This window comes from Panthera uncia, assembly GCF_023721935.1.
Source record: "Panthera uncia isolate 11264 chromosome C1 unlocalized genomic scaffold, Puncia_PCG_1.0 HiC_scaffold_3, whole genome shotgun sequence".
Classification (NCBI taxonomy): Eukaryota; Metazoa; Chordata; class Mammalia; order Carnivora; family Felidae; genus Panthera; species Panthera uncia.
This window is the reverse complement of record NW_026057584.1, coordinates 89,439,741-89,511,829: the sequence shown is the minus strand read 5'-3', so window position 1 is coordinate 89,511,829 and position 72,089 is coordinate 89,439,741.

Below are 72,089 nucleotides of genomic sequence, written 5' to 3'. Positions count from 1 at the left end.
GGTTGAGCGGCCGACTTCGGCTCAGGTCATGATCTCACGGTCCGTGAGTTTGAGCCCCGCGTCGGGCTCTGTGCTGACAGCTCAGAGCCTGGAGCCTGCTTCCGATTCTGTGTCTCCCCCTCTCTCTGACCCTCCCCCGTTCATGCTCTGTCTCTCTCTGTCTCAAAAATAAATAAATGTTAAAAAAAAAATTTAAACTCTGAATAGAATATATTGTGTAAATGTGTATGCTTGCATTCTATACAGGTTCTTTTATCTATCTATCTATCTATCTATCTCTACGTATCTACCTACCTACCTATCTCTGGGTGGTAGGTAGACATTCTTAGAGAATGTGATACTTGAGCTGAATTTCAAAGGAAAAAAAAAGAAATATATTAGGCAAATAAAGAAGAAACAGAGTCATTCTAATCTAACTATAGGACTTTAATGGATCACGGATGTCTTCTGGTTTAAATATAACATTTATTAATGGTTGATTTAAAGAAATGCTGCCTTAAAACAAGTAATTCTTTTTTTTTTAAAAAAGACTGTGTTTTCCTTAAATATAAAAATTAATGTAATATTTAAATCAATATTCTGCTATGGAGAAGACAGAGAGGAGGCCAGAGTCTGGCACCCCTGGTGAGGGAATTACCTCAGCAGTGTGGGCTCAGGAGCATTTTTACAAGGTGAAGAAACCTTCAAAATCCTTGACAATCTAAGTTGGGGAGTGTTGAGATTGTAGTTTGGAGAGTTCTCAGTGGAGACAGTTCTTGACACGAAATGATACTGGAGTTCTTTCCATAAGTGGTTTTGGAAGGAAATAACAAGTATTTACACCACTCAGAGTCCAGCTGAGACATAAATAGACTGACAGGAACCAATATCACTTTCAGGTGTCCTGCATCATTGGCTTGGATTGGGGCTGTCACTTCAGTGAGGAAACAATGGCAGAGGATCCAGATGAAATGGCTAGTAAACATTTAAATACATGTACAGAAGAATTAGTCATAAAGGAGATATATTGTAAAACAGTTGTTTTTTAGTTTTTAAAAATATTTTTATTTTAGGTAAAGAGGGAGAGCGAGACAGAGCAAGAGTGGGGAGAAGGGGCAGAGGGAGAGAGAATCTTGAACACGCTCCACACTCAAGGTGGAGCCCAGTTCAGGACTCAATCCCACAACCCTGGGATTATGACCTGTGCTGAAATCAAGAGTCAGACACTCAACCGAATGAGCCACCCAGCCACCCATAAAACGGTTTTTAAATTCATTATCAAGTGTTTAAAAATGTGATAATGCTCAGTGTTACTGAGGATACAGAAAATGAATAACATCATATAGAGTGGGCCATAATTAATAAAGCCTTTTAGAAGCAATTTGCCAGTACACACTAAAATTAAAAACACTCAATTTTTGATACAGCAGCTTGAATCCCATGTTTCTATCCCAATGCAACATTTGTATGTTTGTATCAAAGATGCTACTGTAGAATTCTTTGTAAGAGTGAAAACTCAGAAAGACTGTAAACACCCATCAATAGGAAAATAATTGAGTACTTCAAACAATTATGGTTACTGCATCGTTAGTTAAACCTACCTATACTGACATGAATGCATTGCTAACATTTATGGTTAAGTAAAAAATAATAACAATAATAAAGTTCCAGAAAAATGAATATAGTAATTATAGGAAAAAATAAAATTCTCATGTAAATACCTAGAAAAAGACCGAATGTCTAGACACTGAATTCTTAACTTTAGACATTTCTGAGGAGGGGATAGAAAAGCAATAAGGAAGAAAGTAATGAGCAACGTTCACATTTTTCTGTAATTATTTGAATATTTTTCAGAAAGAATATGTTAGTGTTCTATTTGTGAAATTAAAAATATCAAGAGTAGCTGGGGAAGTGTTTACTTCATTTACAGTTAAGATAATGAATTATTGGGGTGAATAGTTATCCAACCAGTAAGTGGAATCACCGCAATATATATTCAGGAAGGTTCATTTCAAGACATATCTTTTTTGCTGTTTTTGATTTTAATCATTGAAAGCCTTAAAGACATAAGGATTTATTAATTTCTATTTCTTCTCACACTTTCTTTCTCATCCACGAGACACCTGTGCCTCATCAGATTCCAAAGGTATCAATGCACAGACTCAAGTTTGACCAAATGGTACATGCCAGCACTTTCAGAGTGTTGTCTCTGTGTGTTCAGTTCAGTATGATAGCAAGTTGTCATTCTGCCTTATGGCCCATATCATTTGCATATGGGGGAAACATAATTATTCCTGGTGAGCATCCATGGAAAAGAAAACATTGAATTGTGTTCAACTCATTTCTTTTAAGATGTTACATGTTACGAAGATGTCAATCATATGCATTTAAAAAAAATTACAGATGTTACACAGCCTGAACTATTTATTCTGCCAATAATTTGAGGTAATGAGGATTTTATTGTATATTAGTTGAAATAAATCAGGTTTACAAGACACTTGATAAAAACGTGAACATCGTAAAGGAAAATAATCCAGTCATGTAACTGTAAAATCTAAAGGCTGTTTTGTCTGCAGAATTATTTGGAAATAGATTTATTATTACCTTATAAATGTCAGAAGGTATTCATGATTGATGGAGAGGAAAAAAACGCTATCTTTGTTAGGGACATATACACAGACCTGATGTTCTGATTGAATCTAAATATTATTCCTGGCATGGAGCCTAGTCTGTTCCCTGGTGGTTTTATACCTTGGGCTTCACTGGTGTTCTATTGTTGAACTACATCATTTGCTAAATATATCATTAGAATTTTGAGTACTTGGCAACTTAGCAAATCCTAGACTAATTACGTAGACCTGATCCTAGATCAGATCATCATAGTAGAAACTATTCATCTTTTTAATCACTTAAACAAACTCTTCCCCACTAGGCAACTTTAGGTGTTATATTGGTATCACGAAGCTCATTCTAATGTTTAAGTTTTGGATTTTATTACTGGAAAGGTGATACTGTATGTGTGTGTGCACGTGCTTGCAGACTCATATGCCCACGTGCTTATATAGGTGATGTGTATGAAAAGAGAAAAGGAGATCACAAAAAAGAAGACTGTTTTCAGAATTGCTTCTTGTCTCCAACATGGAACATCTCTGGGAAGACAGAGTGACTCTAGGGAGTCAGTCTTGCTCTCTGCATTTTTCTCTTTAATTACTTTGAAGAGTTCAGCACCTTGCCTCAGTTTTCTCGATTTTCATGGATTCTGTAAGATTCAGGAAAGAGGGAACAGGCTAGTAGAATCATTTTGGACTTTTTGTCAGACTGAAAAGTAATGTCTGGGAAATCTGCTCCTCCCCACAAGCAACCTAATGACAGAAATCTGGTAGTTTTCAGAGATAAACCACCAGAAAATTTCAAGAAAAGATGACAATAGAAAGGCCATTAACTACCACTCTTGGGTGATCTCCAAAACAAGTTTGTCTATTATTTCTGCTGGCTTTATTAAGACTTATACCTAATAATCTCTGCGTAGGGATGTTGTGATATTATCAGTGATCGTATTATTAAGTATACTCCCACCTCCAACCAGAAACAGTGCTCCATGCACTGAAATTATGAGGGTATGCTTGTTCCTAGCAAAAGCTAAACAAAGGCAGAAACCCATCTAAATACCCAGTAACGAGTATTTCAAATTTTGTTTTGTTTTTTAATGTTTATTTATTTTTGCAAGAGAGAGCATGAGCAGAGGAGGGGCAGAGAGAGAGCGAGACAGAATCCAAAACAGGCTCCAGGCTCAGAGCTGTCAGCTCTGTTAGCACAGAGCCCAACATGCGGCTCAAACTCACGAACCTCCAGATCATGACCTGAGCCTAAGTTGGACGCTAAACCAACCGGGCCACCCAGGCGCCCCTCAATAATAAATATTTTAAACGGGTAATTAGAAATACATCCATATGAGGCATAGAGTGACATCACTGAAAATAGTGAAGTAAATTTATTGACATTCATGCTGTGTATGGAAGGCAAAGCAATTGCTGCAGAGCAATTTGTGAAACTAGTTACAGTCTAATTTTTGTAAAAGTAAGATATCTGTGAGTGATTTCTGTAAAAAAGTGAGTAGGAAAGTAATGTCATCTGTGTTTACTGGGAGACTGGAAGCTCTGCAGATGCCAGGGATACTTTCTTGTTAACTGCTTCTTTCCAAACATCTACCGCACTATCCCGCACATCAAATGTGTTCAATACGTATTGGAAATCATTAACTAAATAGTTAAACAACTGTAAAGCACATATTTCAATGCCTACCAAGTAATACTTGGTTAATAAATGGGAGACATTATAACTCTTAATGTATATCAAGAAATAGAACTAGAATAACAACTTGTAATTATGAAAATAGTCGTTCAGCTCTGTGGCTTGCACATATGGCACCTTATGGCAATTACATGAGGTCAAATAATTGAAAGGACCCATGAGATTCCATGTGAGGCTTTAATAAAAATGAAGAATACAGTACAGTAGGAGAAAAAATGAAAAGAAAGCACAGGCAAATATCAGAAATGTCCAGGACGCCCAGGCACAGCTCCAGAGACCTTTCCTGGTAACACAGGAAATACTTTATTTTCAGATCATGAACCTGAAAGAAACATGCAAGTTACTTTCATCTCAGGGTAACCAAAGTCCTAGTAAACATCACTCAATCCAACTGGGTAACCATATAAATCAGGTGCAAATCATCAACCCACACATTTTCAATAAACAATATAAGTGAAGCTCATACTCTACCAAGGGGGTTTGGTCTTTAAAAATTACTATATAAATCACTAGCTAATAACTTCCATCCAGGTCTTTTCCAAGGGTCAGTACCATGGTCCCAGATATTGGTGGAGATATGCACAGAGCTACCTGGGCTGCCTGTACATTGGCTTGCTCTTACTCAGCACTTGCACAGGAATTTGAAAAAGGTACCCTTTTGCTGTAATCTGAAGAAGAAAAAGCTTCCTCCTCAGGAAACACAGCTCCAGAGACATAAGGTGTAACAAATGAATGTGAGCTGCCCACTTGTCTGTGTTTGTCCTTAATGGTAGTTGCTTGTTGTGTAGGGCACAAACTATACTAGTTTATGGTGGACATGAGGCAAGAGAAATGAGGGGAAACCATAATCTGGACCCTCGACATTTCCACTGGTGCCACCGGTGCAGTAGGGAACAGATCCAGTTGTGGACAATAGTCAGAGGTTCAGGCTAGCCGACATATTTGGTGAATTGAGATTTCGGTGACATCGATTCCTGAATATTCTGAATAATTATCATCAAAGAGGTTTAAACTATCCCAGTAATAAGCCCAAGCCTGGTAAGAGACACTGTAGGAATATTAGTGGGCAGAGAACAAGGCAAGCAGGCAATGTCTAAATGGTAAACAATTACAAAATATTTAGTGTGTAAGTAAACAAATGATTATTGCAAGTCCCACCACCCACTCTGTGTTCAGAGGCAGGACACATGATTCTGGAAGGTTTGTGAGAACCAGACAAGGTCTTGATTTTGTGACAACTTAATGCCAGGGAGGTTCAAGGCAGTGGTTCAAACGCAGAAGAAGCAGGCTCTAAGTACCAGAACCATAGTTTAAAGTGAGCATTTGGTTCCAGCCACAAGGCACGTGCCGAGTTATCACACTGGATGTGACAAAATGTAAGCACAGGAATAGTAACCATAAACACTCCGATTCTTGCTTACACATCCTGCAGAACTTGCTTTTTTTTTTTTTTTTTTTAAATCCGACCTAATTAAAATGACTTTGGGACACATAAGAGCAGAGCAGGTAAGAGCCAAATTCTGGTGCCAGAGTCTGATTCAAATCCTGACTCTGTGATTTATCACCTCTGTGACCTTGGGCATGTTATTTGATTTTAAGCTTATTCTTTGCTTTAGTTTCCTCATCTGTAGACTGGGAATAATATTGGCACCTGCTTCAAAAGAGTGCTTCTAGAATCAAATGACGTAATACTAACGGCGTAGGTTCTCAGAGTAGCGTCTGGCACAATACAGAATGGCACAAAGTGTTAGCCACTGTTCTTATTCCCAGAGGCTCGAGTGGAACTCAGCTGCAGAAGTACAGAGCCTAGCCTGGTGCTTCTGACCAGGCCAGCTGCCTCTACTCTGCTGTAGGCGGTAATGGGATCAGAAGTGACCTTTTCCTCCCATTGATTTCCCATGCCCTGCTGAATGAGTTGTTTCAGTAACTCTAGTAGAATGCTATACTTCCTGACCTCCTGCTGATCTCTCTGGCTCCTAAAGAGTGAACTGCTTTTCTTTTTATGGATTTTGTGCAGTAGAATGATCTTTGGGGACTCATGTTTAGCTTACTTCCTCAACCATCTCTACTGGATTTTTAAGCTTCGTGCAGGCAGGAATCACACTTATTTTACTTGCCAGGGGGTACTTAATATCTAATAATGGAGCACCTGGAACATATAGAACCACGGCTGCTGGTTTGTTTAAAGAAGGAAAGATTCACTATCACCATGTAAAGCTGGCATTTGATTATTTTCCTTTGAAACTAACCTTGGTTTCCCTTCTCTGATACTACCTGTGGCTCAGTCCATTTGTTAACTGTCTTCATGTCTCTAATATCTTACTCATTCCAATCCAGGTCCTAGAATTCAGCCTAGCAGCGTTTCCCAATTTGGAACTTGTGTGTGAGACCTGGACATGAGGAGTATTGACTTGTCAGTATGAGAATCAAGGAAAATGATTACTCCAAATACCTTCAGAATACACTGCATACTCAATAATAAAATAAAATGTGTTACTTCATCCCAGTACACTGGTTTTATGCCCTAAGCTTATGTCAACATGCATACATAATAAATTTAAGAACAAAATAAACAGTTATTATGGAAAACAATCATGTCACACAGTAACGTGATGTGTTTTAGTTTATACCCTCAAAAAATATCTGATAAAAAATAATGACTTAAAGACCCATGTTGTTCTTATGACTTTGAACAAGGACTTGTGTTGTTCATAAGACTTTTGACTTTTTCCCACTAAGTATAGCTAACTACCCAAACCCATTTTAGCACTAGCTACAAGTTGAAGGATATTCTACCATTGTTTCATAATAACATGAAGCTGAGCGTGCACTCATGGATTATTTGGTAGATGTGGAAATTGCTTCTCGGAAGATGATCATTTGCCCTAAAGTTGTATTAGAAGACAGATGCAGAGTATGTTGTCTTCATTATAGTAGAATACCTCCCTATGGACCTGCCATCATAAAGAGAAATACTTAGTCATTCCCCTTTAGAATATATAGCGTATATCTACTTTCAGATCCATTAAAACTTATATAGGAATAGTTGGCCACACACCTTGGCAATGAGGTTCTGTCCTTTCCTGTGGGGTGTATCTTTATGCTTCGCGCGTCAGCTACTACTGACTCATGTTTGGCCCATTTCCTTTTTTCTTCAAAGTAAAGACACACAATTATTGGTCCTGACGTTGTATGTGTTAAGTTAGTTGCGATTTTGAATTAAAAAAAAATTGCTTTTCAAGCAGGATGGATCGTTTACTTATTTCATCAGGCACTTGTAGCAGTGAAGATTGAGAAGGCTTTAATGGCTTGGAATTTTCTTTTTATTATGCTATTGAACAAATTACAGAGCTAATGAGATTTACACTAAATGGGAAATCTCTGCATCACCTGCTGTTTTATGGGTCTTAGGGAAAAATTGTTGATAATTTTTCTCTTTCTACAATTAGACAAAGTTTTGCTTTTAAACAATATTTTCTCTGAGTGTAAGATGTAGACTCACATTATTTCTTTATGGGAAGTAAATATGGCATGGTAAGTGAAACACGTAGTTCAAATCAAGGGTCTCCTTGTACACTGAAATATTTAATCAAAGTAATGCTGTGGTAGGAACTAAGTTTGACATCAGGCAATACAAGTTCAAAGGGCAGTTCTGCTAGTTTCAGTTTTTAAATTGGGCAAACTGTTTAATATCTCAGCCTCAGTTTCCTCAGGTGAAAAATGTCAGTATTTCCGTGAATTATAGGTCAGAGTCAATACACGGAAATAGACAAGCACTTAAAACATTATAAACACTGCAAAAATTTCAGTGCTGTTGAAGTTGTCAATGAAGTTAAAAACCGTCTCCTTAAGTATATATATATTATTTTTATAGAAAGTTTGAAAATGTGGTTTGGGTGGAGAGGAACAATTCTATAGTACTGTGAGAAAATACACTAAGCTACCATTAATCCTTTGTTAGACTCTTACAAACCATGAAGATTTAAGCAGGAAAGACAATTAAGGTTAGAAGGAAAGTAGATTTGATGAGAATAGCAAATGACAGACCATGATGATAGTAGGTCAATACTTTCATATGGAGGAAGATCTTTCTAAATTTGATTGGACCATAGTTTGCAGCAAAGGTAAAGAAGATTAAAATAAGACATGATTGGGCTCCTGGGTTGCTCAGTCAATCATCCGACTTCGGCTCAGGTCATGATCTCACAGTTTGTGGGTATGATCCCTGAGTTGGGTTGTGTACTGACAGCTCCAAAGCCTGGAGCCTGCTTCGGAGTCTGTGTCTCCCTCTCTCTCTGCCCCTCCCCCATCTCTCTCTATCTCTCTCTCTCTCTCTCTCAAAAATCAACATTAAAAATTTTTTTAAAATAAAATAAGAGATGTATAAATAAAATAAATGATGGTGGTCATCACTCATGGGGGGGATTATTTTATTTGGAAGTGTATACATTTCTTTTTCTGCTCTCATACTCACCCAAGCCTTTTTATTCCATGTTGCTAAAGGACCACTGTTGCGCTGAAAGAAACTTACACCAGATAAATAGGCTCACAAATATATATCAGATCTCAAAAGAGATGGCTCTACCTCTACCACAGCTATTCTTTTTTTTTTTTTAGTTTCTAAACAATAAAGGAAACTACTTTCTTATTACCTTGAAATATATTTTTGTGGAGCTATATGAGGGCACCCGGGTTGCCACTGAAATCTAGACAAATGATTCAATAAAGATACACAAGAATATAATAGAGGTTCATGTGGTCTGAAAAAGATAAGACACACTACATTAACCTTCTCCATAAGAAATCAGGCAAACATACACATCTATCTAAATACCTTTGGAATTGTGAGCTCAATGCATTTATATCATTGGATGAAAAATATGTTGCTGTTGGAATATCCCCCTTGCTGAGACTTTTTTATCCAAAGCAAACTGCCAGTTTCCTTGGTCAAGCAGCCATAAAGCAGCAGAGGAAAATAAGCCTGTGAGTTCAAAGCCTTCTGTTTCGTACAGAAAATAAAATACAGCATATTCTAAAATAGTTGTGGTTTTAGCCCATGAAGTGCCTCTCATCTCCAGAGACTTGGGGTAGCAATTTATCAAAATGAGTATCAGTGGAACATGGGCATGCCTGAGAATTTTCCTCAGAATGGGGCCTGCTGAATCTGTCCTGTCCCTCCATGAACACTTTCCTCTCATGTTTTTTAATGTTTTAAATTCCCTTACAGAAGTAAAATCTCTTGATTTTAAGACTTAAAGATGTCTAACCTGCAAATAATCCTAGGAAAGATGTATTAAAAGTCTTTTTAAGGGGTGCCTTGGTGGTTCAGTCTGTTGAGCATCTGACTTTGGCTCAGGTCATGTTATCATGGTTCGTAAGTTAGAGCCCCTCGTCCGGCGCTGTGCTGACAGCTCAGAGCCTGCTTCAGATTCTGTGTCTCCCTCTCTCTCTCTGTTTCTCCCCTTCTCACACACTGTCTCTGTGTCTCAAAAATAAATAAACATAAAAAAATTAAAAAAATATTTTTAAGCATTCATTCAACAACTATATATTAAACCACTTCAAAATGTTCTATTGGCCAGGTACCTTACCACGTCCTGATGATAAAGATAAAAACAATAATAAGAACTCAATAGTACCTAAAGACTGCAGTAGTTATAAAGAAGCAAGTGAACAGATACGGAAAGATAGGGCTACTTTTCCAATGGAGGTAAGAAAAGGATGTTATGGCTGTGAAAGGGAAGTGAACATATCCAATTTGGGGATATTAAGGAAAGCATCTTGAAAGAAATGCCATCTAATGTGAAAGCTGGAAGAAGAGAACTAGTTGAAAATGAAAGGGAATGACTGAATAGGGTAGCTCATGCAGGGCAGAGCCTCAGGAAGGAAGTAGCATCAGCCTTTCCTATAAAGAAATAAAGTCGTGGAGGTCCCTGCCTTGGGGGAACTTCAAATAAGTTGGTGTGTCTGGGTCTTGGAGCATATCTGGGAAGAGGGTCGGGTGGCACAGAGGACATGGGAGAAGGGAGCAAGGTTTGTCACAGAGAGCTTTCTACACCACAATTTCTCAAAGTATAGTTAGCACACTGGCACTTGCAGCGTAATTTGGGAGCTGGGTAGAAATGAAATTGATTCAGAGAGTCTAGGGTAGAGCTTGAGATTCTGCAAGTGTTAACCAACTCCCTTAACACCCCCTTTTAGTAGCAAATTGTAAACTATATTAAGAGGCTGTTCTTCATCTTGTAGACAACCCATGAATGGATACGATTTGCAGTTTAGAAAAAGAACCCAGGTGGCATTGAAGACATTGTATTTCTGGGCATAATGCTTCCTTCATGACAGCTGAATGAATGAATCAATAGGTCAATCAAAGATGACAACTTTTGTCTTATAACCCCCAGTGTTCAGATTCTAAATCTGTTTTTTTTTTTTTTTAACTAAAATAGCTTCCAGGTAGACTCTTTCTATGAACATAAAGGTGTTGAAAATTGCAGATGGTAGAAAATATATGGTGTTGGATTTATAGACAGGGCACTGAATATTATGAAACATTTTCTATACTGATAACTCAGTGCAATATATAGCAAGGATTGCTTTTTATCGAGTGCCATTCTTAGTCGCTGTGAATATTTCCTATGCTTGTGACGAAACAAGACTGGAGTGTGGGCTGTGGTTGGAACGTCCTGGGGGCCATTGAATAATTGCCAACTGACTGCTAGGAAGACCTGAGAGAGAGAGGAGAGTCTTAGTGCTCACCTACATTTGGAAGTTCCACTTGGGGAATTGGCCCTGTTTGTTTTATTTGCTCTGAGCTAGGGTTGTCAAGAAAAGTAGAAAGTGGGTATTTTAAATTATTTTTTATGGAGAGGGGGAGAAAATGAGAATGAGGGCACACAGCTGCTTATTTCTCAAGAATATTGCTCAGCTCAGAGCGTCTGAGTCAAAGAATTTCTCCCAGGCTGTTGTTGATTATGACTTATGAAAGGGCACCTGTCCGACCTGACAAGTGTACACAGTGCTGTAGGCTTCAACTTTCCATTAGTAACAAGAGCCCCAAAAGGTTAATTTGTTTTGGCACTTCCTGATTACTTTCTGTGTTCATCTCATTCTGAGACTTCACATTCACCACCTGATTTAGGGTCTCTACTTAGCAACATATTGTCATTTTCCCCAACTTATTGCTAGCTGTGGTCCTGTGATCTCTAAATGCAGTTAAATAGCTAAAATCAATTTTCTGTTCAGAGGGGTTGATGGCACCTAGAGGAATTTGCAGATTTCTCTTCTTGGAGGTGTTTGGGAGTCACACTGAAGCGTCATCCCAAATGGGTGGAATTTGGAGGCCTTATCACATCCATGACCTGGATGCAAGTCCCCACACTTCAGGCTCATTTTAATTCCTCGTTTTGGGAGGCTTTGTCTTCTCAAGTACTCCATCAGCTGCAAACTTCCTGAGAAGTTTGCACTAATATTTCAGTCTATTTCTTTAAATTTTCAAAAATACATGTTTATAAAAAAAATCCCACTCTGGGTATTCTCATATAGGGCTTCAAAAATAACAGAAACCTCTGTGAAAAGTCCTCAGGTGACTGGCCTGGCAGAACAGACCACACCCATGATCTCTTACTTGACTTTTGAGCCTTTCATTCACTTACTACCTTGATTTCCACATGCCATGTAGAGATTTTCATCATATTTCCATTCTTTCCACTCATTGCTTTAGTCTTTCTACCAAGAGGTTATTAGCCTAGGTAGTATTTTGAAACACATACTTGGAATCTAAGAACTATCTTAGAAGTTTCCCCATCAGGGCCGCTGGGTGGCTCAGTTAAGCATCCAACTTGTGGACGTTTGTGAGTTCAAGCCCTAAGTCAGGCTCTGTGCTAACAGCTCAGAGCCTGGAGCCTGCTTTAGATTCTGTGTCTCCCTCTCGCTCTGTCCCTTCCCTGCTCACTCTCTGTCTTTTTCTCAAAATAATTAAATAATTAAGTAATTAAATAATTAAATAATCAAACAATGTTTTAAAAGTTTCCCCATCAAACTATTGTTAACATGTTTATCCACCTCCAACAACCTCCAGCAATTTCATATGAGACACATGTGTGAACACACTCGTGCACCCACATACCTGTAGTTTTCAGAATGCTACTGACTGTTCCATTTCATTATGAATGTATTTATTTTTTATATCCTTTCCTCTTCCAAAAAAAGGACTGGAATTCATACTGTGAATACCTTGTTACTGTAAATAAAAGCAGTACGGGGTATCTTTTCCTTGTGCAGCCTCAATTTTCTCATCTGTAAATTTAAATATTAGGACAACGTGCAAATCTAAGTTTCTTTGGAAGAAATGATCATTTTTTGAGTGTAAATACTAATGAAAGTACTGAATTTTGTGTCTCTCACACTGTTAACCAAGGACTATATTATCATCTAGAGTATTTGTTTCATAGTTGACTATTTAATTTTATTGTTATCCATAGTGATGACCAAGGATATGTTGGTAGCAACTTGACTATTGCTTGGGTCACTTCACTGGTTGCTCAATTTAATTTAAAGACGATGACTGGTTAGCTAAGTGGTATCTAACAATGCTCGCCATATATCAAGATTCTCCCAACTCTGGCAGGATAGACAGGACTCTTTGAATCAAAGATCATTCTGGCATAGGATCAGAATTCACGCACTTGGTTCATGATTTACCTAACTCCATCTCACCCTCCTGTGGCTCCTTTCTGTTCTCTAAAGCCGAAGACCTTGATATTTACCCTGGTTGTAGTTCTTCAATTCCACACAGGCTTCACCTTTCTTTCATATTGAACTTGGCCTTTCTTCTTGCTAAAATCTTTGTTCCTTTTTCCTTTGAGAGCATTCATTAATAACTTTTAGATAAACATCATTCCAAACTTGACCTGACCTCTCAAAGTTTCCTTTTCCTATATTCTCCTGAAGATCAGTGCTTGATTTCCCTTGTATGAAATCAATAAGTATTTAGAAAACAAAATAAAGATCTATTCTGGTCACATTAGAAACCAAGCATAAGCTCTTTAGGAATAAATACTAAAAGAAATGTGGACGATCTACTTATTTTCAAACTCATCAATTTTTATAAATTAAATATGTACAGCTTTTTGTATGTCAACCATACCTCAATAAAGTTGTTAAAAAAAGAAATGTTTCTCATTGAAGCAGACATTATTAAACAAACAAAAAAGAAACTTGAAAGGAGTATACATAGGAAGGTCAAATATGTTTTAAAAAATCCTCCTATGTTGATCTATGAATCCAATGTAATTCAAATAAAAATCTGATTAGAATATTTATACTTATAGGTAAGCTCAACAAAATTTGAAGCGTTTAAGGGATGGGGCTTCAAGTAATTCTTTGTGATCTTGTAAGATTTCTAGCACAAAAGGTCACCATATCTATAATCAATTATCAGACAATCTGCCATTTTTAATTCTCTGATTTAGTAAATTTCTGTTATTATTGAGAAAAAAAGAATATTTCTATTTTTAAAGTTCTAAGAAAGTGTCATGATATGAATTAGCCCTATTTACACATAAAATTAATGTATAGTAAACATGGAGAAAGCACAGGCTTTTAAATAGATAACATTGAGATATTTGACTAACTTTTCACATCATTGTAAATATAAACTTAAAAAATGGGAATATGGATGGAATAAAACTGGTTGAATATTTTAAAATTCCCATGTGAATACTAAATGTGAAATCATAAAGGAAACAACTGATAAAGACGTCTGCAAGACATACACACACACGCACACCACTTGCCACACAACTGAGGGAAAAAAATGAAAGAAAAGTGGGTTGTTTTTCAAATCTGGTGACATAAAATGTAATCCTTAATACACAAAGTTATAGTGACTTATTGTGATTCACAAGGAAAAGATGAATAATATGAAACAAAATTTGACAGAATACAAGTAGTCAAAGCACTAAGATTGGCAAAGTCTAAAAATGGAAATAAAAATAGCCAAAGATATGAGAAGATGCTCAACCTCACTGATATCCAATGAAATAAAATTAATATAAAGGAGTCTTCTTGGCAGTCATATTGGTAAATATTAAAATGATCATTTTTATCATATGTGTATATATTTATGCATAGAAAACCATCTCAAAACATGGCAGCTTAACACAACTACTTATTTTTCCTCATGTTTCTGTACTTCAGGCATTTGAGCAGGAATCAGTTAACTTGTGCCACATGGAACTGGCTGGACTGGAAAGCCTAAGAAGTCTTCACTTAGACGTCCAGTTCATCATGCTCCTTCTTGTGGTCTTTCTGTTCCTCCTCACAGTACCTCGTCATTTATTCACCAGTCTTGAGTTTACTTACAGCATTATGGTTGGCTTTTCTGAGCAAAGTGGAAGCTGCTGGACCTCTTAGTGTCTTGGCCCAGAACCAACATGTTGCCACCTCTCTTACATTTTACTGGTCAAAGCAAGTCAAAATCAGGGGAAATTCAAAGGGAGGGAATTAGTGTCCTTTCATGACAGAAGGGGTGACACATGTGGACAGAGATGAGAGGAACTGTTAGAGGATCTTTTTGAAGATTGTCATAAGTAATACACAGAGCTGTGGAGGATGGAAGGAACCAGGCAATCTTACAAACTCTCTGCAGAAATAAACAAAAGAATAAGATATTAAAAAGACACTTGAAATTATGTTCATATTTATTTAAATTAACCATATCTATGCTCCTTGACCTAGGGATGTATCTTCTAGGAATTTATCCTATAGAAAATCTGAGATTGATAAAAAAAATAATAAAAACTTATTCATTAAAATATTTGCTTAGGTAAAAATTAGAGGAATAAATCCAAATGCTTGCTTATCTTTGGAAGGTAGATTAAATGGTATTTACATAACTAGATAACTAAATACTGCAAACTTTTTAATATCTAGAAGCCCCCCCAAAATGAAAAAGTGTCCAGGGATGCCTGGGTGGCTCAGTCGGTTAAGCATCCAACTTCGGCTCAGGTCATGATCTCTCGGTTCATGGGTTTGAGCCCCACATTGGGTTCTGTGCTGACAGCTCAGAGCCTGGACCCTGTTTTAGATTCGGTGTCTCCTTCTCTCTCTGCCCCTCCGCCACTCATGCTCAGTCTCTCTCTGTCTCAAAAATAAATATACATTAAAAAATAAGAAAAAAATGGAAAGGTGTCCAAATTGAAATTCTACACCAATCAATTCTTATTTACTTATTGGCTTATTTAAAAAGAAACTTATTCTCAGAAAGTTAATCTGGCCTGTGATCAGAGTTTTCAGGACCTAGAATTATAACTATCATGAGTTTTCACTCTGAATCCAGATTTTTCATATCCAAATAATACTTTTAAAGTTTGTATCTGTTTTCCAAACCTGAAGCTTAATTTCTGTTTAAACGAAATTAGTAGGAAAATGGTGTCTACATCACCTAATTATGACAAGCCTTGATCCAAAGTACAATTATTTTCACTGTAGGATTTATAGTTACCTCCTGATTGATGTATATTTACCATGTACAATTTGTAACAAAGAAAAAAGACTGAAAATATTGATTTGTGTATTATAATTGTGCAATGTAATGCAAATTTCAAAATCAGTGTTTAATTAACATATGGCAAATATTGTGTAATCATTATTGCTTAGGGACTATCATAGTGTGCTGGTTATGGTTTCTAAAAAATAAATATATCTGTCAATGGTAAGAACAACTCTCCTCTGCTTTGCTCACGTCCTCGGCCAGTCTAATCCTCTTACTTTTTAGTCCTACAGACTATGTCACTTCTTACTCTACTCGAGATTTAAGGAATCACCAGAAGAGAACCACCATTTCTTCAAATGCAGGTTCATCTTTTTGCCCATTGGCCAACATCTAGTGATTGCATAAAATTTCAGACCTTGCACAAATGCTCACTCTAGCACTTGATTCCTTGCATTCTTGCCCTCCTGTTTATTATTATAATTTGCATAATTTATCTAAAAGGTATGATTTTCATATATATCCTTATTTATTTTGAACTGAGCCTATTGAGCAGGTACTTGTCTTAGGTTGGGGTTTTCAGCAGCGGAGCCTAAGGCAAAGGTTCTTGAGATAGTGACTTAATTGAGGAAATGTTCTCCAAGAAGGTTAAGTGAGAGAAGCAGGACAGAACTGTGACAAAAAACTAAGCAAAATATTATCTCTGCTGGTGACTAGTGTCGACATGATTCCACAGGAAGCTCTGCAGCATTGAAAGTACCACGGAGTTTTTCCTAACTTAAGGCAAGGAAGTTGGTGTTTTTCATTCCTCACTGATCAGTCACTGGCTGCCTTTGGGCAAGGTGAGGGACAGTAAGCGGTTAATACCACTCACAGCAGCTGGAGTTGGTGTGTGGTCCAGAACAGTGACCCAGAGCAGGGCACCAAAGCACCCTTTACAGTCCTATCATCTGTCCAGAATGACATATTTAGTAAATAATAAGGAACGACATTATATCTTCCTTAATCCTAAATTTTACTTCATTGTTTTCTAGACCTGGGGTTTATTCTGATCCCTGAGAAGTTGGCAAGCTTCAAAACTGCCTGGCTCTCCCAATGCTAGAATTGAAGTGGAGAGCCTTCCTTGTAGAAACAAAGTCTAACAGAAGGCTGAGACATGAGCAGGATCTTCTGTTCCTCCATTTATATCTCTTCACTGAAGAACGACTTTATGGACAACCAGAATAGCTCTTTGTACCAGGGAGTGACCTTGAACTTTAGGTCACTTTTGGACTGGGATGGCCTAAAGTTTGGAGAGTCTCTGGGATGATGAGAAGCAAGAGGAAAGTTCCAAAGATCTCAAGAAAGATCTGACTCGCCCTTGTTATTTTTCTTGGGAAGTGTAGGTTAAGCTAATAATCATCCAAGGAATTGAAGACACAAAGAAGTTCTGAAATATCCTGTTTCTTTCCTACAACTAGATTAGGAGTAAGACCTTTAAGATCTCAGCCGAAGCCCTGAGAGACTCCAGGGATTTCTAAATTTTGAAGGGTTATGTGTTGTTACTGGGCAGGGAGGCACAGAATGTGGCAGGTAGTGACCATAATCACTAGACACATTGCAATGTCACTGACACAACACGATAAATATTTGGGAATGCTGGGCTATTGCTATGTTAACATCACCATCTGATTCTGCTGTGATGTGGCACACTGCATGCCAGTGACCAGGTAACAACATTAATTTTAGCTCATTTCATTTGACACATCATTGAATAATAATGAAAGCTAATTTTAAACAGTCTAGCAATCTGCCTTTGCATGAAATGTGTCCATGCCAAGAATATTTTCACTGTTCATTGAAAAATTTACTATTCCCAAGCATGCAACTCATTTTGATAAAAAGTGATTATGATTTAATTTAACCTGTATATGTGACTAGAAGGATCCCAACATTTCTTAAGGAAATACTGTGATTTTCTTCCTGAGAGGGGTGTGCCTTGCACTAACCAGAGAAATATTGGGGCAACTATCAGACCTATATTTTGTCTTGAGGCAACTGAGAGTGACCATTTAACTTGGCAGGAATCAGTCTAAGATGAGTGACTCAGGTGAAGGAGCTGCAATTTATTTTTTAACCTCAATCACTCAGTGTCATTTTGGCAGTTCTCTGTTGGTAAATATCTTTCTTAAGCTCTGAGTCATTTTGCAACAGTGATTCTGAGTGAATCTGTCAGAACTGAGTTGTCAGGGCTAATCACCACGGCTAGATTTGGTAATACTCCCATCTGTGGTAGCTGGAATGTAAGAGCCCAATTGACTCTCAAACTCATCAAGCCTAATGCATCCTGCAGTTAGGATGCTGTGACATGACAGACTGACTTAAGAACCACTCTTCCCTTCCTCATTTTGTCCTCAGTACACTCCCACACTCACCCATTTGTCTATATGTTATTTACAAGAAATCTAGCTCCCTAGTCACTATCTCACCAGGGATGTTTAGGTGGAAAAAGAACAGAAAACAAAAGAAACATACTTCACCTCTGAATCCAGGACTCTAGACCTCTTTTTTCTTACAGACAGAATCTACTCTCAACTACATTTCTCATTGGCTACTTCTTCTGCTTAATTTCTTTGAAAATAAGGCTAATACCTGCCAGCATTTTCTCCCCAACTCTTAGCCCTTTTCTCATTGTAACTCTTGTTCCACTTTTACACTTTCATTGAAGTTACTCTTGTCCATATAAACAATACCTTTTTTAATAAGTGCCCAACCTACTGGATGCTGGTAAATACCATGACTATTTCATCTCTTGCATTGTTTGAAAAAGCTAAAACAAACCCAACCAACCAAACAAGCAAACAAACAAACAAAACCCAATCCTGTTCTAATCCTGTCTTGGGATATATCATTCTCAGTTGAATTTGTAATTACCTTTTCCTGGCTGTGGCTTCTTGGTGTTTAAGGCAGTTGTTCTTGACACTACATTTTAATTTTTTTTTCATGTTTATTTTTAAAGGAGAGAGAGACAGAGGGTGAGGGGGGTGGGGCAAAGAGAGAAGGAGACACAGAATCCGAAGCAGGCTCCAGGCTCCGAGCTGTAAGCATAAAGCCCAATGCGGGGCTCGAACCCACAAGCTGTGAGATCATGACCTGAGCCGAAGTCAGACACTCAACAGAGTGAGCCACCCAGGCGCCCCAACATTACAGTTTAAATGTTGATGTTTCCCGGAGTTTTCCTCATTCTATAAAACTCCCTAGGTACTTTACCAACAACTGTGGCTTAAAGTTGCACTGGTAAGAGCTCTTTGCTAAACCATTAGTATTTCCCTCAACATTGATTTTCCTGTTCATAGCATCTAGATGGTTCAGAGCATAACGTACCAGTGAATGCCACTCAACATATAATCCATTTATATCAAAATTCATACGCACCTGCAGTCCTGAGTCCACCCTCCTTCCTCATCTGATTTAAGAAGTGTTGATTTCTTTTAACATTTGCCTTCCTAATAATGCTGCCTAATAATTTAGCCTCAGTTTCCAATGTCTGGCATAAAGTCCTTAGCAATGAGCACAGAACAGGCATGTAGTAAGTTCTTAATAAATTTTTGTTGAATGGAAATGAAGAGGATATACAATAAGATCTAACAACATGCCAAACTAAATGAAGGATAGCAGTGATGCATCTTAATGTCCTCAGTGAACTGGTCAGAGAAACAAGAGGGCTGGTGCTTAGAAACTGTTTAACCTTGGAGAAGGCTCTTAATCTGGGTCTCACTTTCTCCACCATAATATGAGGGTATTGGACAACACGATCCCTATTGTCTCTCCTAACACAACACAATGCTGTCTTACCTTGTAGAGGGGAGGGGCCTCGTTTCAAGCTATCCTTGGGATGGTAGCAGCATGACATTAAGAATCCTGAAGAAGACGTATGCCCAAATATTTTCTTCTTTAATACCTTAGTTGAAGGGGTGCCACAGAGATAAGCTTGTCAGAAACGGATATTTCCCTCTTGACAAAATGTTTTCATTATTTCACTCTCTAACTGAGTGGTCCCCAAAGAGTTTGGGTGTTTGTTTTGCACAAACTGCACAGATGCAGAAGCACGCATAGGATGCTGTATCTGTCTGCCTTCCCGTGGAGCAGTTGAGTAAAAAGTAAATGATGTGTCTAAACAGCAAACCAATTCTTTCTAAATATAGGAACTTAATTACTTGTCTCTTCATAGTACATGAGGGAGGGAGAGTGTCTCCAGGTATTGAAATCCAAGCTAAGGTTTTGAATTAGGCAACTATTTCCTAATTTAGCCAACATTAAATATAGCCACAACTTAATTTTTCTAGTAAAATGCTTGAAAACAAAATGGTGAGATTGTGTTTGCATATATTGTTATGCGGCAATGGGGTATTTTTTAAGCACTGCCTCAGATGAACAGCAACATGAAATAGATGAATATATATGGCAATATGCTATGAGAACAAACCCCTTGCAGGTGCTGTCTTTCTTTTTTTAAAGAATTAAACAACTTAATGTGTTCAATCTTGGATATCTGCCCTGCTTATCTTAGTTCACTTATAGCTTTGACTTTCAGTCATATAAGCTCTTAACTCATCAGCACAGGCCTGAGCACTAAACAGAAACATGAGAAGAAATGAGTTTGAACTTTGCTGTGATCAATGGCATAACAAAGCTAAACTTGAAGCCCATAATCCCTCCTTTCCCTATCTCCATCTTCCCTAAATGTTTTCACTTGAAATCGACCATCAAAGCCAACCCATAATCAAATGAGCAAAAAACAACTACAATATCTCTTTTTTTTCTCATTGAGGAGTGACTTTAACATTATAATATGAAACTTGAAATTTCATTGCTTTTTCATTGTAAATATACATGTTTATTATGAAAATAAATACATATAAATAACAAAAATTCACTTGTTTTATAAGTCAGAGTCCCAGCAGAAAACAGATGGCATGCTTGAAGAATTTATTTAATGGAAGGCAGTTTGACAACGTGACTATTTACAGGAATGTGGGCAGCGTTAAGAGAACCCAAGAAGGGTAGGAAAGAACCCAGAGCCTAATATCAGGGGAAATCATCATCATATCTCTGCTTGGAGGAGCATGGGGAGGGAAGGGTGTTACTGAAACTTAACTAGAATTATATCCTTAGTCATAGAGTGGTCATCCAACATGAAAATGGATTCACACATAGAACTAAAAACCAAAGCCAGAATGAGAGGGGCAAGAGACTAAATCACCCAACCTTCGTTTTTTCACTGTTCATCTCTAGGACTACCTCTCATTAACTGAACTCAGAAGGCAAGAGAGCCTCAGAGATGAAGTCCATAGCAAATGACACCCAAGGACCAGTTAGGGCAAAGAAGAGAGGAAAATGGATGTAGAGAAGCAGAGAAGTATACACCACTGATCCAGTCAATCACCTGGATTACGATGCTAGTATAAGTCATTTCAAATTTATTTTTTGTAATGGTTATAGTATTTTTATCTTCCATTTCTGAAAATTCTACCAAATTATGATGTTTTGTGCACATGTCAGTCTTTCCAAAGGAAGCTGAAATCTGTTCGAAGAATCAGAAGAATCTACTTATCCTCTTGTAAGTAGAAATAATGTTACTCTTCATAAATGTTCTTACTGGGATATGACCCTCTACATGTTGAATAGGCTTTATTACTGAATTACATCTTATAGATCAAGGACAAAGACATGGTCCTGGAATCCAGATGCCCTCAATTCAATTTCTTTTGCTTTCTCAAGAATGATTTATCGAAAATGTGGTTCATTTGTAGTATCAAGTACTGTTGTGAATCTTCATGGCTATTGACTAGGGTGATGAAAAGACAAAGTCCATGGTTTATATATGCTTAAAAAAATTTTTTTTCATGTTTATTTTTATTTTCAAGAGACAGAGAAAGACAGAGCCTGAGCAGGGGAGGTTCAGAGAGAGAGGGAGACACAGAATCTGAAGCAGGCTCCAGGCTCTCACAGAGCCTGACGTGGGGCTTGAATTCACGAACCGTGAGATCATGACCTGAGCCAAAGTCAGACGCTTAACCGACTGAGCCACCCAGGTGCCCCTATATATCTTTTAAAGTAGGGATTACAGGTTTGCTTTTTATCTCTATCCATGATGCTTATGATGACAATTGCATCCTACTTGTCTCTGATGGTCATGTGCTCCTATATGGCCTCTATGATCTGGGGAGTATGCTATCACATTGCTCTCAAGGAGCCCAGTCCTTCAGCAGCATCTCTGGTCTACAGAGGACAGCTTCACTGAGTTTACTAACAGTGTTGGTACCTATCTTGGTAACACTTCCCTTAGCACTTTGATAAATAGTCTTCTAGGCCTTCCTTTGTAGTCAGGTATTCAGTTTTCTGGATTTAGATAGTGTATCTTTTCTAGCATGCTCATTTGTCTGAAGCATTTGATCCTTTCCTCCACTTGTTTCCATGATAGATCTGGTATCTCTGCTTCTTTTAGTATGAGCCACCTCTATCCAAGCTTCTAAAAACCAGTCAGTGTGTAAAAGCACTGTCTCCCAGGGGACTTTTATAGGTCATAATTCCAGAATTTAAAATCTTGTATTATATATGAATTCTCCCACAATGATACTCTCTCTCATTTTACTTTACATTCTGCTTCTCTTTGATTCAGCATTCTCAGCATCCAGTCCCACAAACACTCTCCATGTTGTTGGCCCAATATGTTGACTATATCCTGAAGCTTCTTCTACGTACTGGCTCATTTTCTTTCCTTTTGAGTTCAGAACTCCTGGGCATGACAGGGTTATGCTGTGAGTTGACCCATTTATTGGTTTGATAGACAGGAAGGTAGATGGGGGTAGATCCTGGGGGGAGTACACATTATCTAACAAGGAAATCTCTTTGCATCATATTTAATTGAGGAGACAATGCTAAAGCTTTTATAAGAGATAGATTAGTGTAGACCAAAAGTGTTCAGAAATATCTAAGAATTCATAACTTCCAACTTCATCAACCCAGAGTAACCATTTCAGGTCTTTGGGTCTCATTCCTTCACAACGGGGCCCTGAACCATCATAGCAGGTCTGCTAAGGTGGATAGTTTATCCTTTTCTGGAGTTCTGCTGATTTTATGATTGAGTCCTAGTATGGAACATTAACTATTTTCGTCCTCCAGCTAATGAGATGACACACTTGTGGTACACTGCTAAGAAGACCCTCTGGCTTTTCCAATTCACCTTATATCAATGATTAACCAATGCATTGATGATCCCATCCATCTGATTTCACAGTCCTTTTACATATTACTCCTGTACCTCTTAAATGCCTATAATATTGCACCTGCCATTGTGTTCCCATCTGCTGGGTTCAGAACAAGTTTCACCACTGATGAACATGTTAACAGGGACCCTAAGATCATCCCAAGAGCTCTCAGTCTTCTACCTACAGCTAGAGATAAGGTCTTCATTGCCAGCCAGTCAGGGATCATTCCTAGCACCATTCCTGGCACCAACTTTAGTAGGTCAGATTTTTCAGGAAGCGGTTTCTGGAATTCATGTGCAAGAAGTTTACTGGGGAGAATTTCCAGGAATAAGACTTGTGAAGGTTGAGGAAAGCAAGAGTATGCAGAAGGAGAAGTTGAACTATAATACAGCTATAACAGAGACCTGACTTGATTCAAAGAGAAGCTCTGGAACTGGGCTGTGTTTTTTAGAGTTGTCCTGAATTGAGGTCTTTGTATTCCCTTCATTAATCAGCCATTAGGAGGCAGCAAGCTTTCTCTGACAGAGAATAATTTCTGGAATGGGACTCAGCTTTGGGTAATCAGCAACTAATCCCCCTGGAGATGAGGAGTGTCTCCATCCATAGCTTCCACTGTAGGTACTTCTTACACTGGTGGTGAAAGAACAATGATGTCAATGACTATATTGTACCTGGATTTCTTCTTAACTTTGGATAAAATGAGTAATTGAATAATTTAACAAACTATAGTTTTATGGGCATTCTTTCTTACAGGCATATATGTAATAACAATAACAGGCAATACTAATGAAAGGACTTGAAAAAATTAGAACTTCTACATCATTTTCTGGATAACAGTCATACCATTATGGCATCTATACTATAAAATTCTTTTTTTTTTTAATTTTTTTAATGCTTATTTTTATTTTTGAGACAGAGAGAGACAGAGCATGAGTGGGGGAGGGGCAGAGAGAGAGGGAGACACAGAATCTGAAGCAGGCTCCAGGCTCCAAGCTGTCAGCACAGAGCCCGGTGCGGGGCTCGAACCCACAGACCATGAGATCATGACCTGAGCTGAAGCCGGATGCCCAACCGACTGAGCCACCTGGGCACCCCACTATAAAATTCTTTTTATTAGTCATAGTACTTTCAAGTCCTCACTCTTATAATTTAATTATTACATAACTTTTGTTCTGGCAATGGTTTTTTAAACATACCTCTCTCATAGAGTAAAATCAATATTCTCAAGATGGATATGTAGTCTAGGTTCAGCTTTGAAATATCTCCAAATCTATTAATAATTGAAAGTTCTTGTGTTAAAACAACCTAAAATATTCAGAATTAGGAAGTAAATATTTAAAAATGATTCAAATAAAGTATTAAGTAGAATAGTGAAGACCACCAAATCTGATATTTAGCAATAAATAATTAAGAAAATTGGACATATTGATGATATCTGTAAAAGTATCAAGTGAAAGAAGTATCAATTATACAAAGGAGACAGAACTGGTCTTAACAGGGTCACTACTTGTTCCTTTATGCAAATTTAAGAGACAGTCAGTAGCCTCTCTAGGTAGGTTTTCCTTCAAGAATGTACTACTTGGCAAACAGCTAGTATCTTTGTATGGATTAAAAAGTCTTCCATATTCTAGACTGATGTAGCCCCATGCTGGGGTGTGTACTTGGCAAGAAGAGTGTAGTCTAAATTCCACTTCTCATTTACTCCCTCAGTTTGTTTTCCTTATGCAGAGAACAACATATACAGCTGTGTGTGGTGGCCTTGGGTCTTATAATGGGTACAGTCATTGAAGTGTTGTGTTTGAAGAAATCCTAAAAGATTATAAACCAGCTTCTCATATGGCCTGTATTTTTTAAAACTGAATCAATATTAAATTTATTAAAATTCACATTAATATTTATTTGTGTTATCAAGGTATGTTTTTAGTTCCTGTTTAGCTACTGCCACTTTAATTCTAATTAAGTTGTCATTTCAGTTGGCTGAATAAATGATACTTACAAAAGGTAAATAAATCCTAATTTTGGAAGAAGAAAGTTCTGGTACAGGAAACAATGCCTGGAGCAGTTAGACCAACTGCTTTGAACATGTGGGAAGAAGGGACCTAGCAAAGGGCTGCCCTAGAATATTTTGGTGCAATGAGGGGGACCCCAAAATACTGTCTTAGAGAAAGAGCTGGACTGGCTGGCCCGAGGGTACAGGGCCCAGAAAGCAAAATCCATACTTTAACTTCATGTAATAAAAAATACTTATTTATTTGAAATGATTGGGAGGATATAGCTAAGTCAATCATGTTAGAATATGTGGAGGTACAACACAACTGGTTTACATAAAGATGCAACTCAGGGACATCTCAAAAGATGAAAGAGGAATATAGAGGCGTTTTGTCTCTAATTTGGCATGATGTCACTTTCCCCTAAACATTTCCAATCAAATCATAGTACTTATTTAATAACCTTGATCTCATTTATCACTGATTTGAGATACATTTTCTTACCATCTTTTCTGTCTAAAATTTTTCTACACAACAAACCCATATTTTCCACATTGGTAGTCAAGAGATAAGGTATAGATAATCTGGTTTGGAATTTACAGGGACTATTTTTAAACTTCATAATTAATGTGTAATTTTCAGGGAGGCTGCAATGAAATAACAGTAAATGAAGTAACTGAATAAGTAAATGACGCTACCCAAATGTATGCTCAGTCAAATTATAAGGGGGTTGAAACACATCAGCCAGGGAGCAAGAACTCTTGTCCCCTCAGAGGTCCTTCTAGCTGGACTAAGAAATTGAAATGATATAGATTAACAGGGGGAGATCAAATTTCATAGTGCAAGTATGGGGGATCCATACAGACATGGAAGATTCCAAGGACAATGAGGCAAAAAAGAGGTGTACATGTCATCCTGAGCTGAGGAGAAGGGGATAGGGGTCTAGGACTTCAGGGGGAAGGAATGCACTTCACAAGACAAGAAGAGTAGATGTTTGGTGATTAGATGTTCATCCTGCCATACAAATGAGTCACTCAGATAAAATTTATCTCTGAGAATAACCCTTATTTTGGGAAAGTCCTCCAGTTTAAATTCTTCTATGTACTTAAGGGAGGACAAGAGTTTCTCTTGAGCCCACATGCTCTCAAGTGTTTTCAAGTCAAATTAGTCCACATACCAAAAAGGCACATTCTGGGGTGGGGGGTGCTGTCTTAAACCCCTAAAATATCTAAGAGACACAGTTCACATTAGCAAATTAATGCTACTGAAACCATCCTCCTTTGCCATCAACTTTCAATGTTGCCAACGTTCCTAAGATTGAAATTAAACATTTAGATGATTGACCCAAGAGACCTTTGCAAAATGCCTTATCTAGTTTCTGCTAGGTTATTTATTAGACCAGATGCTAAAAGGTCTATGTACCTCCTTCAGGATGGAAATTAGAGGTACTCAGTCCAGGCAGGTGGGGGGTGGGAACAAAGTTCATGGGCAAAGTCCAGGGTTTGTATCAGACCAAGTGGAGTTGGGTGTAGCTTGAGGGAGAAAAGCGAGGCTCAAGTAATGATGTAGAAATAAAGACAGCAAGACTATGAATAGCTATGACTGTCTAGGCTTTTGTTAGCAGCAACAGGAAAGAAGTCTGAGAACTGAGCAGTCAAGCCAAAGGAGGCCAAAGGGTGTTAAATATGCACTTATGCATATTTATTGAGCACAGGAGAAAGAAGTCTACCTTCAAGGCCTCGACTGCTGTTTATCATTATCCATCAGATATAGGTCAAAGATTTCAAAATCTGCATGAGAAGAAGGGATCAGTGGTTTTAAAAGAAAAAAAAAGTTTTTAAAATACAGTACATCAAAGATTAGAATAATAAAGGAGTGATTAGAATAAATTACTATAACATAACTTGAATTATCTAAGTTAAGGATTAATGACCCTTTCTTGTCCTTCATATAACTTGCTCATACTCTTGATTTATTATTACTCAAAAAGTAAGAACACAAAGTATTCCTAAGAATAGAACTTTGGGTGTAATTCTTAAGCTATTTTCTTGGATTCAAGCAGTTATTTGGTCCCATGTTGCTCTTTGTGTGTTTTTATGATGTGTATATCTTAGCTCCTTAAGTGGTTTGTGTTTTTTAAACCCAATATGTAATCATTTATGAATTTTGAATCTTATATTATTCATAAAAAATACTTTTCTCTTACTTTTCTATATTTTATTGAAGTCTTCATCTTAATTTATGAGTTATTACCTCATATTGGAGGAAAAAAAGGCACTTGTTTTATTTTTCTATCTGTATAACTGATCAGCACTTTCAATCATTTGTTAAAAATTATACTATGGGCAGCCTACTTTTGATAGATTCTCTTCACAAACCTCAAGACTAGGAAAATTCATGAGCAGACTATAGGTAAGTATACAGCAAGTAAGGAAGAGGTTGTTATATTATAATCTGTGCTATGAAGGAAATAAATGAGGTGATTTAGGAAGGAAAGGAAAATAGGATCATGGAGAATACATAAAATAGAAAAAAAACAATAGGGAGAAGAAAGTGGAAGTTATGTGGCAGTTTGGATCATAGAACAGTTGTTCCTCTTGGAAGCATATGGATGGGAGAGGGAACATTTTCAGAGAATAGACAAAGAATGTTTTTATGGAATAGGCAGTTAACCCAAAGGGTCAGTCCTCCTTACAGTAAAACTATTTAAAGAGTTCAAACTTATTTTCTTCAAGTTCTAAATATCTGGAATTATTTGCAATGATTGCAAGATTATCAATGGCTTTCCAGAAGATTAAGACATATGCACAGATCTAAGGATAAGATTTTGCTGCTGTGTGACTGAACCTGCCCTAAAGTACATCACTAATATCCCGGTTAGCTCCTTATTCAATTTGCACATAAATTCTCAGCTATTACAAAAACACTGAGCTACATTCCTGTGCTCTTCAATCATATTCCTATTTAGTTGTTACCTTCTTAGGTTATAAAATAAAGCAAAAGAAAAACCCGTAACCCAGAGAATTTTTATATAGGTGAGCATTTATTAAAATGAAGACAAAATAGCAACATCTTATTTACTTTTCCAGTTTAATTTAACAGAGTGACATTTTAACAAATTTTAACTTGTTATTCCAAAGATTGGGTAACACAATACTTTCTTTAATCTGAAAATAACTCTTTGGCAGTTGGGAATTATTAATTCAGATAAGTAATTAATAAATATTGATTCCTAGAAATGTTCTAGTTGTTGTAGGATGGAAAAATGCTCAAAGAATGCATAAATACTTCTATTGCTGGTGCTGGAGGATAATTTATATCTCATTGGTTCTTGGAAAGCAAATAATATACAATGAAATTGAATAGAAGTTGCCCTGGTTTATCTATTACACTGCAGATAGCTGTAGGAAACTCCTTTCTTTGTTGTGACTCCATTCTGTTTGTTTCCCATCACATGTGATTACCTGATGGGCTTTGTAGGTTAACAAATTGATAGTTTTAATTGACATATACTAGAATTCAAAGGCAAGAATTCAACAAGTAGAGAACAACGATCATTTACCATTACATTAGAGGCCCAGAGTACATGAAACTCACACTTACGTACAGACAAGGCCTCTGAATTTTCTCTTTGTCAGAACAAAGGAAGAGAATCCCAGTTTATCCTGGATCTAGGTATCACTAGTGCATGTGATTTGGTGGTGGTGGCAGAAAAAGGACAGAACAATATAACTAGACTCTGATAACCATAGTTTGAAATTTTTAAAGTACCATGACTGTCTGGAAATGTTTTCTCTTTAAAACTGATAGCTTGAATGCTAATAATTACGCTTCCTGTTTCCTGTGTATGTGCACCCACTAGGTGCCCCAGCACTATTCTAAGAATTTTATTTGCAATTCCTATGCAACCTTATTAGTTTGGTACCTCTACACTCCCAATTATACAGATGAGGAAGCCCAAGGCACAGATAGTGTATGTAATTTATCCAAAATTAGCTAATCGGTTAGTGGTGATGTTGGGATTCAAGTCCACTAGTCTGATTTTAAACACTTTGCTCTCAGCACCAGACATATATGGCACAAGTGGTCTGGCTTAAAGGTTTCCCCATTTCCGAGGCAATCTACCCTGAATACATAATTTTTCCTTAACTCCATTTTTAATATGAAGGACATCATTAAGCTACACCCACTTTTTTTTTTTTTTTTAAGTAGGCTTCACTCCCAGCATGAAGCCCAACATAGGACTTGAACTCATGACCCTGAGATCAAGATCTGAGCTGAGATCAAGAGTCAGACACTTAACCAACTCAGTCATTCAGGTGCTCCAGGCTACAACTAATTTCAAATTTTATTTTAGGTCTTTGCATTTTTCTAGTGAAATCATTATTTAGCTATATATGTTGGCATGCTGAATATTTCCTTTGTCACTGACATTAATTCTTTAAGATAAAATCCTGTAGAGGTCTGACACATGAAAAATTTCCTAGGATGTTTGGATTATTCTTTTAAAATTTGACCACTGCTACTTGTTGTTTTTTGTTTGTTTGTTTGTTTGTTTGTTTTTTTGAGATGGCACTGAGGTTATTTCAAACTCTACAGTTTGGAATGAGTTCAGTACAGGGAAACGAGATGGGTGAAATTATCAGTAATGGGATATACTGAATCTTTCACCTCTAGGCAACTGGTTTAGATATAGCCTGAGGTGGGAGAAGCAGTGAGCTTTTTGTCTGACAGTTTCCAGTTAGCCTGGGTGAAATGAGTCGGTGATGTCATAGCAGTTCCTAGAGTCAGGTATCCACAGTGTAATTGGCACCAGATTTACAATCTCTGCAGTAAGTTCTTGGAGGGCAAATGGAATTATTCTCTCATTACTTTGTGGGAATCCACCAGACTAGGTTTTAGTTTCAGAATGAGAAATGTACCCCTTTTCCTACCCTTGCTATCTAAATTGTGTGTACAAATAAATCATTCCCCTTTATTTACACATAGTCATTAAGCTACTGGGAAATCCAGACATAAATAATCATCTAAATTGTTTCAATGTCTTTAAAAAATAACTGTGTATCTCTCTCTCTCTCTCTCTCTCTCACTTTTTCTCTCCCTTCTACCCCCTCAACACTCCCAGACACACACACATACACACAGGCACAGAATCAGAAAATAACATGAAAAATACACAACTTTAAATAATTCACATTTTAAAAACGTGTAGTTCTACAGTAGTGAGGGTCTTTACATATTACCCTATCTTATAAAGAAAGAGAGTTCAGTGTTTTGTTCTTTTACCATTTTTTTTCCCTCACCAAACACATAAACATGTTCAATTTCACATGGGCAACTTAAGTCTAACGATGGACAGCCAAAGGTTAAGAAAATGAAACTAGCTGCTTTGGCTTTATCTCTGTTTCCCTTGTGTTTTGACACTATAAAAGGCAGAAGAATTTCATCCAGGATTTTATAGTAATTTTCTGAGTGATTTGTTACACGTTCTTTGGTTCCCTAAAGACCCACTGGAGACCACTTCAATCTGTTTCACTTTCCTGAAGTTCCCCCATTACTTGGGCTTTATTTCAAACTCTTATTTTTTGGAAAGAGGGTGGAAGAACAATAGGGCACAAAATTATCTTCACAAAATGAAATAGTTTAAATTGGAGCTGTTACCAAGTCATGGCCCAACAGTCATTTCCATATATGTTCTACAGACATACCCCACTTAGTATACCTAATGTAGTATATAGGAAGAGAAACTGAAGATAGATATTTCCATTCCCTTCCACCATAGGAAATGTTTAAGGTTAAGATCAGTGACTGCCACCTGCTCTTACTATAGCCAACATCAGCAACAGAATGGTATTTCATCCCCCACAAAGTACAGTATTTTAAATTTTGAAAGAGAGAGTGGGGAGATAGGTTTACATTTCATAGACATAATCAAAAAGCATTGGAGATGGAAGAATCTTTAGATGTCTTCACATTTTGCAGAAGTGGAAACTGAGTACCAGGTAGACAAAGTAATTTGCTCAAGATTTCATTGTTGTTACATTTTAAAGTGTTTTAAAATAAGATCAGGCGTGCCTGGGTGGTTCAGTCACTTGAGGGTCTGACTTCGGCTCAGGTCATGACCTCGCGGTCTGTGAGTTCGAGCCCCGTGTCAGGCTCTGTGCTGACAGTTCAGAGCCTGAAGCCTGGAGCCTGTTTTGGATTCTGAGGGAGCTCTCTCTGCCCCTACCCCACTCATGCTCTCTCTCTCTCTGTCAAAAATAAATAAACATGAGGGGATGGAGAACTATTTATTATGCTACTGGAAGTCAAAAAAAAAGCTGGAGTAGCCATACTTATATCAGACAAACTAGACTTTAAATTAAAGGCTGTAAGAAGAGATGAAGAAGGGCATTATATAATAATCACAGGGTCTATCCATCAGGAAGAGCTAACAATTATAAATGTCTATGCGCTGAATACAGGAGCCCCCAAATATATAAAACAATTACTCACAAACATAAGCAACCATATTGATAAGAATGTGGTGATTGCAGGGGACTTTAATATTCCACTTACAACAATGGATAGATCATCTAGACACAGGATCAATAAAGAAACAAGGGTCCTGAATGATACATTGGATCAGATGGACTTGACAGATATATTTAGAACTCTGCATCCCAAAGCAACAGAATATACTTTCTTCTTGAGTGCACATGGAACATTCTCCAAGATAGATCTCCAAGATAGATCTCCAAGATACTGGGTCACAAAACAGCCCTTCATAAGTATACAAGAATTGAGATCATACCATGCATACTTTCAGACCCCAATGCTATGAAGCTTGAAATCAACCACAGGAAAAAGTCTGGAAAACCTCCAAAAGCATGGACGTTAAAGAACACCCTACTAACGAATGAGTGGGTCAACCAGGCAATTAGAGAAGAAATTAAAAAATATATGGAAACAAACGAAAATGAAAATACAACAATCCAAATGCTTTGGGACGCAGCGAAGGCAGTCCTGAGAGGAAAATACATTGCAATCCAGGCCTATCTCAAGAAACAAGAAATCCCAAATACAAAATCTAACAGCACACCTAAAGGAAATAGAAGCAGATCAGCAAAGACACCCCAAACCCAGAAGAAGAAGAGAAATAATAAAGATCAGAGCAGAAATAAACAATATAGAATCTTAAAAAACTGTAGAGCAGATCAACGAAACCAAGAGTTGTTTTTTTGAAAAAATAAACAAAATTGATAAACCTCTAGCCAGGCTTCTCAAAAAGAAAATGGAGATGACCCAAATAGATAAAATCATGAATGAAAATGGAATTATTACAACCAATCCCTCAGAGATACAAACAATTATCAGGGAATACTATGAAAAATTATATGCCAGCAAATTGGACAACCTGGAAGAAATGGACAAATTTCTAAACACCCACACTCTTCCAAAACTCAATCAGGAGGACATAGAAAGCTTGAACAGACCCATAACCAGTGAAGAAATTGAATCAGTCATCAAAAATCTCCCAACAAATAAGAGTCCAGGACCAAATGGCTTCCCAGGGGAGTTTTACCAGACGTTTAAAGCAGAGATAATATCTATCCTTCTCAAGCTATTCCATGAAATAGAAAGGGAAGGAAAACTTCCAGACTCATTCTATGAAGCCAGTGTTACTTTGATTCCTAAACCAGACAGAGACCCTGCAAAAAAAGAGAGCTACAGGCCAATATCCCTGATGAATATGGATGCAAAAATTCTCAATAAGATACTAGCAAATCGAATTCAACAGCATATAAAAAGAATTATTCACCATGATCAAGTGGGATTCATTCCTGGGATGCAGGGCTGGTTCAACATTCACAAATCAATCAATGTGATACATCACATTAATAAAAAAAAAGAGAAGAACCATATGATCCTGTCAATCGATGCAGAAAGGGCTTTGACAAAATCCAGCACCCTTTCTTAATAAAAACCCTTGAGAAAGTCGGGATAGAAGGAACATACTTACACATCATAAAAGCCATTTATGAAAAGCCCACAGCTAACATCATCCTCAACGGGGAAAAACTGAGAGCTTTTTCCCTGAGATCAGGAACACGACAGGGATGCCCACTCTCACCGCTGTTGTTTAACATAGTGTTGGAAATTCTAGCATCAGCAATCAGACAACAAAAGGAAATCAAAGGCATCAAAATTGGCAAAGATGAAGTCAAGCTTTCGCTTTTTGCAGATGACATGATATTATACATGGAAAATCCGATAGACTCCACCAGAAGTTTGCTAGAACTGATACATGAATTCAGCAAAGTTGCAGGATACAAAATCAATATACAGAAATCAGTTGCATTCTTATACACTAATAATGAAGCAACAGAAAGACAAATAAAGAAACTGATCCTATTCACAATTGCACCAAGAAGCATAAAATACCTAGGGATAAATCTAACCAAAGATGTAAAAGATCTGTATGCTGAAAACTATAGAAAGCTTATGAAGGAAATTGAAGAAGATATAAAGAAATGGAAAAACATTCCGTGCTCATGGATTGGAAGAATAAATATTGTCAAAATGTCAATACTACCCAAAGCTATCTACACATTCAATGCAATCCCAATCAAAATTGCACCAGCATTCTTCTCGAAACTAGAACAAGCAATCCTAAAATTCATATGGAACCACAAAAGGCCCAGAATAGCCAAAGTAATTTTGAAGAAGAAGACCAAAGCCGCAGGCATCACAATCCCAGACTTTAGCCTCTACTACAAAGCTGTAATCATCAAGACAGCATGCTATTGGCACAAAAACAGACACATAGACCAATGGAATAGAATAGAAACCCCAGAACTAGACCCACAAACCTATGGCCAACTCATCTTTGACAAAGCAGGAAAGAACATCCAATGGAAAAAAGACAGTCTCTTTAACAAATGGTGCTGGGAGAACTGGACAGCAACATGCAGAGGATTGAAACTAGACCACTTTCTCACACCATTCACAAAAATAAACTCAAAATGAATAAAGGACCTGAATGTGAGACAGGAAACCATCAAAACCCTAGAGGAGAAAGCAGGAAAAGACCTCTCTGACCTCAGCCGCAGCAATTTCTTACTTGACACATCCCCAAAGGCAAGGGAATTAAAAGCAAAAATGAACTACTGGGACCTTATGAAGATAAAAAGCTTCTGCACAGCAGAGGAAACAACCAACAAAACTAAAAGGTAACCAACGGAATGCGAAAAGATATTTGCAAATGACATATCAGACAAAGGGCTAGTACCCAAAATCTATAAAGAGCTCACCAAACTCCACACCCAAAAAACAAATAACCCAGTGAAGAAATGGGCAGAAAACATGAATAGACACTTCTCTAAAGAAGACATCAGCATGGCCAACAGGCACATTAAAAGATGCTCAACGTCGCTCCTTATCAGGGAAATACAAATCAAAACCACTCAGATATCACCTCACGCCAGTCAGAGTGGCCAAAATGAACAAATCAGGATACTATAGATGCTGGAGAAGATGTGGAGAAACGGGAACCCTCTTGCACTGTTGGTGGGAATGCAAACTGGTGCAGCCACTCTGGAAAACAGTGTGGAGGTTCCTCAAAAAATTAAAAATAGACCTACCCTATGACCCAGCAATAACACTGCTAGGAATTTACCCAAGGGATACAGGAGTACTGATACATAGGGGCACTTGTACCCCAATGTTTATAGCAGCACTCTCAACAATAGCCAAATTACGGAAAGAGCCTAAATGTCCATCAACTGATGAATGGATAAAGAAATTGTGGTTTATATACACAATGGAGTACTACGTGACAATGAGAAAGAATGAAATATGGCCCTTTGTAGCAACGTGGATGGAACTGGAGGAAGTTATGCTAACTGAAATAAGCCATACAGAGAAAGACAGATACCATATGGTTTCACTCTTATGTGGATCCTGAGAAACTTAACAGAAACCCATGGGGGAGGGGAAGGAAAAAGAAAAAGAGGTTAGAATGGGAGAGAGCCAAAGCATAAGAGACTCTTAAAAACTGAGAACAAACTGAGGGTTGATGGGGGGTGGGAGGGAGGTGAGGGTGGGTGATGGGTATTGAGGAGGGCACCTTTTGGGATGAGCACTGGGTGTTGTATGGAAACCAATTTGACAATAAATTTCATATATTAAAAATAAATAAATAAATAAATAAATAAATAAATAAACAAACAAACATTAACAAATTTTAAACATAATAATAAGATTAATAAGATTAAATAAATAAATAAATAAATAAATAAATAAAATAACATCAGTGTTTTATATTTTATCTCCTTGTAAGAAATCACCTTATGTAATATGTGTAATATCTGTGACAAATAGATTCTATGACCCAAGAAGTGTATGGTCGGTTTTAATACAGATTCAACATAGTCTGTGTGAATTAAATGCCCAATTTTCCTCCTTTATTTGCAACTTAAATGGATATATTAAATAAAACAAATAAACAAAACACCATGAAGATACCTGCTTCTTTCTTATAAAAACTCTTTTCTAATACAGGAGTGACTGAATGAAACATGTCATGTTCTGAAAGGTGCCATTCATATCATCTCATCTTCTGGGTCTTCCACAGAGAATTAATCAATGGTACTGATGGTTTTCTTGCCAAATTCCTCTCAAATTCAAAAGAACTAATTTCTGAACTTTCCTTCCCCCAGCTTTTTTTTTAATCTCAATTCTTCCCAAAGAAATAAACTAAAAAGTCACTTGAGAGCACAATTTAGTCTTTCAACAACTTTTCTTTGAAAATGTAACAGGAAAAGGAAGTGGCATGTATGTCATTTGTTCAGTTATAAACTGCTTGCATTTTGAAATATAGCATATTTGCTAGCATGTAAAGTATACATTTTATTTGCACATTTAAATGAAATAATAATTAGTAATCAGTTATTATTTACTACAATACATTCTCTCATGAGATTTAGGATATCAGCCTCTAGTGTGTATCCTTTTCTTTTGTTTAGTTTATGATATATATCAATTCTTCTTAAAGACAAAAGTTTTTAAAATTTTAACTCTGCATTTATTTTTTTTTAATTTTTTTTTTCAACATTTTTTATTTATTTTTGGGACAGAGAGAGACAGAGCATGAACGGGGGAGGGGCAGAGAGAGAGGGAGACACAGAATCGGAAACAGGCTCCAGGCTCCGAGCCATCAGCCCAGAGCCTGATGCGGGGCTCGAACTCACGGACCGCGAGATCGTGACCTGGCTGAAGTCGGACGCTTAACCAACTGCGCCACCCAGGCGCCCCTTAACTCTGCATTTAAACATGTGCTTTTAAGTCTTACTGTTATTTCACTGACTGGTTTCACGAGTTTTATCACAGAAGTAATGATGAAATATTATTTGTAAGCAGGAACAATTACTCTGATATCAGGAATCTGCAACCTACCTTAGCTCCATGCTATCATTGGACACAAAAGGCAGCTCAGGAAGAGATCACAGAAGTAGACAGAGAAGCCTCTGAAAGCATCACTGCACATGAATTATAATCTCTCCTTTGTAGCTAAAACCTGCTCTTTTATGCTGTCATGTGCTCCTTTCCCTCCAGAATTCAAAAGCACTCTGGAGTTGAAAGCAGATTAATGAGCCATTAACAGACTATGCAAGAGTGTTCTCTCTAATGACAATCAGCAGTTCCTTCCCTCCCCACTATATATATAGTTTCTGTGTTCTCTGAAATATTTATTTGATTAATTGATCAATACTGTCATGCTGGATAATATGCATTTGTGAGGAAATAGTTGAAGCCTTAGCTCTTAAGACAGTAACAAAGTATTCGCTATGGTGGAAATTGCATTCAAGCAATAGCATGAGAAACAAGTTGTTCTGTGTGATGTGTGTGTGTGTGTGTGTGTGTGTTTGTTTATCTATCTATTTATTTATTTATTTATTTATTTATTAAGATTTGTTGCCACCTCAATACTGTATCTTTCCCAGACATACTTATTAGCCTTTGAAGTAGTGATAATAAGTGGGATCTTCTTCAGAGCTGACTCTCAGGAAACAGAAATCTGAGTCAAGCCTGAATCCAGTGATACAAAGACTATATACACGGCTATTGATATCTTTGCACCAAAGGGCTTCTGAATCATCTCAAAACTCACAGAAATGACTTAAAATTGTTGGAAGGTCATGGGTGAAGGCAATTCTATGAAAAGTGCATATTTTATGTGGATGGACAAAGGGACTTCCAATGTGATGAGGTCTGCACCTTTTAAACCAGTCACATTCATCAAATTGGCTGATTTTGACCTGACAAGAGTTCCAGATCAGGTTTCAGGAGGGGTAAAATGTAAGAGTGTGAAAAAATAATCTGGAGTTTAGGACTGGAAGGGCAGACATTGTGTGCAATTCTTGGAAGGGTCCCCTTGGGAATGGTGGGTAGGGTTGAGAGAGGATTAGCAGAGGAGTCATCAGGCATTTTGGAAAATAAAAATGAATTTATTTATTAAAATAATCTCTGGAATTAAATGAAGGCAGATTTTAACAAATGATCCACGAATGTTTGTGAAACATTAATATTTTCCCATATCCTTCTCCTCATTTGAATGCATAGGTAAGTTTTGGATTTTCTTGCCTTAGCATATGTATATAGCAAAAGAAAAGGAAGGAAAAAGAGGAAATCTCTTCCTTGCTCTGAGCTCCAAAAGCCTACGGCCTTTGGAAATAGGTGAGGACTCAACATAAAAAATGCACCAAAAAATAAAGATTTGGAGAAAATCTCATCTGTAGGAGCAAGGCTTATGCTACTCCTTCAACTTGAGACACAGCAATAAGGAAAATGTCTCATCTGGAAGGAAGTCAGAGAAGAGACTCTGAAGAGGGTAGATATGATCTTTCCCAGAAGCCAACAGGAGGTAGTGCCTGAGAGAGAGACAAATATAGGAGCACCAACATAGAAGCTTGGAGCAGGCAGGAAGGATGGTGAAGGCAGGTGGAAACTGTACATAAAGGTAGAAAAGTAAGGGCCAGGTCAAACAGCTGGGAGAGAAGCAGGGCTCTGAGATCATACTCTTCTAAATGCTCAAGCTGACCTGAGCCCATCACATCTTCACCCACTGTCTCCTTACAATAGTAGGCCATAAATTTAGCTACTTTTAACTGGAAACTGAAGTAACCCGGTCTCTTGTACATGACAAGAATTATATACCAAATCCTACACATAAATATTTAAGAAACATGTGAGTTTTTCTAGAATCACATTTTTTATTGCTATAAAACATCATAGAATCCACAGAGAAAAATGATAGACTATCTCAAAAGCTAGTGGGCAAGAGGTAAGGATTTGAAAGGTGAATTAATTCATGAGTAACTGAAACTTCATATATGCACATTCGATATTTGACAATTATAATTTTAACACTTTTCTTGTATTTAATTCCATAAATTACCTCAATATTTGGGCACTTGTTCAAATAAGCTTTTAAGTATTTCTCATAAGTTACAATTACTTACTAATAGGAAAATGACCATAAAACATTCCTTTTTGTCAGAGCTGCCTCCACTTTCTTCCACAATCATTTCCTTCTGTTTCCATCTGTTCTGATCTCCACTGCCCTGGAAGGTTCTTCTCGAGCCACAGCTTCTTTCTGCAGGCAAGAAAGTTAGGTATTGAGTGAGAGATGAAGAGCCATGGAAAAGTCTGAAGCCCACTATTAATATTCTCTAGGCCCTTTTATTTTTTTTGAAAGTTTATTAATTCATTTTTAAGAGAAAGGGGCTAAGAGAGAGGGAGACAGAGAATCCCAAGCAGCCTCTGTGCTGTCAGCCCTCATGAACGATGAGATCATGACCTGAGCTGAAATCAAGAGTCAGACCATTCAGCCAACTGAGCCACCCAGGCGCCCCGATATTCTCTGGGTTTTTATGCCCTGGTTTAGCTCATTCAGGTGTTGGCATTGATCATATAAATTGCAAGTCAAACATGGTGAAAATAGGATATAATTTAAAAAAGAATGTATTTACTATGAAATGTAAGAACTAAATTGGCTTATCATGAGATTTTAGCTTCAAACAAAAATTTATGTATTCAATGGAAAGGTAGACATTTGTTCAAAATTAACTTATTGTGACCTGCTAACACCACTGGATCAATTTAACAATCACATTCCCAAGCTTAGTGTTGTTTCTGAGGGCTATTGGCTGGTACCTGGATTATTTATGGGCATCTTTCTCATAAAATAAATTTGCATTTATTTTTGTTTTTCTTTCCTTTTTTGAACTCCAGCCTTTGTTTCCTTGAGAATTATTTACTTCTTATTTTTCAATGACTTTAGATTTCTTCCCTGGGTGGGTATTTTTAACTTGATTTTTTTCTTCAGATAATTTTTGAAACAGTCTTCCTCCTTTCCAGAGTTTCTTGCTTCTGCCTTAGCATTATTTTGCTCTGTCTTGGTGAGGGCACTTGCAAATATGAGAGGCTTCTGGGGCTCCTGTTCTCATTATAGGGGTGAGAAGGTGGAGAGAAGGCTTGACTCAGAAAACAGCCTGTTCTAATGGCTGCAAAACTTGCTTGGGAAAAATTCAAGTTAACATCTCACAGTTTCTGCTTTGCCCTCCTCCCTACTGGGTTCCAATTAGTTCAAAGTACGTTTTTTGTAGCACTGTTTATAAGCCATCAGGGAAATGATATTCGCTCTCTGCCAGCAACAAGAATGTTTAAATACAGATGTAACCAGAGTGAGCCAGTTTCCACCCCAGAAAAAGGCTTTCTTGCATGAGCTCTACATAATAATATGCTGTTAGTGCTGCCATAATTTCTCTAATGATTGCTTCATGCATCCTTACATTACAATCTCAAAAAAAAAGTATATGTTGGGAAATCCACCAATGACTTCATTACTTGTGTACCATTTTTTTTTCCAAATCTATTTCCATTCTATGTTTCATTTTGAAGAGAGTTTTGGCACTTTATTATAGTAAAAATAGAGAAACCTTTCCAAATTGCATGACAAAACAGCAAGTCCAAAGACAATGACCGAAAAACCTGTCCTACTTTCCTCTCACTTCTGCAGCAAGATTCTCCAGGGGCAGATAAAAGCTTAGAAGGGATGTAGTACCTTGGGAGTGTTATATGAATCTCAACTTGGGAAAGGTCATCAGAGCAATAGGAAACACAATGATAAAACAGTTATAGGCAGAGCTTTAAAACAGGTGGTTAAGCCTGGGGAGTCTGGTTGGCTCAGTTGGTGAAGTTCTGACTTTTGATCTCGGCTCAGGTCATGATCTCAGAGTTTGTGAGGTTGAACCCCAAGTTGGGCTCTGCGCTGACAGGGCAGAGCCTGCTTGGGATTCTTTTTCTCCCTCTCTCTCTCTGCCCCTCCCTGTTTGCACTCTCTCTTTCTCTCTCTCTCTCTCTCTCTCTCTCTCTCAAAATAAGTAAATAAACTTAACAAAAAACCCAGGTGGTTAAACTTGATGGTTTAATTAAGATTCAAATACTTAATTCTTCCAAACATATCTTGTGAAAGTGTATCAAATTTGTTAACATGTAAATATATTATTCTGTGATGCTGAGTATTCCCAAAAGAATCATGTCCCAAGAGTAAAGGTGGATGCTCCTCAATTAGTTTATCTTGATTCAGGCAATGCAGAAAAAACCAAAGTTCTTCATAATCCTTCATTGGGTCGTAAGTTTCTCCTAAGGGAAGAGTGTATTAGAGTAGTTAGGTACAGAATCTCTGGAATCTAATAACCAACCTCCATCTAGTATCCCTGGAAGTTTGGGCAAGTGGTTTCCTTTTTCAACCTTAATTCCTGTGGCCACATAGATGTCATAAGGATAAATGAAATAAATGTTTAAATACACAATACATAGTTTGTATTCTTTAGAAGGAAATCATTTTAACTTGTTTATTTTGATTTTCATGTGGTTTATTATTATTATCATGTAGATGATACAAAATATCTGTGTGCTTTGATTTGCCCCAGTATTGGTGAAAATAAAGAGAGCAGGCAGTTAGCAAAATCATAACACGACTATCATATTAGATTTTGTATCATTGTGTATCCTCTCTGTTTTATTTTCTCTCACTCTTACCACTCCTACTGCTCCAGCACAAACACTTAAAATTATCTACAATAATTTACAGAAGTTTAATTTGGTTAAGGAAAAACATGACTCACTTCCTGTTAACACACACACACACACACACACACACACACACACACCTTTTTGGTCTGTTCTCTAGATTTAGTTTTGCCTTAAATCAAAAGCAATTTTAAGAAAAATAAGCAAGTCAGAGAAAGACAGATACCATATGATTTCACTTATATGTAGAATTTAAGAAACAAAACAGATGAACATAGAGGGGAAAAGGGGAGGGGCAAACCATAAAAAAGACTCTTAACTATAGAGAAGTAACCAACTGAGAGTTGCAGGAGGGAAGGTAGGCAGGGGGATGGGTGAAATAGCTGATGGGGCCTAAGGAATGTCCTTGTGATGAGTGCTGGGTGTTGTATATAAAGGATGAATTACTAAATTCTATACCTAAAACTAATATTACACTATATGTTATGACTGGAATTTAAATATAAAAAATTAAAAAGAAAAAAAAAAACAAATCAATTTTAATGACATGATTTGTTAAGGCCTCAAAAGTACTTTTGGGGGCTCTCTTTTGAAAGTTACCTGGTGATTAGATCCTGTTTTCTTCAGAGGACAAGAATTAAAATGAAAGCATAGAAAATGATAGAGGGGTACCTGGGTGGCTCAGTCAGTTGGGCATCAGACTTCAGCCCAGGTCATGACTTTGTGGTTCATGAGTTTGAGCCCCACAGTGGCTTGCTCCTGTCTGCACTGAAGCTGTCAGTACAGAGTCACACAGCCTGCTTTGGATCTTCTGTCCCCTTCTCTCTGCCCCTCCCTCACTTACATTCTCTCAAAAATAAATAAACTTTAAAAAAATGGATAAATTTTCCCTCACATTTTCTCCCATTTGGAGTGTCCTCTTCTCTTTGCTTAGTACATTAAAAGTGGAAGTGATGGGGTGCCTGGGTGGCTTAGTTGGTTGAGTCCAACTCTTGATTTCGGCTCAGGTCATGATCCCAGAGTTGTGGTATCCAAGCACCACATCAGGCTCCATGTTGAGCATGGAGCCTACTTAAGATTCTCTCTCTCTCTCTCTCTCTCTCTCTCTCTCTCCCTCCCTCCCTCCCTCTGCCCCTCTCCCCCACCTGCACATGCATGCTCTCTCTCTCTCTCTCTAAAGTAAAAAATAAAATTAAAAAGTGGAAGTGATGGTGATGGAATTCCTTAAATTTACTCCATGTCCCTAGATTAAAGCAAAAACTAGTCCAAAAGTAATGTAGACATGATTGTGACATAGATCACTTTATGGTTCCCTTCTCTTCTCCTAGGATCAACCTTCTCTTTTTATTTACGCTGTAACAACCCTGGAACACTAACGCTGCTGCCAAGATGCTCAAGCCCCCCACTCTGATGAGCCATTCACTTTTGACAATACATAAAGCCTTAAATTTGCCTTTTCTCCTCTCCTACATCCAATGCAATCCAAGCAGGATGCACTTCATCAGGATGTGCTTTAATTTATACCAAGATGTTGATGAATGAACAGCTAATGAGTCACATTTCAAAGCAACTTTCTCATCTTAGCTTTGCCTCTTAGTGAGAATTTCAAAAATTTGAGAGAAGAATAAAGGAGAATTTAGGGCAGATGCTTCAGAAGCATTCATTTATTCATAAGATTATTTTTCAAATATATTGTTATTGAGCATATAAAATGTAGCATTGCCAGAAGAACTCATATGTAGAAATGTAGATTCAATGAACCTAAACTCTTACCTGTAATGCAGTGAGCTAACAGAGAAAAGGGTAATAGGATGTTTTTAAATAGATGAAAGAGGGGCACCTGGGTGGCTCAGTAGGTTGAGCGTCCAACTTCAGCTCAGGTCATGATCTCACAGTTTGTGGGTTCGAGCCCCACATCAGGCTCTGTGCTGACCGCTTGCTCAGAGCCTGAAGCCTGCTTCGCATTCTGTGTCTCCTTCTCTCTCTGCCCCTCCCCTGCTCATGCTTTGTCTCACTCTGTTTCTCAAAAATAAATAAATGTAAAAAAAAAAATTAAAAAAAAAACAGATGAAAGAGACCAAAGGAGAGATTTCATTAAGTGGAAAAATATAGTCCAGTGAAAAGAATCGCCAGAATTATATTAGATACATTAGATAGATAGATAGATAGATAGATAGATAGATAGATAGATTATAGATAGATAAATAGATGATATGATAGAGATATAGAGTCTGGATTTCTGTTCATTACTCATTAAAGACAAAATCTGAAAGATACTGGCTTTGAAATCTCTGAAATGTGTTCAGACTACAAAAGTAAGAAAGTATATCCCTAAACATTTGCCCATTGATGAATATCTTCATAACTCTTTAAAATAATTATCTTTTCATTCAGTGAAATGCCTTGCGGACATCTTTAAGGTCTTATTAAAACCAAGTTAAAAAGAATCGCACACACACTGCACAAATTAAGGGGAAAAGCTTGGAGGTACTCATTCTATATTAGAATATCATTGTCACACTTTGTAAGTATCAAGAACAGTTTATCTCCATGATCCTTTCAGAATTACCCACACTCCTTAGGCAATGACATTTTAAAGAGGGTTTTGCTGAGAATAAAAGACTTTTGATGAAAGAAGCTAATTTATATCAGGACTGCGCCATTCCAAAAAGTAGCCAACTGGAATTTGCATTGTTTTATCATTGATATTATCCATGCCTCAGGTAAAAGCTTGTCCTTGGGGCCTTCATCTTCTAACCATCTAGGTCTACATAAAAACACAGAATATTTGAAGCACTTAATAAATATTTAAGATGGAAAGAACTTTAATCATCATCTAGTCTAATACTTCACTTTACAAATTGAAACCAACAGAGATGGGCGACTTGTCACCTGTCACAGAGCTTGTGTCAGAGCCATGGTTAACACTGTTAGTGTGCTCTAGCAACCAGCCATGCCCTGAAACTCATTGTACTTGACTCATCTCTTCATACTACCATGTTAGTATTGTAGCAAAATGAATATAGCTATTTTCAGACATGAAAGGGGGATTGTGAAAAATAATGATGCTAATTTCTGAGGAAAGATCAGATAAAAAAATAATTTATGGTCGAGGGTTACATTCCACATGTTTATTTTAATGTTTTACCGATCTATTGATTTTTACTTGGTAAACAAACTGAGAAATGATCATTGTATTAGTCAGTATTCTCCATAAAAACAGAACCAATATGATAGGATAGATAGATAGATAGATAGATAATAGATAGATAGATTTATATACCTATAGATATATATCTTTGACTAGCATAGTGACCATTTCCCAATCAGATATAGACATAGATATAAATATAGTTAAAGTCTAGGTATAGATATATCTCCTATTGGTTCTGTTTCTCTATATACACACACATATATATTTGTGTACATGTGTCTGTGTTTATATATTATAACATATAATATATAAGTATTATAAGTATATGTTATAGGAATTAGATCATATGCAATAATGAAGTTTGAGAAATTCCACAATATGTCTTCTGCAAGTTAAAGAATCAGAAATGTTGGTGGCTGTAATTCAGTCCAAGTCCAAAGGCTTAAGAACCAGGGAGCTAATGGTGTTTGTCTCAGTAAGAATCTTTTCCCCCCCCAATGTTTATTTATTTTTGAGGGAAAGATGGAGTGCAAGCAGGGGAGGTGCAGAAAGAGAGGGGGAGACACAGAATCTGAAGCAGGCTCCAGGTTCCAAGCCATCAGCACAGAGCCCAATGTGGGGCTCAAACTTATGGAGTGCAAGATCAAGACCTGAGCAGAAGTCCAGCACTCAACCAACTGAGCCACCCAGGTACCCCTATATCAATAAGAATTTTAAGGCCTGACCCTAGAAATCACAGATGCCTGACAGCGGGAAAGGTTGAATATCCCAGCTGAAACAGAGAGCAAATGCTCCCTTCCTGTTCTTGGATCTGACCTTCAAAGGATTGGTTGATGACCACATTGGGGAGGGCGATCTACTTTACACAATTCACCAATTCAAATGTTAATCACTTCTGGAAACACCTTCTGACACACTCAGAAATAACATTTTACCAGCTATCTGAGCATCCCTTATCCCAAACAAATTGGCACATAAAATTAACCATTACAATCATCTTACAAAGAAGTTCAGGTGCCAAATTTTGAAATGCCCATGTTAGTGGAGAGCTCCATTCAGTTTATATTTGTTTTCTCTCAAAACACAAACTGTCTTGTTATAATATTGAATATATATATGTTGGACAATATGTGCTTGTCCTTAAAGAGTTATTTCATATTGTGGCCAGGGAAAGGGGTCTGCAAAATTTTTCAGTAATGTCCTTTGAGTCTACATGAGATGCTTATGTCAAAATGCTGGCTTAATTTTCCATATAAAAATAGAATTACATCTAGTCCTCATCTTACTGTTTTCTTTATTCAAACTTCTCTCTGAAATTATATTATAAACACTAATTTATTCTGTCCTCATAGTAAACAGGAAAGAAAGATACTATTTCCTTAATTTCATAAATGAAGACACTTCAGGTTCAAGTGTGTAATTAAATTTTTTTAGGATCATCAAATGCATGCTACTAAATCCTAAATTAGACCACACTTCTTTCACAGATACACTATCTACTAATCTGAATGTTCACCTTCCTAAAAATATACCCCCATTATTTCATTATACAGAAATTAATTTAGGTGAATACAGTTTTCTTTAATACTGTGCATGTGGTGCACATGAGTGGCTCAGTCAGTTAAGTGTCAGACTCTAGATTTTGGCTCAGGTCATGGTCTCCTAGTTTGTGAGTTTGAGCCCTATGTAGGCCTCTATGCTGACAGCAAGGGACCTGCCTGGGATTCAATTTCTCCCTCTCTCTCTGTCCTTTCCTCTTTCTCTCTTTCTCAAAATAAACAAATGGACTTAAAAAATGTATGTGTATGGTGATTGGGATTAACTTATAAAAATAAGTTTACATTTATCAATTTCCCTGTTTCAAGCATTGTAAAAAGGATATTTTGAATAAATCATCTTATTTAGTTTTCCCCAAAATCTATTAAGAAATGGGAAGTTTGTCATAAATCCAAGAGTCTGGTTTTAGAGATTTACATTGCCTCTTATAACCTATTCCACTGCACAGACCTATAGGTAGGTAATTGCAGCCAAACTCATAAGGAACGGGAGGTGTATTCATAAACCATAGTAGAAGAGAGAAGGGAAAAATGTTTGGAGCAGGAGAAGGAGAATATCTTGTATGGTTTGGGGAAATTTGAGTTGTAGAAAATGTTATTGAGGTGAAGGTAGGAAATTGAGAGCTCAGGAGGTGGAAAGTTATCCACGCTTTGGCATGCACAGATTTAATCTTTCCAATTTGATCCTATTCTGTGGGAAAAATGGTAAAAGACATTGGCAAAAAAAAAAAAGGAGAATGATATCAATGAACCTTTCTTAGATTATTCTAGATGTGTTAGATCAAGTAACCTGCATCATATGACATATTTGGAGAATCTACAAAACATCTTAAAATGGATTAGTGTTACAGAATTACATTTTTTTTCAGATCAACTCCCCATTTGCTAATAGTTATAGTTCTAAATGACATGAATACTATAGGTCAAATTTTGTCTACTCTCACAGAAGGCTTTTGAAAGTTTAACTTGAGGATAGAATCAACCCCACATCTCATAAAATAAAAAGTGGGGGTGCCTGGATGGCTCAGTCAGTTAAGAGTCTGACCTCAGGTCGTGATCTAGCAGTTCATAGGTTCAAGCTCCATGTCAGACTCTGCTGACAGCTCAGAGCCTGGAGCCTGCTTCATATACTGTCTCCCTCTCTCTCTGCCCCTCCCCCACTAGCGCTCTGTCTCTCTCTCTTTCTCAAAGACAAATAAATCTTTTTTAAAAAAAGTGAAACCTGAGGGGATAAATTTTATAAGTAAGTGTTATTAGAATTGGATTACGAACCAAATCCTCTAATTATTTGAGAACTGATTGCCTTTCAGAAGGCATTTGGATATTCTAGTCACTTCAATGTAAATATTGCATATGAGCTTCTGGAAAGAAGCAAGATGAACTTTTCATTAAAGATTTAACCCTGAACATGGGGAGTAGGAGGTAAAAATAGCATTTTGGGGAACTGAAATTTAAAGGATTGATTAACATTCTAGAGTTATGTGCCTGTGTTCATGAAGATCTAAGGATATAGATATAGTAAAAACAATGTCATAAATAGAAATAATGTTACAATAGTTATATTCATCATTAGGTAGTCTGCAACACTGTTAGGAAACTTCTTGTTACCAGGTCTCAGCTTAATTATCACCTTCTCAGAGGCACCATTCCATATTGGGTGGTCTCTTTTAAACCTACTTTATCCTGTAGTAATTTACACAAAGCAGTCACTATAGTCTAAAATTATCTGATTACTATATCTGTTTGGAAGATTATAGATGCTTTTCTCAGAAGAATATAACCTCCTTGAGGGCAGGGACCTTGCCATTTATCTCACTATACCTCTGTGTCAAAAACAGCACAACAAATCACCAAATAGTTGTCAAATTAATGAGTATGCAAGATGCACTGGAAGAAGTGCATATTTTTAAAATTTTATAACATAAATGGGAAAATATTATATTTCATATTTTGCAGTGGATAGTACAAGCTATTTGTCAAACATTTATGAATTAATCCATGCATTTTGATTCTGTTTATAAAACTGAGTAGTCTAACTACTGAAAGCAATTGAAATATATATGTATGAAAAACCTTGTCCATGACTTTAGGTATTTCCTCTGTCACCCATAAGTGACGAAAATTAACATCTTTGGGTCACTTGTTAGAAACATCTTGATAGGTTTGTAGGAATCTGGTCATTCCTGACCACAGATATTACTACTTTTGCTGACCTTAAAAAATAAAATTGCCCTTTATTTTACTATCAAAAGATGTGTGTATTTGAGAATAGCAAATAATTACAACCTGGGCCAACCAAGCTATGGCAAAACCATATGCAAGGCCCCCAGACGAAGTAGAGGACCCCTCTTTTCTAGAGGAAGGTAAGAATTTGGGAGGCACTATTATAAACTAAAAGTCCATTGCAGTAATTCTGAGTTCTAAGTCTAGTGGCTTTTCATTGGCTGAGCTATGAATGTCTCTCATTGACTGAGCTGTTGCTGGGGAGGAGGAAGCCTTCCTCCTGCTAGGATAGTAAAGTAGAGTCTACATTCAAAGTCCTTCTCTGCAATTCACTAAGAGTGGTAGGTAATGAGAACTTCTTCTGCTGGAACTTCTGACTCCATTTTAGTGAGGTTTCCCTATTAATTTTTACATTTTGTATGATCTTCTGATAATAATCATTCTTATAAAATAGTGACATTAACCTTCTATATTAATAAATTCTCACTCTAAAGATAATGCAGATTATTATAACAATTGTGCAGAAAAATGAGTATTTTATCCTTCTACACATTTTCTATGCATCTATCTACTATCTACTTAGTTCATTATCTATATAGAGTTATAGAGACAGATACAGACATAATAGAAACATCCATGAAAAGTGAAAAGCTGCCCGTGTTGAGTCCTGACAAAACTGCATATTGTGAGCAAAATAAATGATTATTTTAAGTCCCGACTTTGGGGGCCACGTTGTTATGTGGCAGTAGATAATTGGAACAGATGTGGTTTCTTGGACATAGGATGCTGCTGTAACAGAAACTTAATATATGTGTCACTGGCTTTGGGATTGGGATCGGGCAGAGGCTTTAGAAGACCATTAAGGATGCTGTTGACAAATGAAATGAGTAAGGATACTGTTGGCAAATGCCTACAAGAGTTAGAGTTGCATGTTAGAAACCTAAAGGGCCTGGAAGAGTCTATCGCTGCGCACTTAGGGGAATGTGAGAGGTTACTATTGAAGATAAAGCAAAGAGAATTCTTCTTATGTAGTGACAGCAAACCTGGAAGCACTGTTGCATGTGGTAAGGTGGGAAAAAAAGCACCTAATTATTTCCAGATCAAAACTACCTGTTTTGGTTTCTTGACTATTCTGTTTTCAATAAATATATGAAGAAAATATAAGCCAAAAATAGCAGTGTTGGAAAATTAACCTTTTTATCATTTACAGATTTTTAAATGGCAAACTAATTTCAAATTAAGAAATGACATTAGAAAAAAGATAAAATACAGGTTGGATCTATAAGGCTCTTTGTTATGTTAATACCTAAGAAATATCTAAAATAGCGCCTAATATTTCAAACAGATGATGTTCTAAAAACCTTCAAGTATGTCTCATAAATTATTTCTATTATATAGTAAGATTTCTAAGAATCTTGAGGTCATATTCCATAGTAGTCTCCAAGACAGAAGAAGAGGTGAAGACAGAGAAGTATTTATATAGAAGACATTTGTGAGTTTGCCTTTCTCTAAAGGAGTGGATTGTAAATTGAATGACAAGAAGTCTACAAATTTTTTAAAGGAATTGTATCAACTTGTACTGAAAGAACCATCATACCACAGAAAATAAAAGGATGCCTTTGGATTCTCTAAGCACTTCAGATAGGAAGCAGGCTGAGGAAACTACTCACTCACTTTTTAAGGAAAAGGAAGAGCTACTCAGAGATTGGAACCACGAGCTTTAAGGTTGGAGTCAGGAACTGTAGACAAGAACCTCCAGGGAGTAGGCTGAGTCTTAATAGAGGAACTGGCAGCATGTGCCTGATGAGACTTAAGAATTACTATGGAAGAGTGACTTCTGTGGCCTTCCATTTTTCCCTTGTGAAAGTAACATCTGTAACGTTTATCCTATGGCTGCCCCAATGGTATATATTGTCTGTGTGGGAGGAGACATTTGCATGGGGAAAGATACCTTGTCTTTTTAGTTCTCAGTTCTTCATAACACTCTCTCACATACATACACACATGAACACACACACACACCCACACGCATACACACAAAACATACATATAATGTTTGCACAAAAATTGTGAAAAGAACAAACTTTTATTATCTGTACACATTTTTTAAATTTTTTACTGTTTATTTTTGAGAGAGAGAGAGGCAGAGCACAAGCAGGAGAGGGACAGGAAGAGAGGGAGACACAGAATCCGAAGTGGGCTCCAGGCTCTGAACTGTCAGCACAGAGCCTGACGTGGGGCTCAAATTCATGAGCCCTGAGAGTATGACCTAGCTGAAGTTGGACGCTTAACCAACTGAGCCACTCAGGTGCCCCTATTTGTACACATTTTTATAGTAAACATATATTAAGTAAGAATCTAACAATATCAAAGAGAAATACTCCTGCTTTACAGTATTAAGAAATTTAATCAGCTAATTAATTAATTAATGTTATCTCCAGGAAATCACAGAAGGGATTAATCACCGGTGAATAGAAATGACCTAACTCCTCCAAAGGCCTATGAGGTTGTTTCCAACAAGCACATAAAACAGTTTGTGGAGGTAAAGTAAAGGATTTTGTTCACTTGTATAGACCCGTATACTTCAGTAGTTCTAAGAGCACTAATTTCTGACTCTTCTAAACAAGCTAAACGTATATAGTTTATTTTACACAGTTTCACAAAATACTATGTAATATTGACTCCTAAATATGAAAGAGTGTATGTACCCTTCACAGCAGTATTACAATCTCCTTAAAGGCAGAAAGCATGCAAGGGAGAGTGGGGAAAAAGCAGGGCAAGGTCCCTGCTCTGGTATGGCTTATAGTCCACTGAGTAAACATAGACAAGAAGCATGAAAATAAATTAATAAATTTATTTTATAAAACGGTGTAAAGACAAAAGTGGAGTCAGAGGTAAAATCTACCCCTACCACTGCAGTCTAAAGCTACATTAAAAATAAAAGCTGGATTTTCCAATTTTGGTGTTTCTCTTTAAACACTTACTGCAGTAGGTATGAAAAAAGAAGTAAAATGATTAAACAGTGCTGTGATATATATGTCGAAATCTTAATGTTCAATGTGATGGCTTTTATAAGGAAAGAGTCCTCATGAATGAGATTAGCCTTCTTATAAAAGAGACCCCAGAGAGATCCCTCATCTCTCACACCATGTGAGGATACAGTGAGAAAGCTCTGGTTCTGAATCAGAGATGGTCCACACCAGAAGGCAACCAAACTCCTTTCTTAGTTTTGGATTTTCAACCTCTAGGACCATAAGAGAAATTTATATTGTTTATTAGCTACTTATGATGAGGTTTTATGCTATTCACCCATACATGTTTCTATGTGTTATTTGCCAGATATAGGACTCAAGTTTAGTCCCAAATCTATTTCTGTGGGAGGAAGTTTTGCTTCTCAGTGTTAAAAAAGTATACAAGTTGTTTTCTATTGTGAAAGAAATGCACACGGACATATGGCAAAGAATCTTTAGACAGAATCGGAAAGCTGCAATGTCATTCAAATAGGGAGGCAACATTCCTAATTGCAGATGATTAGTAATAGATGTTTGAAGATTATTACAGGGGAGAGCATTTTCCCTTACAGAATTTCAGATTAGTATGCTATCGTCTTAAGCGCAAACTGGAAGTAATGGAAACCAAAGATTAACAAGTTCTTCACTTATCTGGGTGCCTGGGTGTGTCACTCGGTGGTCAAGTGACCAACTCTTGGTTTCAGCTCAGTTCATGAGTTCGTGGTTCATGCGTGGTTTGTGAGTTCAAGCCCGGCATCAGGCTCTCTGCTGACAGCATGGAGCCTACTTGGGGTTCTCTCTCTATCCCTGTGTCTCGACCCTTCCCCCACTCATGCACATGCATGTGCGCTTTGTCTCTTTCTCTCACAAAATAAATAAATAAGCTTAAAAAAAAAGTTCTGCACTTATCAATAAGAGTCCTAGACTAAGTAAGTCATTTCAATTCAGACTTACTCAGGACAAAAAAAAAAAAAAAAAAAAAGAGAGAGAGCGAGAGAGAGAGAGAGAGAGGGTTATGGAAATGAAGAACTTTGACAGGATTTGCTAATGCACAATTCTGTCTTAAACTTTCAAATAAACCTTTCCCTTATTTTCATTCACAGAGTGGAGTGGGATGGGATTTGTGGGTCCCCCAAAGCTCAGAATGTTGGAATGGCTTTTCAAAAAATCATTAGTATCTAAATAATGTTGAAACCATAGTGCTCAGTAATAATCCTGCAAATGGGTATTGCCCAGTTCTCCTGAGTTCTGTCTTCGTACATTCTTGACTCAGAATTCTAGAAAACAGAGCAGCAGTGACAGCAGCAAAAAATCCAACTACTTCTGTGTCACTTTGCTGCCAATAAGCAGATGTATAACGTTGTACAAGATGGAAAGCATTGATTAATAGCAAATCCTCAAGTCCTCTGACTGCATAAACATATGTGTTATTTCAAAGTTAGAAATGTCCATGCTTTTTGGTGTTTGTTTTTCTTAATCTCTTGTCTAAAAGTGACATTCTTAAGAAAATAAATTCTACTTAATTTTCTTCTACCATCTGCTGCATGATTGCAGTATGATGATCACTGTAGTTGTCTTTTAGTGCTTCCCTGGGACAGTAGCATTTTCTTTATTCTTCACCCCATATATTTAGTTTTAGCATCATGATAGTCTATCATATGCCACATCCAGACCACATAGAAATTTTATTTGAAATTGTCAGTTACATTGAGGTAAAATTGACATGAGACGTCACTACTACATTTTGTCCAGACAGTGGCATTAATTTCCATAGACTTTAACAACATCATAAAGTACATTGATGAAGGCTTCAAACTCTAAGTTTGTTCATTTTTTGTTGTTATTTTTGTTATTGTTTTCATTTGTTGTTGTTGTTGGTGGTGGTGGTGGTGTGTGTGTGTGATAGGCCAGTCAATCTAGTTAACAAGATAAAATTACTTATATGTGTTCTCTCAAAAACTCAATTTACCTTCAAGGACATAAAACAAAACATCAAATGAGAGAAGCATGGAAAATGCATAGATAAATTTGACAAGTTGGCCAAAGCCCATTAATCATCTTGGGAAATAGGAAAGTCACATGATTTATAATGAAGTAAGCATACTCAGAATGTGGCATTCAATTGTCTTAAGTTCAACAATATATTTCATTCTGATTCTATTCATTTGGAAACAGAAATACACCAAGTTTTTTTTCTAGTAATTATATTCATAGAGGATTTGAAATCTGAATTTGGAAGTGAAGAAAAAGCTATTCCGAAGAACTGTAATTGAAAAGAATGCTTATAACTATCATTTTTATTAAAACTTCAAGCACTCTTCAAACATTGAATTTCATGAGATAGAGTATAAATGTTTATATCTTGGGAGATAAATGACCTTGTGTTTCAAATTAAGAACAAAGAACTTCATACATGAGACTAGATAACCCCATTAATTTTATTTCTAAAAATGTTGCATATTTGCAAATCAAATTTTCTCTGAAGAGGAAAAACACCTACATTCACCGCAGCTTTCTTTTTAATGGGATTCTTTTTTCCAGGCACCTTAAAATGTTAGATTTTGCATGCAAATAGTTATAAACTTTAGCAATCATAATGAATAAAAATGAATGTAAGTGGATTTAATCTGACAGGTATGATCCTTTGCAACCCTGACTAACCTTATTCTGAAAAGAAATGCTGGAAAACAAGGTGCAGTCTAATTTAGAAATAAAAATGGAGGACCAAAACATCTGCTACTGTACTACTCAAGTGAAAAACCCCATGGAGTAATGGACCTTGGGGGTACTGGGGGGGTGGGATTTGAAGAGGCTATCTGATACATTACTAATTTCTATACTCACAGATAATAGAAAAATGAATCCCTGAGAAGAAAAGACATTTTCGCTTTTCCATTTTGCTCCAGACTCTTAGAGTGATTTGAACTAATTGCTCCTTCCATTCTCATCCCATCCCATTGCAGTGTGTGGTAGTCAGAGAGGAAATGATAGATCTTCACATTGACACATTTTTCTTTACGAATAATGTCACAGTTCATGATGTAAGAGAATAGACTCCCTTTTATTAGGTAACTAAAAGTGGCCATTTGAAAGATATGACACAGCCATCAGAGTTGAATCTGGAGTTTGTGATCTGTTGTCTTTTTTGCCAGTCAGTGTAAATTTCTATTTCTAAAACAAGTTGTTAATGAAATAAATTATAAGATAGTTCAGTCTTCATGCAAGCTTGGGTTGATAAAAATAATCCAATAAAGGGGAGCAATAATTAAAGACTCAATAAAAGGGGTACCTGGGTGGCTCAGTTGGTTGAACATCCAACTTCTGCTCAGGTCATGATCTATCTCACGGCTTGTGGGTTTGAGCCCACAAGCCACATCAACCTCTGTGCTAACAGTGATGGTTCAGAGCCTAGAGCCTGCTTCTGATTTTGTCTCTTTCTCTCTCTGCCACTCCCCACTTTGCACACTCTCTCTCTCTGATATAAATAAACATTAAACAAATTTTTAAAAAATAAATAAAAACTCAATGAGAAATACACAGAATGTAAGCGTAGCTTGTGGACAAAAATAATATAAAGTGAAATATCCATCTGAATGTGCCTACTATTATAGTGAAATCTTACAAAGGAGTTTCATGGAGCCCTGGATAATCATATATCTATATTTTTAGCGGGAAATTTTCCTGAAAATTTGTATTGGAAAACAGATCTTCTGAATTCTGTAAATAATTTATTGAATAATATGGACTTTTGAAGATACACTCCAGAAATAGCTTTACTTTTCTCACATCAGTAGTTGAAAAACAGGCTATTCTGAGTTTGTCTTCATTGTCCTTGAGTGCTATTCTGGTAGAAGGATAACATTTTAACTAATTCAGTCAATGGCAGTCACATTGCTAGGTAGAATGGACAAGTCTAATATGAGTCAAAGTTTTATAATTTCTCATTCAATTTGAAGTCAGCACATTTTAGGCTTGACATAGGCTAAGAAACCAATAGTGGGGAATGTCAACTAATCAGATATTTTATTATTAATCTGTCTTGTTCTTCTATTGTTACTCTCTTACTTACCCTATTGTCTGTTGTTCAACCAAGATGGGAGTAGAAGAGGTAAAGCAATAGCAATTTCTTATTTGACTAGTGTGTTTTCTCGATGTGTCAGATTGCTGACGTGCTATTTTTTCTCTCTTGGGTTGCTTTTGTGGGGTTCTCAGTGTCCATTACCTTACTTCCTCTGTGAGAGCTTTCCACTTCACTGTGTCCAGTGGGTGACTTGCCTGTTACAAGGTCACTGACTACTTCTCCCTTAGCTCCCATTGATTAGAGTACATCCCATACAGGCTCTTTCTGTTGAGGTCACGCAGATCTGGCAGGCAGAACCGTAGTCAGGGTTTTTCCTAAGTGTTTTAAGGCCTACTATAGTTTTAGGGATTCTCTTTGTTGATAAGAAACTTACATATTTGTACCATGGGTGCATTTCATGCACGATGCTCATCTCTTCTGCCATCACCAACAATTCTAATTTTTTTTTTCCAATAAATACCTTTAGGTCATAGGTAAACCCTTGTTTCTGCACTGTCCAAACCCTAGAACTACTGACATAGTGTTCCTCCTCAAATTTGGCCTACATAAGTAGCTCAGGACTCTTTCAACTCTCTTCAAAAAAACCCTCACTATCCTGTATAAGGAATCTTTAGTCTTCTATTAAATGGTCTGGTGGTAGGTGCTATGTTAAAGGTGTCTGAAGCAACTTTATAGTCTTTTAATATGCTTCATATGGATGGGTCAGCACCAATAGTAAGAATTTAGTGTCTCTACCAAAACAAAAAAAAAATGGCTTACTTCCAATTTTAAATTGTGTAATAAATAGGTAGAACATTTCCAGTGTGACTTTACAAGTGGTAATTTTATTTGGAATTAAAATCATCTCCTTGACAGAGAGACTAATCTTAGATTTCACAAGTATTTTCACATTTATTTAATTGAATCATGCATTCTACTTTTCTCTTATTCCTCTCTCGTATCTCCATAAACGTACTTAATTTATTGCCCATGAAGAATAATGCAACACAGGGACAGGTCTCAGTTATGGATCATTTGATTGCAAACATAAAAGGAAGGCAAGAGTTGGGGAGAAGCTAATGAATAGACCCAAAAGTATCTCGAAGCACGTAAGATCTAGAGGTATAAACAAAAAACCCATGTATTAAAAAATAATTACACATTTAACAGGAAAGTCAAAGATAAAAGTTACTCACTTTACCTACTCCAGTGTTCTTAATCTCTGGTTGTATGTTTCGCTGGAGCTATATTTTTTTTTTTTAAAGATGGCCTCTATGCTCATTCTTCATTGTGCACAAGTCTCCAATATGCTTGTTCATGGCAGCCTCAACACCTGAATGCAAAACACCTTTTTAAGCTTATTAAAGCATTGTTACCTGACTCAGTTTTCATGGTTTAAATCCAAATTTGTGAGGCCAATTGATCCAGCTTGGATCTGGCTCATATTCCACCTCTGGTAATAGGTTTGGGAAGAGTAGGAAATGGAAGTTCTAGCAATTCTCTAGGAAGAGAGCCTCCCAGAATCATCTCTACCTCCTGTGGGCTAAGAAATTAAGTAATATAGTATATTATGTAGCATAGTAACCCTTTTATAATACCAATAAGGTGCAGACATAGGTTTAAAATATGGCACTGGGCACCCGGGTGGCTGAGTTGATTGAGTGTTGGACTCTTAGTTTCAGCTCAGGTCATGATCTCACTGTTAGTGGGACTGAACCCCATCTTGGGGTCCCCCCTGACAGCATAGAGCTTGCTTGAGATTCTCCCTCTCTTTCTCTTCCCCTTCCCAACTCCTGTAATTTCATGTGCATGCTCTCTTTCTTTCTCTCTCTCTCTCTCTCTCTAATAAGTAAATAAAAACTTAAAGAAATAAAATATGGTCCAACTTGGAGTAATTATAGGTTCAAATATCACCAGCATGTTCAATAAAAGTACACTGTGTCTTATTCTTTGCTCTTAGAGCATGGCTGGCACAGTTTACCTTAATGCCAAACATATCCATGGAGTCCTGGGATATCTTAAAGAATGAAAAGAAAAAAAATATGAAGAAGGTCCATGATGAGACAGAGTTCTATCTGATTAAGTAGAAAATATTGCAAATAATAGATCACAATTTAATTATTAGCCAGTTAGAATTTGTTTTTCTTATTAGCCTTCTATTGTCATAACTGTTTGCTTTCAGTCAGAGCTTGTTTTCTGACTATATATAGAAATAGATCTTCTAAATTTTGCCTTCTCATGTAATATGCAACCTCAGCAACACTGTGAAATCTGAATATACATTATCTTTATGGATTTATTCAAAGCAGAAATACTCAGTTTAACAAATGGATATTTTAACCTTCATTAAGCAGAAAAAATTTTTTTTTACTTGAAAATTTTCTCCCTTTCTGTTGACATTAGCCACTATGTTGACAATTGTAGTTAGGTGCTAGTCTGTCAATCAATCCATTCTTAGCATGTTCATGACTGAACTTTGGCTGACCTAAGAAGATAACAATAATTACATATCCTGATGATGGCATTGTTTGAGATGTCAGTGGTTTTTAAGCTCATTAAAGGATAGGAGCTCATCTCTACCCGCATGTCCTATGACCACTTCAAACTTAGCAACTTAAAAAAACACACACACACACACATTATATTCTCCAAAACCAATTATTTCTTCAACCAGTGTTTCTCAGTAAATTTGTATCTCTCGATAAACACTAAATAATTTTTATATTCTATAAAATGTTCTATCTTGTTAGCAAGTTATATTTGTCATAAAAAATAAAATCTCTCCAAGAAAGCTAATGATGATATTAGCTAGTAATGAGTTAGAATTCCTAGAATGATCTGATGAAAATTATGCTTGTGTTTAATGAATCTGCTATGTATACCCTGTGAATGCCACTTCAATACTATTGTTACATTTTATTTAATGTGTTCATATGTGTAAAGTATGTAAGACAGTAGCTGGCACCTAGAAAATAACTGGATATATGACTGTCTCTTAAATAAATGAATATAAAGTCTCAAAAATGAAAGACTAAAAGGGAAGAAGAGTCTATAAATCTTGACTCATAAGAACACCATTTTAGAACTATAGAAAGATGATGCAGCCTTTAAAAAAAAGTTCAGCTATAGCATAGAATGTCTAGAACCTGTAAGAAAGGAAGAAAAAGAAGTTGGCCTTGGGGAAAATCAGAAAACTATTACAAAGTTCATGTCCCATAACTGATGTACACATCAGTAGACATAAAACAAAAAAATAGTGTTGACATGACCTTTTTGTCTAGAACTACATATAAGCTATGATTAATGACTAAATTGTAGCAAACATGCATAATAAGTAAGATGGATGGAAAAACTCATGGATTTTTCCCTTGTTTAATGAGAAATAACCTTCATTTAAAAATGAAAGTGTTTATAACTTTTGGTTGAGCAAATTGTCTTGATGTAAAAATTAAGATGGTTTGCTTGTTAAGTAGACTATATTTTTTATATAAAAATTTTTTTAGGTTTATTTATTTATTTTTGAGAGAGAGACAGAGAGAGAGAGCAGGGGAGGGGCAGAGAGAGAGGGAAAGAGAGAATCCTAAGCAGGCTCTGCACTGTGAGCACAGAGCCCAATGTGGGGTTTGGAATTCACAAACTGTGAGATCATGACCTGAGCTGAAACCAATAGTTGGATGCTTAACCAAGAGAGCCAACCAGGTGCCCCAAGCAGACTACTTTCAAGAGTAGTGGAACTCAGGCATAAGACTTTACTTTGATGGAAAAATAACTAGGCTTAAGAATGCAGGTGTACATGGAAGCAGATTTCCAGCATTATTTCAATGTTAAGCAATGCCTAATTGTCTACTCTGTGCCTGCACTCATTCTGAGACTCATGGCACATTGCATTTATAATAAAACTCCAACCCTTTACCATAACCTACAAAGTCTTATAGAATCTTGCCTCTTCCTGCCTTTCTGACTTTGGCCCTTAACACTCCTCTTGCTTCCTGTGCTCCAGCCACACTAGGCTTCTTTCAGCCCCTTGACCATTTTGAACATCTTTTCAAGTAGGCCACTGCAATATCTGTATCTTTACCTCATTTGCTCTTCGTGGCTGACAGCTCAATCTTTCCTTGATTGTCCTGCATATTGCTACCTTCCCCAACCATACGAATTCTTATTATATGATCCTATTTAATGTTCTTCATAGTACTTATCACTGTCTGGAATTATTTTTTATTTGCTTATTTTTGTTAGAATCATCTTCATTAGAATCCAATATTCATGAGAACAAAATTTGTCTATTTTGTATTCCACTATGTTTCTGGAATCTAAAACTATATTTGGCTCCTAGCATGTGCCCAATTAATATTCATTAAATTAATTCAAAGGGAAATAAGACATAGCTTTTGTGATTAAGGAATCTGAAAATTATTTCTGCCCCTTTGCTTAATGTTTGCTATTGACCACACACAGATTCAAGCACTACCAAACGCATAAAAAACCACATCAATCCCAATTAGATAAGGTCTATGATTACTTTTATAAGGGCAGCAGCTTGGAGATTGAGGGATCAGCTTTCACTGTGAGGGTCATTTTCCCTTCTCCTTAACCTACATATTCATTGCATATGCATCTCTGTAGGCATCAGACAACATGTCTCTCCAAAACAAAGGAGAGTAAATACTTCCTTTTAAGACCCTCCATTTTCTGCTAATATCAGCCTAACTTGGTGGTTGTGTATTTTGAAATCAGGGAAGCGCCTTTCTTTTTCTGGCCACATGTATGAGAGGGCTTCAGATTTAGGGGTACTTGGGGAAAAAATAAAAATATCATTTTCTATTCATGAAATAACTTTCCTGATAGTGCACTCTGTCTCATACTCCTTGTCTGTGTTTTTAGAGGATAATGAGACTGAAAAGGGTTTACCTTCAGACACATGAATGCTTGAGACTATGGAATTACTCGTGGGAGCTGGAAAATTCTCCACAGTTCATCTTTATTTATCTCAAAATCTCTAGAGATATCCTTCACAAGCGTATCTCATATCTCATGTTCAAAATTCTGCACAATCTTGTCCTCCAGGGCTCCTGAGATTTTTCCGAAAAAAAGTATCTTCTTTGGTTGGGTAGATAGGACACGTTTTATTTCCTTGAAAATGATCAAATACATTTAAAACAAAATATCCTACTGCTTTAGCATTATAGAAAACTCACAATACTACAGGTCACATAAATGATTACAAGATAATCATTCTGCTGCCTGTATGATAGTTTTCAATTTTGTTTTTATATTATACCCTTCAATATGGAAATGTGTAAAGAATGACTACCCTTATGGTTTGCTTGGAAACACTTTGCTAGGTCATAAATTGTCTGATGTCTATTCCTGAGAGAACATTTAATTGTATTTAAACTTTCTCTCTCTCTCTCTCTCTCTCTATATATATATATATATATACACACTCATCATATATGTATATTATATATATGATTTATATATTATATATGTGAATATATGTGATTTATCTAATATATATATATATATATATATGTATGTATTTTCCTAGGGAAAGTGTTTAAATACTATTTGTATTTGAACTGAACTGAAAAAGACAGAGATCTGAATATTTTACAGAATTTATGCAGATAGAAGAGATAACAGCTGGAAGTCAGAATAAAATCTGACTTTTAAAAAATCCTATTAAAGAGTTTTGAGGACAATCTAGAAAATCTATATTAATTGTTGCTACTGGCAAGAGCCAAAACATATACTAATAGCTTATTGATATGCGTATTGATCATTTAGGATACATACACCCCTAAGACATGATAAGTAACAAGAAAACAGAGCTTTGGATCCTAACTATAAGAAGGAGATTTGAGAATATTTATACCCTATGGTAGTTATGGTAGCAACAATTTTGAGATTTGAGATATTTTGCATAAGGATAAACATAAACTATGTCTTGAAAATGAGAGTTGAATTTGGGGGACATTTTATTAATTCTATCAATTATTCTGCCATAGGGCTGTTGCTGTAGAAACCAAAATAATTTATTGAATGAATATGAAATGAAAGTACTGGTGCTAATATTTTTCAGGTCACCTGTATTAAAACGAAATCATGAGTAAAACTATAAACTACAAGACAAGGTAGTTCTTCCATCTAATTTTAGCACTTAGAAAAATGATTTGTATATAGTAAATACATAGTAAACATAAGATGCTATGTGTAGTCGATACTAAATAGATGAATAGGTGAAATCAAGGGACTAGTTAAAATAATGTAGTTCACAGTTCAGAGACTCTATATATAGATTTAAAAACTTTAACGAAGATGCCAATTTATCCAGGCAGAAGAAAAATAAACCCAGGAATCTGGCTGGGATACTAAGAAAAGCAATAGAGTTAAATTTTTGATGTAAAAATACCTGATCCAGAGCCTCATTTTAGTTATTTATGAGGAACCCATTCTCTGATCGCCATACTCATTTACAATGGAAAGAGGTATTTTGAGAGAAGGTGAATGAATGCTATGTCTAATTGTATTTAAGTCAGAGCCTTTTCTCAACAATGCCATAGAAAATATTTAAACAAACTGTAAGACTTTAGACTAATTTCCCAAAACATGGAAGATGGTAATCTTGTTTTGCTATTTTTTTTTAATAATTTTTAAGAAAAAAAAATCTACCCTCAGTTGTTGGAACATTTCCAGAAGACAGCAGGACACTAGCTGGGGACAATTACTTTTTACTCTAGTTTTTGTACATTATAATGTGTGACCTTTGTCAAGGTTGCTAACTCCTTGACGTCTCAATATTTTTTACCTGAAGCTGTTGTGTGATTCAAGTAGCATATTAGATGTTAGAGAATTTGGGAAGTTACACATTGCTATTCACATGATCATTAAGTTAAGTAAGTGTTTGTATCAAAGGCTACTTATCTCCTAGTGCCTAGATAAAAAGACAACTGCATAGTTTTGTGAAAACTGTGTGTAAAAAGGGAAACTAGCGATGTGGTGAGTGTAGGATGAGAGACAGAATATCAGAGCATCTAAATAAAATACTTTGTAATGTCAAATATTTGAGTTATCTTTAAAAAAATCCTAAACACATTCAAATTTATTATAAAGAATATATTAAATACTTGTTAAACAAAATAAAATAATAATAGTACAATTCTTCAGGATTTGCTAATTTTCAGGCACTTTATAATTTTGTTTCTTATTGGCATACCTCTACATGACACATGATGTCATCCCCATTTTACAGATGTGATTAGCCAGGGTGCTACTATTTACTAGATACTCTCACTCCAAAGCTCATGTCCTTTCTGCTATCAGCACTGCAGTAGAAAGGGAAAGCAACATCATTTACAAATGTGGAAGCGACTATAAAATATTAACTAACATTTGTGTAACACATAATTGATGAAGCAATAGTGTTCATTACCTTACGATTTTTTATTTGACTCTGTTTATGTTTTAAATAGTTTATACAACTAATTTAAGCTCAATGTGTGTGTATGAATATAAATATAATACATATGTATATGTTTCTTTATAAACATTTATCATATTGTCTCTTGCAATAGGCCTCAATAATACTTCTGATTAAAAACTCTGTGGCCTAAGATAGCGTGTCACTTGCCTTTTTCCTTCCTCTCAGTGAGTTTCCCTGCACACTCGATCACTTTCCTCGCCAGTTACTGGTTGCTGAGCTCATAGTCCTGATCCATTGCTACAGCTTCATGGCCAGATTCTGTGCTGAGACTGGGATCTTAGGCTCTTCAGTCTACCAGATTCTCGTGTGGTGAGAGTATAGTGGACTGAGAACCTGGCTGGAACAACAGGGGGTGTTCAAAGCAAGAAAGAATATCACTGGAATATCTGAAAAACAACCTAGTCTTCTCCCTGGACTTGGGAAAATAAGTGAGATAGGTAACTAGAAATAGAAGGGGAAATAACTAAAAATATGTAAAAAAAAAAAAAATAGAAAAGGGACTCTAGAGCGGAACTGGGACATAATTTCTAGACTGGCTAAGAGCTGTAGATCAGATGTCTACAAACTTTATACAATGCTTATATCATCTTACAGACTGATAGTACATATGTGGCTGCTGGCAATTTCAGAGTCAAGTACAAGGCCAAGCTGGCTTTGTACCTTTTTTGAGGAAAGAGATGTCTCTGTTCTCCACAGATTTCAAACGGAGATGACTGAGGCTCTGAAGGAACTATTTTTCATGAAAAAGAACCACGGTGAAGAGGGAAGAGTCTTCACGTCCATATTGCCAGCTCTGGGATGACCATGGGTATAGATGCCCCCAAATCTGAGGATGTCTGCATGAATATGACCAGTATTCAGGTCTCTTGTTACTTGATATGAAAGGACTTGGGAAAGACTGGACAAGTAATTGATTAGGCAATTTGAGGAGAATGCCATAGGGTTCATTTTCAAATAACAGAAACACCACCAAGATGCACAGACCTTGGAGACCTTGGAGATTGACCTTGACTCAATGACAAATATGAAGACCAGGCTAGAAAATAGCCTGTGGGAGATGAACGCCACACAGACACAACATCTAAATAGGCTCCTGTTGAACCCAGAGGAAGAGATGTACTGCTCTCACCTGCAACTACATGTAATCCATCCACAAGACAACCACCTGAAGGACAATGGGTGAAAATATGGTGTCTGGAACTAATGCCATCGAGGTTCTGAGGCATGAGGGATGTGCCATAAACTGAGGGTCCTTTAGGTGCCCAATAAAATTATTGAAAGTTAAACAAAAATAATACTACTAACTTCAAAAAATTCTTACATTGCAAAAATATTACACAGCTGATACCTTCCCGAAATTCCAGGTTGTGGCTATGTAAAAAGTAAGATGTCTCCTTAAATATATAGATCCTATGTCCAATACAAAATTAATTAAATAATGAATGCCACAAATATTCATTGTGATAGGTACTGTTGTAGATGTTTAGCATATATCAGCAAACAAATCATCTTTCTTCTCTTCTCTTTCTAACAGGAGGATCATTAATGTATGATACCCTTCTCATTGAAGGTTTATTAAAATAATAAAGGCACTCAAGAGAAAGGGAAGTGTAAAGCTAGTGATGTTCTATTCGCTCACCAAACAGAGGTAAAGGCAAAGAATCCATGGTGACATTTTTGTGCCCCGAGGATTAAGAAAAACACAAGAAGTTTCTATGTGCTATTAAGCAACAGTCTTCTGCTTAACAATATCTTCATATTTCCCTACCAGATTTACTAGAATTAAGTTATTAAAAAGTAGTTACTTTGTGCTTTCAGACCAGAATTATATAAATCTAATTGTATTAAACTATGATGGAACATCCGCTAATTGATTGATCACTCCATCTTTTTAAGCCTACCTGTATCTACAAGTCTGTCCAGAAGAAAATCCTATGCTTGAGAGGCTGAACCTCTAGCCCATATTATCCTTGGTATTTGCCAGATGATATCATCTTCTTGGTAGGTAAGAGAGGGAGCTAGAACAACATGGTTGTCCCCAGCATCAGTAAAGCTGCTGTTTTAGTGAGTTTTGCCACAGTAGTGCTCACTGTTTATTTAGCTCACAATCTACTGGTCAGCTGGGGTTTACTAGGTGTCTCAGTATTTAACTATAACTCCCACTCTGCTCTTCCAACTTGATTTGCTGCTTTGCCTTTGAATATGCCTCAGTGGTTTATCCCCAATTCAGTGATACATTGGATGATACCTATCCCAGTAGAAAGGAGGTAGCTTAATAATCCCAAATTAGAATCATGCACCTTTGAGCTCCCGCAGCTTTCTAGTGACTTCGTGTCTACTGATGTTGTTAAGGAACAGACAAGAGTGAGACCTCCATGCATGTTAATAATTTGAAGTTAAATTTTATCCAACACACGACCTTTTTGAAAGAGTGTCTCACCTGCAGAGAAATATTTCAAGCTTGTTAAAAAACATGTCATTTTTAATCCATTAATTAATGTAACACAAACTATCGGGGAAAATGCTCTGTGGCATTATCTAAATTGTTACTGTAGAGCCCTCTTTAATTCTCAAAAATCCTAAAGAAAGCAGTATGACACAATAATCTAAACCACATAATAAAATGTTCTAGCACAACCCAGAATATTTACATGAAAGATACTCTAATCATTCAAAAGAAACTTTCTACTTAGTACTGATAGTTCACATTCAAATCTATTTAGCAATACATTCAAGCATACAGATAACATATGAGCAAAATGAGAAATGATTTCAAGCTTCACTGAACTATGGTGTAGAAATTCTGAACTAAACAATTGTTAAATGCTTGCCAGATAAATGACTATAGATGAATTGTTTTAACTCACTCTTTTTTCTTAGAAGCAGTAAATGAAAACGTGCATTTCTGTATGATGAAGTCCCCGTATTTTAACTACTATGATACTTGCTTTAGCCACCTGACTGACTTAGAAACAAGAGAATCCATAGGTTCTCTGTTTGAATATGTTCCAGTTGGGTACCAAGGGGATTTCTTAATCACCCAGATCCTGCCTGGCTCTTAGGTGTGTGAACTCAGGAAGGGTATACAAAAGAAAGAAGATATCTCAGTGTTGAAGGAAACAAATCCAACAATAATCATTTCCCTTGCTTTTCTGTGTTGTAAATCCTATTTTAAGATTCAAAATTCACTATGACTGAGCTCTATTCCACTTAACATAAGGATTGAGTTGAGGATCCCTCAGAGACCAAAACTACTAAACAGTCAATACCTATGTATCAATATAAAGAATATACAATCTGATCATCTTTTTGATCTTATAAGGATATTTTGATTCCCAAACACTAACAGAGTTTAAATGATTAGAAATCTATGAGGGAATATGAATAAAAGATTAAGTTGTAGTTGTAATGGGAAAGAAAGGTAGTTGCAATGACCTATAGAGACAGAAACTGGCCATGACAGTTATGACTTTGCTTAACCTATTAGATGATGTCATGAATAATAAGTTGTACATTTGAAGCCAGCTTTCTGAGCAATGACTTCGGGGGCTTGGTTTCTCGCTTGGGTCCAGTGCTTGTGTGTCAGGAAGTGGGACAATGAACAACACAGAAGCAGATATGCCTGATACATATTAAGTAGTGGTGAGGGTTTCGGGATTTCAGTGACTGCAATAGGGGTGGGGGGCTCTGTAGTTCTCTGCTGTGGCTCTTGGGTGCTAGGTCCTTGCACACCACCCAGAGAAATGCACAGCACCTATGAAAATATTCTCATATTGAATCATACCCACTTCCTCCTTTCTTCTAGAATTTTTTTTTAATCAAAGCTTAGTCATTTAGGGAGGAAGAGGGAGAGAGAAAAGAAAGGACGTGATTTACCAGAGGTATTTTTATGTATTATCTATACATGGTCTGGTAGATTTACCAGGTAAGTTTTCTTCTGCTTCCTTTATTCACCTGTCACCGACACTACTAAATGTTGAGGAAGTGGATCAATTAAAATGATGTGTAAATTGATCTCTTTCTATACATATTCTGTCCTTGGTGCTGAGGACTTTATCTCTGAAATGAAGGCACTATGTAATTTATTAATAATATACTGGTATTTTCTTTGATTCTTTACTAGAATATTTTTCCCTAGATTTATGGCTCTCATAAATCTCCTTCTTCTTGACTTAAAATAATATAAATGTCTTTTTTCAAAACAAGCTCTTTTAAAATGCCAGAGTGCAAATGCATTTATTTTAGAGGTACTTAGGTACTTTAAACTGTGAATAATAACAATACATTTATGTACTTTGTATATCTGAGTACCCCTAGGAACTATTTATTGAACTTTGTCAAGCCATCACTAAAATCCATGCATTCAGAGAATAAAATTTAGGGAGCTTTAAAAACTTAAGTATTTAATGGACTTGATTTGGTGGTTAAGGCTCAGGAGGGTGCTAGCTAAGTGCCTGAGATGTTCAAAGTTGCCATCATAATAGCTAAGTCCCTTTCTCCCCTCCCTAGGGGGCTACTATGAGCTCAGTCTTTGAAAGGGGATTTTAATCTTTTATTCATTATTCTTCAGAAAGCCCTTGCCTGATAATAGGGTACAACCTGACAGTTGGATGTCCCTTTTCTCAACTTCAGAAATCTGCTTTCTTCACTTCCTGCTTTCTCTCATTTAATGTGATTTTTTTCCTTCCCAACTTCTACACACTTTAATTTGATCACTTTTTAAAGCCCCATCTCCACCATTAGTGTTTTGTCAGGTGTTGTTGGTGCTAAGTAAACTGACGTCACCTTATGTGGGAACCATGCCTGCCCTTTACCTCACAGGATTTCCTATAATTGATTAGGTCTTTTCATTGATGGCCAGCTGCTCAGTCACAGAAGTGCTGAATAGTGTTTATTGAGTATTTAGGTTGCATATTTATTATCTAAATCATAAAATCTTAGATGGAAACAACTTACATGTCATCTGGTCAATACCATGTCATGATCACTTCTCCAGTAACTCTCTGGAGGTGTTTAATCTCTGTTTAAAGCCCGTCTAAGATTGTGGGGCTCACTAATATCCATGGAAGTCATTTGTATTGTTGGACAATTGTAAGTTTATAAAGATCTTCTTATATGGAGCAGGAAAATCAAGAACTACAATTTCCCATTTCTGTGTTTAGGCAATTAAAAAAAAACAAATCAAAATGCCTTTGTAAGATATAAAACTGTCCTCACATAATGTTTTATTAATTGTTGCATTTATATAGTTTAATGGTAGGAGCATTGTGCATGTAGATTAGATATCTGTATTTAAACTAGTTCTTAATTCAGTTGTGTACAGACAATGAGAAAGAGAAATACAGTAGTACCTTTTCCTGCAGTCTTGCTTTCGACAGTTTCAGTTAGTAATGGTCAATTGCAGTCCAGAAGCCAGTGATCCTCTTATCACTGGATCAGTAGTATCCTAACATTACATCACTGCACCTAACATCACTCATCTCATTTCATTTCGTCACATAGGCATTTTATCATCTCACATCATCATAAAAAGAAAGGTGAGTACAGTACAAGATATTTTGAGAAAGAGACCATATTCACACACCTTCTATTACATACAGTATATTGGTATAACTGTTCTAATTTATTCTTAGCTATTGCTAATCCTTTTTGTGTCTAATTTATAAATTACACTTTATCATAGCTATGTATATATAGGGAAAAAAAACATAGTATATATAGGGTTGAGTACTATCTGCATTTTCAGCCATGCATTGGGAGTCTTGGGTCTCCCCTGCAGGTAAAGGTATACTGCTGTACTTTCCTGGAAAACAAAGGGGAGAAAATCCTGAAGGAAAAAGTAAGAAATTAGTGTAAGGCAAATAATGATGTTCTGTTGTTATATTTAAATCTAGGTAGGTCCTAAAGCTTTCTTAACTTACACAAATGAAAATGAGCACAAAGGTTGTTATAATCCAGGGTTTTGGTTTAATTTCATCTAATATAAGTGCTGTGATGTTGAATTTTAACAGCTTGCTAAGGGTGAGGCATTCTTTTTTGTTTTTGTTATTTAATCACCTCCAAATGTTATTTATTGAGTCCCTGAAAATATTTTCTTACAGTATTTAGATTCTCCTTAGAGATCTCATTTGTGCACAACCCCTGCTTGGCTCAGCTTATGAGATCTGATATGATCTCATCTGAAAGTAATACTGCAGGGAGTCATTTGTTTTACAGAAATAAGCCACATCATCATGGAATACTGTGGGGCACAGGATGTGATTTTAGAGGGGAAAAAAGCATTTTTTCCTTCATAGATGTGGAAAAGAATGAAATATACTGTACACGTCAAATATCAAGTATAAGAATATTCACATTGTGAAAATTAAACCAACTGAGATTTCACGGAAGAGGTTGATCACTAATAAATGTAGAAGTTTATTTTTTTACAAGTTCACAAATTGTATTTTCCACTGTTTACCTTTCATTTTTGTTCTATTTCTACTTCAACTTTAGTTAGATTTCATAGAAAAGCTCCGATCCGGAGAAAAAAACAACTTTAGAAACACATTGTAGTATCTTTGTTAGAAGCTTTTGAGTTAAGTAGATCAGGGTCCAAAGACCAGAACTGCCACTTACCAGGTATATAATCTTGGCTAAGGGTTACAATTCTGTAATTCATAAATGCATAAAAATTAAATGATATCATTTTGATAGTTACTAATGCTGTTTTCTAAAGCATAGGGTAGGGTTGCACTTTTTTGCTCCCTCATGTTTGGGTGGGGACAAATGGTTATTTCTGGCAAATTGCTTATGAACAAATGTTACATGTATCAATTTCAGGCTAGAGCATTTAATTGTCTGAGGACATTCTCCTGAATACCTTTCCCTCTCTTAAGGTAAATGTAGATCGTGGCTTTAATGTGGGGCTTGGTCCAGAAATGAAGAGACCTGAGCTAGTATCTCATTTGACGTATGATGGGTGTGTTACATGAGGAGTAATGACATCCTGGTATGATATACCATTTACATTTGGAAGCTGTCCCTTACTGCAGCATAATCTAGCCCACCAATTGTGTTTCATCCATAGCAAGAGCCTCGTAAATGTAAGATTGAAGGACTATCTCTAAGAAGTATCATTTTCATAAATTTTTAAAATTTATACAACAGATAAAAAAGGCTTGTAGGGCTTACACTGACTTTGTTAAGGTCTACTGAACATATTGAACCTTTAAAATTATCAATATTATTCATGTTAAAAAAAAGGTCTTGATACATTTCAAGAGGTCCACTAGAATAGAGTGTTTATGTTCGCTCTATTATATGGATTTTATGGAGTTCTATAACAAGTCTTTTTGAGTCAAATACAGTCATCTATCCTTGGCCAAGACTGATAACTAGCCAGCTTCAAAAATCTTCATATATATTTTTGGTTCCTCAAAAAGTACCACTTTTTCACTCATAAGTTTATATTGTATTATTTTTCTGTTTACCAAGAGATCCAACTTCATGCTATAATACACTCATGTGAATCACAGTCTGTCTGAATGAGATTCCTAGAGTTGCCATAACAAAGTTCCACAAATTGGGTGGCTTAAACAACAGAAAACTATTGCCTCACAGTTCTGGAGATGATGTTAGAAATCAAGGTGCCAGAAGTGTTGCTTTTTTCTGAAGATTCTCTCTTCTAGCTTCTGAAGGTTTGCTGGCGATCTTTGGCATTCCTTTGCTCATAGAGGCAACACTCTGATCTCTGCCTTCGTCTGTCATATTGTGTTCTCCTTTACATGTGTGTCTGTTTCTGTGTCCAAACTTCCCCCTTTTTAAAATCACTGGTCATATTGGATTAGAGTCCAGTTTAATGCTCTCATTTTAACTTGATTACCTCTGTAATCAAGGATGACCCCATCTCCAAAGAAGGTCACATGCTGAGGTACTGGGGATTGAGACTTCAACCCGTCTTTTGGGGAAAACAATTCAACCCACAGCACCATTATCAATTCAAATTAATTAACATTTCTAGTAGAAATAGCTGAATGGCTCATTATGGGCATGTCAACAAACAGTGGGTATATGAATTTTTTTATTTCTTTTATTTCTTTTATTTTTTATTTTTTAAAATTTACATCCAAATTAATTAGCATATAGTGAAACAATGATTTCAGGAGTAGATTCCTTAATGCCCCTTACCCATTTAGCCCATCCCCCCTCCCACAACCCCTCCTGTAACCCTCAGTTTGTTCTCCATATGTATGAGTCTCTTCTGTTTTGTCCCCCTCCCTGTTTTTATATTATTTTTGTTTCCCTTCCCTTATGTTCATCTGTTTTGTCTCTTAAAGTCCTCATATGAGTGAAATCATATGATTTTTGTCTTTCTCTGACTGACTAATTTCACTTAGCATAATACCCTCCAGTTCCATCCACGTAGTTGCAAATGGCAAGATTTCATTCTTTTTGATTGCCGAGTAATGCTCCATTGTATATATATACCACATCTTCTTTTTCCATTCATCCATAGATGGACATTTGGGCTCTTTCCATACTTTGGCTATTGTTGATAGTGCTGCTATAAGCATGAGGGTGCAAGTGTCCCTTCGAAACAGCACATCTGTATCCCTTGGATAAATGCCTAGTAGTGCAATTGCTGGGTCGTAGGGTAGTTCTATTTTTAGTTTTTTGAGAAACCTCCATACTGTTTTCCAGGGTGGCTGCACCAGCTTGCATTCTCAGGGTATATGAATTTTTTAAACCAAATTACTATTTTTATTATTTTTAAGTTTTTACTTATTTATTTTGAGAGAAAGAAGGGGGGAGAGAGAGAATCCCAAGCAGGTTATGTGCTGTCAATGCAGAGCCCTGTGCAGGGCTTGATCTCACCAACCAGCAGACCATGACCTGGGTCAAAATCTGGGGACAGATGCTTAACCAGCAGAGCCACCTAGGTGCCCCTAAGCCAAATTATTATTATAGCTAATTCTAGATTATGTGTCATTCATGGCTCACACTCTCCTTTCCTTCGTCACTTGGCTGAAGTACCTGTCAGATAAAGGCATAGAGAAAATTAGGTAGATGACCAGGATTCTCATAATTTTCAGTATAAAGTATTTGTGTGTGTGTGTGTGTGTGTGCACGTACAAGATTGCATTTCCTGGCCACTTTATGTTTGGATGGAGACATATGACTATTTTGATTTTTTTCTCTTCATATTTTGAATAAGAATGGATAAATAAATTGTGTATTTTTTAGGAGACTTGCAGTATCAAATTGTCTTACCCTTGCTTAACAAAAATCATTTCCTCTTCAGAATGACAAAAGTTAAAATTTCTTTCCAAAATTAGTTTCTGAACAATAACAATCTTTCCATAAAAGGTAATGCCAGTCTACAATTTCATTATCATTTTAAAAAGTAATAATTTTCTTTGTATCTCTTCCTCAATGCCCAGTAAACTGTTAAGAAATTTTAATATAGGGAAAATTGGGGAGTGATAAGTAGTATTTTTCCTGCTGGTATGAGCAGATGATAA